Raw genomic sequence first — 72,089 nt, 5'->3', positions numbered from 1 at the left:
TATAATAGTGTAATGTGAATGAAATAAAATTTAAATATATTGTAGTGAAGTGACCATATTCATATATAATGTTATTATTTAGTGACATGTAAAATATAGTGACATGTGCAAAAGATCATGAATAAAAAAATAAAAAGTAAGAAATATGAAAGGTATATAAAGTGACTAAGGTGAAATAGTGTTGTTAGATTGAAGATAAAAAAAAAAAATAAAAAAAATAAAAAAATAAATATTTATATATATATACTATTTTACCAAGATATAAAATCTAAATAAAAATATATAATTAATTAATACAATATATAACAGTAATGCAATACAGTTCATAGTTCCTCCCATCATCACTGTACTATACATGTTTATACTTTTTTTACTTTTTTTTTAAAAAGTCCACAGTTTATCTTTATACTATTAGTTGATTTGGTTTCAGGTAGACGCTCCGACCTTTATCTTCTTATGCTATTCATCTCCTTTTTTGCAGAAGTCTGGCCAGATCACCACAAGGACACAACCAACCACGGCCAACACAAGGGACACCACCACGGAACATCGACCAGAACAACAGGTGAGGACTAAATAGAACAAAATGAAATTAAAACCATATAAAAACACAGAACAGCTTAAAAAGGTGCCAGACAAGGTTTAGGGAAATGAAAAATTATATATTTAGAGAATAAAGATGCAGCGACAATTGTATAGACTAAAATTTAGGTACTATATAATGGAATATGTATTAGGTGTTATACACTTCAAAATTATGGACATAATGTCATGGATATGGATATGAATATGTGTCATATATCCCAACTAATTCATAATGAAGCTGCTATAAAAAGGCAGCAAAGCCGAATTGTTCATTCAGGCCTTGGGGGGATATAGTACCCAGCCTGAATATCCATTTACTCTCCAGTCTTGCTAAGGTTTGGCCCAGATTACCACCTCTAATCCCCATATCAACCTGGTCAATGCCTTTTATTATAAGACCTCTAGGGTCGCTATTATGGTGGAGCTTGAAGTGTCTAGGGAGAGTTCTCAATCCAGTTGTTTCCTCCATGGACATTGATTTTTCTATATCCAGGATATGCTCCCTAGTCCTTATTCTTAATTCTCGTGTTGTAAGCCCAATATATATTTTCTTACACGGACACTCCGCATGATAAATAACACCCTTTGAACTGCATGATAGGGGCTTTCTAATCTCGTATATTCGACTATTGTCGTGATTCCTGAACTCCTTACTATTGGTCATATTTTTGCATGCTTTACATTTTCCGCATATGAAAAAGCCATTCTTATTATCGTCCACTTTACGCACATATGAATCTTTTTCATAATGGCTGTGTACCAAGGAATCTTTCAGGAGCCCTCAGGATCAGTCTGTATATTGTATATTAGATTGTAAGCTCCTAGGACAGGGTTTACATTATTCTGCATGCCCTCAGGAGCAGTCTGTATTTTGTATATTAGATTGTAAGCTCCTAGGACAGGGTGTGCATTATTCTGCATGCCCTCAGGAGCAGTCTGTATATTGTATATTAGATTGTAAGCTCCTAGGACAGGGTGTGCATTATTCTGCATGCCCTCAGGAGCAGTCTGTATATTGTATATTAGATTGTAAGCTCCTAGGACAGGGTGTACATTATTCTGCATGCCCTCAGGAGCAGTCTGTATACTGTATATTAGATTGTAAGCTCCTAGGACAGGGTGTACATTATTCTGCATGCCCTCAGGAGCAGCCTGTATATTGTATATTAGATTGTAAGCTCCTAGGACAGGGTGTACATTATTCTGCATGCCCTCAGGAGCAGTCTGTATATTGTATATTAGATTGTAAGCTCCTAGGACAGGGTGTACATTATTCTGCATGCCCTCAGGAGCAGTCTGTATATTGTATATTAGATTGTAAGCTCCTAGGACAGGGTGTACATTATTCTGCATGCCCTCAGGAGGGAGCAGTCTGTATACTGTATATTAGATTGTAAGCTCCTAGTGCAGGGTGTACATTATTCTGCATGCCCTCAGGAGCAGTCTGTGTACTGTATATTAGATTGTAAGCTCCTAGTACAGGGTGTACATTATTCTGCATGCCCTCAGGAGCAGTCTGTATACTGTATATTATATTGTAAGCTCCTAGGACAGAGCTTTGTGGGTGAGAACAAGCAATTTAAATTGGATCCTATAATTCATGGGCAGCCAGTGCAATAACTGGCACAGAGCGGAGGAGTCTGAGTAACGATTAGCCAAATAGATGACCCTGGCAGCAGCATTAAAGATGGACTGGAGGGGGGGAAAGTCGAGTGAGGGGGAGGCCAATTAAAAGAGAGTTACAGTAGACGAGGCGGGAGTGGATCAGGGCAACAGCGAGGGTTTTTGTTGTTTCCAAGGTGAGAAAGTGGCGGATTCTAGAGATGTTCTTCAGGTGCAAGTGACAAGAGTGGGCAAGAGATTGTATGTGGAAGGTGAAGGAGAGATTGGTGTCAAACACAACGCCCAGACAACGCACCTGCTGGCTCGGCATTATTGTGGTACCACACACGGAGAGAGAGAAGTAAGATTTCGAGAGGTGGGTAGACGGCGGGAGCACAAGAAATTCAGTATTTGGAAAGGTTGAGTTTCAGGTAGAGAGCGGACATTATGTTAGAAACTGCGGCCAGACAGTCACTGGTGTTCTGTAGTACAGCGGGGGTAAGGTCAGGGGATGAGGTGTATAGTTGTGTGTCATCAGCATAAAGATGGTACTGAAAACCAAATTTGCTGATGGTCTGTCCAATTGGGGCTGTGCAGAGAGAGAATAGAAGAGGGCCAAGGACTGAACCCTGGGGAACCCCAATAGTGAGAGGAAGGGGAGAAGAAGTGGAGCCAGTGAACGGTACACTGAAAGAGCGGTCAGATAGGTAGGAGGAGAACCAGGAGAGAGCAGTGTCCTTAATGCCGATTGAGTGGAGCGTAGAGAGTAGGAGGTGGTGGTCAACGGTGTCAAAGGCGGCAGAGAGGTCAAGAGGAATGAGCAGAGAGTGGTGACCATTACGTTTTGCTGTCAGAAGGTCATTGGTTACTTTGATGAGTGCAGTTTCTGTAGAATTTAGGGGACGGAAGCCGGACTGTGATGGGTCTAGAAGAGAGTGAGTGGAGAGGTAACTGGTAAGGCGGGAGTAGACCAGGCGCTCCAAGAGTTTAGAGATGAAGGGAAGATTGGAGACTGGTCTGTAGTTGTTTGTGCAGGAAAGGTCAAGAGAGGGCTTTTTTTAATAATGGAGTAATGATGGAGTGTTTGAAGGAGGAGGGGAAGATACCAGAAGAGAGGGAGAGGTTGAAGATTTTAGTTAGGCGAGTAGTGACGACTGAAGAAAGAGACTGGAGTAGATGTTAGGGGATGGGGTCAGTGGTGCATGTAGTGGGATGGGAAGAAGAGAGGAGCCTGGAGACTTTGTCTTCTGTGACTGGGTCATATGTCGAGAGTGATCCAGAGGGGATGTGGGGAGGGATGGGAGTCACGGCTCTTGGTGGCTGGGGGCTGATTTCCTGATGGATGGTGTCTATTTTGTTTGTGAAGTAGGAGGCCAAGTCCTCAGCACAAATGTCTGTGATGGGGGCCTGCGCTTTAGGACTGAGGAGGGAGTGAAAGGTATTGAAGACTTTTTTGGGATTGTTGGATAGTGAGGAGATCAGGGTGGTGAAGTAGGTCTGTTTGGCGAGGTCAAGGGCAGAGTTATATGTTTTTAACATAAATTTGTAGTGGATAAAGTCTTCTAGTGTGCGAGTTTTCCTCCATAGGCGTTCGGCACTTCTAGAGCAACGCTGGAGAAATCGGGTTTGCGGTGTGACCCAGGGCTGTTTTGCTCTGTGTTTAGAGGTTCTGAGGGTGATGGGTGCTACTTGGTCCAGCGTGCTTCTGAGAGTGTCATTGTAGTGGTTTACAGCCAGATCAGGACAGGAAAAAGAGGAGATTGAGGACAGTGATGAGTGAAGGGAGTCTGTAAGTGTATGAGGGTTAATGGCTTGTAGATTTCTGAATGTGTGATAGGTAGGAGTGTGCTGGGGTGGGTGAGGATTTGTGAGCGTGAAGGAGAGAATGTTATGATCAGAGAGGGGAAGAGGGGGGTTATTTAAGTGGGGGATTGAACTAAGCCGGACAAAGACCAGATCAAGGGTGTTTCCATCTTTGTGTGTCTCAGAGGTTGAAAGCTGTGAGAGGCCAAGAGAAGTGGTGAAAGATAGAAGCTGGGATGCGTATGAGGAGGTGGGGCTGTTTATGGGGATGTTGAAGTCTCCCAGGATAAGGGTTGGTAAATCTGAGGACATGAAATGCAGCAGCCAGGCAGAAAAATGATCAAGGAACTGGGTGGGTGAGCCTGGGGAACGGATATACGACCGCTACTCTGAGGGAGAGGGGATGGAAGAGCCTGATGGTGTGGACCTCAAAAGAAGGGAATGAGAGTGATGGTAATGGGGGGATGACCTGGAAGGTGCAATGTGGGGACAGGAGTATGCCGACCCCACCACCAAGTATGTTTGTAGGTCTCGGGGAATGGGAAAAATGCAGGCCGCCATGAGAAATAGCAGCAGTGGACACAATGTCAGAATCCTGGATCCAGGTTTCAGTGAGGGCCAGCAGATTGAGAGAGTTGGTCAGAAAGTAATTGTGCAGTCAAGGAAGCTTGTTGCATATAGACCATGGATTCCTCAGTGCGCAATTGAAGGAGGGAGATGAAGGAGTACAGCTGATGTTAATAAGGATAGCAGCGTTTCGATGTGAGGTAAGGGAGAGGTTGAGGTTGGTGGAGAGTGGTCCGGGGTTAGGAGAGATATCCCCTGAAATGAGTAGTAGCAGTTAAAAGAGAAAGAGCAGATAGTTTTTGGATTTGTGATATAGTTTCCTGTGCAATAACTTTGGATAAAATAGAGTGAGATTTTTCAGGAAGTTCAAAAGAGCATGGGAGCTGTACATAGGAGAGGGAAGGAGAGAGGGGCAGATATGGATGAGTGGTGATGGAGGGGGGATAGGGCGGTGATTGTGGATGAAAAAAGCACACAGGAATATGGATGCAGGAGTAAAGTACATAGTTTGAAGAGAGTATAAAGTGTGGGTTACCTGACTCCTGCCCTGAATGACTGCCATTGAAATGACTGTCAGACACTTGTCGAACAGGACACTTTGCTGAAGAGGACACGTGCGTGCACCCCTTATGATGCATCTAGATTTATAGGAAGGACTATAGCATCAGGTGAGAGGGATTGTGGGAGCTACTTGTGACTAAATTGGCAGCTGCTCAGCTCACCAGGGAGTGGATAGCTGATCAAAGACACAGACCTAACACACTATGCCTGACACAGTATAACACCTTTCACCATCAGATAAAGTCTACAATGATGAAAGGACAGACAGTGACTATTGAATACAATGCATCAAATAACAGAGCACAGATAGAGGAAACAGAAACATTATACCATCGAAATGGTTTCAAGATGAGAGTTCAGCAGATGACATTAATCCAGCAAGCAGAGATGTTATACCATAGGAATGGATTCAAGATGAGAGTTCACCAGATGACATAGATCCAGCAAGCAGAGATGTTATAACATAGAAATGGTTTCAAGATGAGAGTTCAGCAGATGGCATAGATTCAGCAAGCAGAGATATAATACCATAGAAATGGTTTCAAGATGAGAGTTCAGCAGATGACGTAGATCCTGCAAACACACATGTTATACCATAGAAATGGTTTCAAGTCGACAGTTCAGCAGATGACATAGATCCAGCAAGCAGAGATGTTATAACATAGAAATGGTTTCAAGATGAGAGTTCAGCAGATGACATAGTTCCAGAAAGCAGAGGTGTTAGACCATAGAAATGGTTTCAGGATGAGAGTTCAGCAGATGAGATAGATCCAGCAAGTAGACATGTTATACCATAGAAATGGTTTCAAGATGAGAGTACAGCAGATGACAAAGATCCTGCAAGCAAAGATGTTATACCATAGAAATGATTTCAAGATGAGAGTACAGCAGATGACAAAGATCCTGCAAGCAAAGATGTTATACCATAGAAAAGGTTTCAAGATGAGAGTTCAGCAGATGACACAGATCCAGCAAGCAGAGATGTTATACTATAGAAATAGTTTCAAGATGAGAGCTCAGCAGATGACATAGATCCAGCAAGCAGAGATGTTATACCATAGAAATGATTTCAAGGTGAGAGTTCTGCAGATGACATAGATCCAGCAAGCAGAGATGTTATACCATAGAAATGGTTTCAAGATGAGAGTTCAGCAGATGACACAGATCCAGCAAGCAGAAATGTTATACCATACAAATGGTTTCAAGATGAGAGTTCAGCAGATGATATAGATCCAGCAAGCAGAGATGTTATACCATAGAAATGGTTTCAAGATGAGAGTTCAGCAGATGACATACATCCAGCAAGCAGAGACGTTATACCATAGAAATGGTTTCAAGATGAGAGCTCAGCAGATGACACAGATCCAGCAAAAAGAGATGTTATACCATAGAAATGGTTTCAAGATGAGAGTTCAGCAGATGACATATGGTTTCAAGATGAGAGTTCAGAAGATGACATAGATCGAGCAAGCAGAGATGTTATACCATAGAAATGGTTTCAAGATGAGAGTTCAGCAGATGACATAGATCCAGCAAGCAGAGATGTTATACCTCTAGACATAGTTTCAAGATAAGAGTTCAGCAGATGACAGATCCAGCAAGCAGAGATGTTATACCATAGAAATGGTTTCAAGATGAGAGCTCAGCAGATGACACAGATTCAGCAAAAAGAGATGTTATACCATAGAAATGGTTTCAAGATGAGAGTTCAGCAGATGACATATGGTTTCAAGATGAGAGTTCAGCAGATGACATAGATCGAGCAAGCAGAGATGTTATACCATAGAAATGGTTTCAAGATGAGAGTTCAGCAGATGACATAGATGGAGCAAGCAGAGATATTATACCATAGAAATGGTTTCAAGATGAGAGTTCAGCAGATGACATATATCACAAAAAGCAGAGATGTTATATCATAGAAATAGTTTCAAGATGAGAGTTCAGCAGATGACATAGATCGAGCAAGCAGATATGTTATACCATAGAAATGGTTTCAAGATGAGAGTTCAGCAGATGACATAGATCCAGCAAGGAGAGATGTTATACCATAGAAATGGTTTCAAGATGAGAGTTCAGCTGATGACATAGATTCAGCAAGCAGAGATGGTATACCATAGAAATGGTTTCAAGATGAGAGTTCAGCAGATGACATAGATCCAGCAAGCAGAGATGTTATACCATAGAAATGGTTTCAAGATGAGAGTTCAGCAGATGACATAGATACAGCATGCAGAGATGTTATACCATAGAAATGGTTTCAAGATGAGAGTTCAGCTGATGACATACATCCAGCAAGTTGAGATTTTATACCCTAGAAATGGTTTCAAGATGAGCGTTCAGCAGATGACATAGATCCAGCAAGCAGAGATATTATACCATAGAAATGGTTTCCATATGAGACTTCAGCAGATGACATAGATCCAGAAAGCAGAGATTTTATACCATAGGAATGGATTCAAGATGAGAGTTCAGCAGATGGCATAGATTCAGCAAGCAGAGATATTATACCAAAGAAATGGTTTCAAGATGAGAGTTCAGCAGATGAGATAGATCCAGCAAGCAGAGATGTTATACCATAGAAATGGTTTCAAGATGAGAGTTCAGCAGATGAGATAGATCCAGCAAGTAGAGATGTTATACCATAGAAATGGTTTCAGGATGAGAGTTCAGCAGATGAGATAGATCCAGCAAGCAGAGATGTTATACCATAGAAATGGTTTCAATATGAGAGTACAGCAGATGACAAAGATCCTGCAAGCAAAGATGTTATACCATAGAAATGGTTTCAAGATGAGAGTTCAGCAGATGACATAGATCCAGCAAGCAGAGATGTTATACCATAGAAATGATTTCAAGATGAGAGTTCTGCAGATGACATAGATCCAGCAAGCAGAGATGTTATACCATAGAAATGGTTTCAAGATGAGAGTTCAGCAGATGACAGAGATCCTGCAAGCAGAGATGTTATACCATAGAAATGGTTTCAAGATGAGAGTTCAGCAGATGACATAGATACAGCAAGCAGAGATGTTATACCATAGAAATTGTTTCAAGATGAGAGTTCAGCAGATGGCATAGATCCAGCAAGCAGAGATATTATACCATAGAAATGGTTTCAAGATGAGAGTTCAGCAGATGACATAGATCCAGCTAGCAGAGATGTTATACCATAGAAATGGTTTCAAGAGGAGAGTTCAGCAGATGACATAGATCCAGCAAGCAGAGATGTTATACCATAGAAATGGTTTCAAGATGAGATTTCAGCAGATGACATAGATCCCTCAAGCAGAGATGTTATATCATAGAAATGGTTTCAAGATGAGAGTTCAGCAGATGACATAGATCGAGCAAGCAGATATGTTATACCATAGAAATGGTTTCAAGATGAGTGTTCAGCAGATGACATAGATCACAGCAAGCAGAGATGTTATACCATAGAAATTGTTTAAAAATGAGAGTTCAGCTGATGACAGAGATCCAGGAAGCAGAGATGTTATACCATAAAAATGGTTTCAAGATGAGAGTTCAGCAGATGACATAGATTCAGCAAGCAGAGATGTTAAACCATAGAAATGGTTTCAAGATGAGAGTTCAGCTGATGACATAGATCCAGCAAGCAGAGATGGTATACCATAGAAATGGTTTCAAGATGAGAGTTCAGCAGATGACATAGATTCAGCAAGCAGAGATGTTATACCATAGAAATGGTTTCAAGATGAGAGTTCAGCTGATGACATAAATCCAGCAAGCAGAGATGGTATACCATAGAAATGGTTTCAAGATGAGAGTTCAGCCGATGACATAGATCCAGCAAGCAGAGATGTTATACCATAGAAATGGTTTCAAGATGAGAGTTCAGCAGATGACATAGGTACAGCATGCAGAGATGTTATACCATAGAAATGGTTTCAAGATGAGAGCTCAGCAGATGACACAGATCCAGCAAAAAGAGATGTTATACCATAGAAATGGTTTCAAGATGAGAGTTCAGCAGATGACATATGGTTTCAAGATGAGAGTTCAGAAGATGACATAGATCGAGCAAGCAGAGATGTTATACCATAGAAATGGTTTCAAGATGAGAGTTCAGCAGATGACATAGATCCAGCAAGCAGAGATGTTATACCTCTAGACATAGTTTCAAGATAAGAGTTCAGCAGATGACAGATCCAGCAAGCAGAGATGTTATACCATAGAAATGGTTTCAAGATGAGAGCTCAGCAGATGACACAGATTCAGCAAAAAGAGATGTTATACCATAGAAATGGTTTCAAGATGAGAGTTCAGCAGATGACATATGGTTTCAAGATGAGAGTTCAGCAGATGACATAGATCGAGCAAGCAGAGATGTTATACCATAGAAATGGTTTCAAGATGAGAGTTCAGCAGATGACAAAGATGGAGCAAGCAGAGACATTATACCATAGAAATGGTTTCAAGATGAGAGTTCAGCAGATGACATATATCACAAAAAGCAGAGATGTTATATCATAGAAATAGTTTCAAGATGAGAGTTCAGCAGATGACATAGATCGAGCAAGCAGATATGTTATACCATAGAAATGGTTTCAAGATGAGAGTTCAGCAGATGACATAGATCCAGCAAGGAGAGATGTTATACCATAGAAATGGTTTCAAGATGAGAGTTCAGCTGATGACATAGATTCAGCAAGCAGAGATGGTATACCATAGAAATGGTTTCAAGATGAGAGTTCAGCAGATGACATAGATCCAGCAAGCAGAGATGTTATACCATAGAAATGGTTTCAAGATGAGAGTTCAGCAGATGACATAGATACAGCATGCAGAGATGTTATACCATAGAAATGGTTTCAAGATGAGAGTTCAGCTGATGACATACATCCAGCAAGTTGAGATTTTATACCCTAGAAATGGTTTCAAGATGAGCGTTCAGCAGATGACATAGATCCAGCAAGCAGAGATATTATACCATAGAAATGGTTTCCATATGAGACTTCAGCAGATGACATAGATCCAGAAAGCAGAGATTTTATACCATAGGAATGGATTCAAGATGAGAGTTCAGCAGATGGCATAGATTCAGCAAGCAGAGATATTATACCAAAGAAATGGTTTCAAGATGAGAGTTCAGCAGATGAGATAGATCCAGCAAGCAGAGATGTTATACCATAGAAATGGTTTCAAGATGAGAGTTCAGCAGATGAGATAGATCCAGCAAGTAGAGATGTTATACCATAGAAATGGTTTCAGGATGAGAGTTCAGCAGATGAGATAGATCCAGCAAGCAGAGATGTTATACCATAGAAATGGTTTCAATATGAGAGTACAGCAGATGACAAAGATCCTGCAAGCAAAGATGTTATACCATAGAAATGGTTTCAAGATGAGAGTTCAGCAGATGACATAGATCCAGCAAGCAGAGATGTTATACCATAGAAATGATTTCAAGCTGAGAGTTCTGCAGATGACATAGATCCAGCAAGCAGAGATGTTATACCATAGAAATGGTTTCAAGATGAGAGTTCAGCAGATGACAGAGATCCTGCAAGCAGAGATGTTATACCATAGAAATGGTTTCAAGATGAGAGTTCAGCAGATGACATAGATACAGCAAGCAGAGATGTTATACCATAGAAATTGTTTCAAGATGAGAGTTCAGCAGATGGCATAGATCCAGCAAGCAGAGATATTATACCATAGAAATGGTTTCAAGATGAGAGTTCAGCAGATGACATAGATCCAGCTAGCAGAGATGTTATACCATAGAAATGGTTTCAAGAGGAGAGTTCAGCAGATGACATAGATCCAGCAAGCAGAGATGTTATACCATAGAAATGGTTTCAAGATGAGATTTCAGCAGATGACATAGATCCCTCAAGCAGAGATGTTATATCATAGAAATGGTTTCAAGATGAGAGTTCAGCAGATGACATAGATCGAGCAAGCAGATATGTTATACCATAGAAATGGTTTCAAGATGAGTGTTCAGCAGATGACATAGATCACAGCAAGCAGAGATGTTATACCATAGAAATTGTTTAAAAATGAGAGTTCAGCTGATGACAGAGATCCAGGAAGCAGAGATGTTATACCATAAAAATGGTTTCAAGATGAGAGTTCAGCAGATGACATAGATTCAGCAAGCAGAGATGTTAAACCATAGAAATGGTTTCAAGATGAGAGTTCAGCTGATGACATAGATTCAGCAAGCAGAGATGGTACACCATAGAAATGGTTTCAAGATGAGAGTTCAGCAGATGACATAGATTCAGCAAGCAGAGATGTTATACCATAGAAATGGTTTCAAGATGAGAGTTCAGCTGATGACATAAATCCAGCAAGCAGAGATGGTATACCATAGAAATGGTTTCAAGATGAGAGTTCAGCCGATGACATAGATCCAGCAAGCAGAGATGTTATACCATAGAAATGGTTTCAAGATGAGAGTTCAGCAGATGACATAGATACAGCATGCAGAGATGTTATACCATAGAAATGGTTTCAAGATGAGAGTTCAACTGATGACATACATCCAGCAAGATGAGATGTTATACCCTAGAAATGGTTTCAAGATGAGCGTTCAGCAGATGACATAGATCCAGCAAGCAGAGATATTATACCATAGAAATGGTTTCCATATGAGAGTTCAGCAGATGACATAGATCCAGCAAGCAGAGATGTTATACCATAGAAATGGTTTCAAGATGAGAGCTCAACAGATGACATAGATCGAGCAAGCAGAGATGTTATACCATAGGAATGGATTCAAGATGAGAGTTCACCAGATGACATAGATCCAGCAAGCAGAGATGTTATACCATAGAAATGGTTTCAAGATGAGAGTTCAGCAGATGGCATAGATTCAGCAAGCAGAGATATTATACCATAGAAATGGTTTCAAGTTGAGAGTTCAGCAGATGACGTAGATCCTGCAAACAGACATGTTATACCATAGAAATGGTTTCAAGATGAGAGTTCAGCAGATGAGATAGATCCAGCAAGTAGAGATGTTATACCATAGAAATGGTTTCAGGATGAGAGTTCAGCAGATGAGATAGATCCAGCAAGCAGAGATGTTATACCATAGAAATGGTTTCAATATGAGAGTACAGCAGATGACAAAGATCCTGCAAGCAAAGATGTTATACCATAGAAATGGTTTCAAGATGAGAGTTCAGCAGATGACATAGATCCAGCAAGCAGAGATGTTATACCATAGAAATGATTTCAAGATGAGAGTTCTGCAGATGACATAGATCCAGCAAGCAGAGATGTTATACCATAGAAATGGTTTCAAGATGAGAGTTCAGCAGATGACAGAGATCCTGCAAGCAGAGATGTTATACCATAGAAATGGTTTCAAGATGAGAGTTCAGCAGATGACATAGATACAGCAAGCAGAGATGTTATACCATAGAAATTGTTTCAAGATGAGAGTTCAGCAGATGGCATAGATCCAGCAAGCAGAGATATTATACCATAGAAATGGTTTCAAGATGAGAGTTCAGCAGATGACATAGATCCAGCTAGCAGAGATGTTATACCATAGAAATGGTTTCAAGAGGAGAGTTCAGCAGATGACATAGATCCAGCAAGCAGAGATGTTATACCATAGAAATGGTTTCAAGATGAGATTTCAGCAGATGACATAGATCCCTCAAGCAGAGATGTTATATCATAGAAATGGTTTCAAGATGAGAGTTCAGCAGATGACATAGATCGAGCAAGCAGATATGTTATACCATAGAAATGGTTTCAAGATGAGTGTTCAGCAGATGACATAGATCACAGCAAGCAGAGATGTTATACCATAGAAATTGTTTAAAAATGAGAGTTCAGCTGATGACAGAGATCCAGGAAGCAGAGATGTTATACCATAAAAATGGTTTCAAGATGAGAGTTCAGCAGATGACATAGATTCAGCAAGCAGAGATGTTAAACCATAGAAATGGTTTCAAGATGAGAGTTCAGCTGATGACATAGATCCAGCAAGCAGAGATGGTATACCATAGAAATGGTTTCAAGATGAGAGTTCAGCAGATGACATAGATTCAGCAAGCAGAGATGTTATACCATAGAAATGGTTTCAAGATGAGAGTTCAGCTGATGACATAAATCCAGCAAGCAGAGATGGTATACCATAGAAATGGTTTCAAGATGAGAGTTCAGCCGATGACATAGATCCAGCAAGCAGAGATGTTATACCATAGAAATGGTTTCAAGATGAGAGTTCAGCAGATGACATAGATACAGCATGCAGAGATGTTATACCATAGAAATGGTTTCAAGATGAGAGTTCAACTGATGACATACATCCAGCAAGATGAGATGTTATACCCTAGAAATGGTTTCAAGATGAGCGTTCAGCAGATGACATAGATCCAGCAAGCAGAGATATTATACCATAGAAATGGTTTCCATATGAGAGTTCAGCAGATGACATAGATCCAGCAAGCAGAGATGTTATACCATAGAAATGGTTTCAAGATGAGAGCTCAACAGATGACATAGATCGAGCAAGCAGAGATGTTACACCATAGGAATGGATTCAAGATGAGAGTTCACCAGATGACATAGATCCAGCAAGCAGAGATGTTATACCATAGAAATGGTTTCAAGATGAGAGTTCAGCAGATGGCATAGATTCAGCAAGCAGAGATATTATACCATAGAAATGGTTTCAAGTTGAGAGTTCAGCAGATGACGTAGATCCTGCAAACAGACATGTTATACCATAGAAATGGTTTCAAGATGAGAGTTCAGCAGATGACATAGATCCAGCAAGCTGAGATGTTATACCATAGAAATGGTTTCAAGATGAGATTTCAGCAGATGACATAGATCCCTCAAGCAGAGATGTTATATCATAGAAATGGTTTCAAGATGAGAGTTCAGCAGATGACATAGATCACAGCAAGCAGAGATGTTATACCATAGAAATGGTTTCAAGATGAGAGCTCAACAGATGACATAGATCGAGCAAGCAGAGATGTTATACCATAGGAATGGATTCAAGATGAGAGTTCACCAGATGACATAGATCCAGCAAGCAGAGATGTTATACCATAGAAATGGTTTCAAGATGAGAGTTCAGCAGATGGCATAGATTCAGCAAGCAGAGATATTATAGCATAGAAATGGTTTCAAGATGAGAGTTCAGCTGATGACATAGATTCAGCAAGCAGAGATGGTATACCATAGAAATGGTTTCAAGATGAGAGTTCAGCAGATGACATAGATCCAGCAAGCAGAGATGTTATACCATAGAAATGGTTTCAAGATGAGAGTTCAGCAGATGACATAGATACAGCATGCAGAGATGTTATACCATAGAAATGGTTTCAAGATGAGAGTTCAGCTGATGACATACATCCAGCAAGTTGAGATTTTATACCCTAGAAATGGTTTCAAGATGAGCGTTCAGCAGATGACATAGATCCAGCAAGCAGAGATATTATACCATAGAAATGGTTTCCATATGAGACTTCAGCAGATGACATAGATCCAGAAAGCAGAGATTTTATACCATAGGAATGGATTCAAGATGAGAGTTCACCAGATGACATAGATCCAGCAAGCAGAGATGTTATACCATAGAAATGGTTTCAAGATGAGAGTTCAGCAGATGGCATAGATTCAGCAAGCAGAGATATTATACCAAAGAAATGGTTTCAAGATGAGAGTTCAGCAGATGACATAGATCCAGCAAGCAGAGATGTTATAACATAGAAATGGTTTCAAGATTAGAGTTCAGCAGATGAGATAGATCCAGCAAGCAGAGATGTTAGACCATAGAAATGGTTTCAGGATGAGAGTTCAGCAGATGAGATAGATCCAGCAAGTAGAGATGTTATACCATAGAAATGGTTTCAGGATGAGAGTTCAGCAGATGAGATAGATCCAGCAAGCAGAGATGTTATACCATAGAAATGGTTTCAATATGAGAGTACAGCAGATGACAAAGATCCTGCAAGCAAAGATGTTATACCATAGAAATGGTTTCAAGATGAGAGTTCAGCAGATAACATAGATCCAGCAAGCAGAGATGTTATACCATAGAAATGATTTCAAGATGAGAGTTCTGCAGATGACATAGATCCAGCAAGCAGAGATGTTATACCATAGAAATGGTTTCAAGATGAGAGTTCAGCAGATGACAGAGATCCTGCAAGCAGAGATGTTATACCATAGAAATGGTTTCAAGATGAGAGTTCAGCAGATGACATAGATCCAGCAAGCAGAGATGTTATACCATAGAAATGGTTTCAAGATGAGAGTTCAGCAGATGGCATAGATCCAGCAAGCAGAGATATTATACCATAGAAATGGTTTCAAGATGAGAGTTCAGCAGATGACATAGATCCAGCTAGCAGAGATGTTATATCATAGAAATGGTTTCAAGAGGAGAGTTCAGCAGATGACATAGATCCAGCAAGCAGAGATGTTATACCATAGAAATGGTTTCAAGATGAGATTTCAGCAGATGACATAGATCCCTCAAGCAGAGATGTTATATCATAGAAATGGTTTCAAGATGAGAGTTCAGCAGATGACATAGATCGAGCAAGCAGATATGTTATACCATAGAAATGGTTTCAAGATGAGAGTTCAGCAGATGACATAGATCACAGCAAGTAGAGATGTTATACCATAGAAATTGTTTCAAAATGAGAGTTCAGCTGATGACATAGATCCAGCAAGCAGAGATGTTATACCATAAAAATGGTTTCAAGATGAGAGTTCAGCAGATGACATAGATTCAGCAAGCAGAGATGTTATACCATAGAAATGGTTTCAAGATGAGAGTTCAGCTGATGACATAGATCCAGCAAGCAGAGATGGTATATCATAGAAATGGTTTCAAGATGAGAGTTCAGCCGATGACATAGATTCAGCAAGCAGAGATGTTATACCATAGAAATGGTTTCAAGATGAGAGTTCAGCTGATGACATAGATCCAGCAAGCAGAGATGGTACACCATAGAAATGGTTTCAAGATGAGAGTTCAGCAGATGACATAGATCCAGCAAGCAGAGATGTTATACCATAGAAATGGTTTCAAGATGAGAGTTCAGCAGATGACATAGATACAGCATGCAGAGATGTTATACCATAGAAATGGTTTCAAGATGAGAGTTCAACTGATGACATACATCCAGCAAGATGAGATTTTATACCCTAGAAATGGTTTCAAGATGAGCGTTCAGCAGATGACATAGATCCAGCAAGCAGAGATATTATACCATAGAAATGGTTTCCAAATGAGAGTTCAGCAGATGACATAGATCCAGCAAGCAGAGATGTTATACCATAGAAATGGTTTCAAGATGAGAGCTCAACAGATGACATAGATCGAGCAAGCAGAGATGTTATACCATAGGAATGGATTCAAGATGAGAGTTCACCAGATGACATAGATCCAGCAAGCAGAGATGTTATACCATAGAAATGGTTTCAAGATGAGAGTTCAGCAGATGGCATAGATTCAGCAAGCAGAGATATTATACCATAGAAATGGTTTCAAGTTGAGAGTTCAGCAGATGACGTAGATCCTGCAAACAGACATGTTATACCATAGAAATGGTTTCAAGATGAGAGTTCAGCAGATGACATAGATCCAGCAAGCAGAGATGTTATATCATAGAAATGGTTTCAAGATGAGAGTTCAGCAGATGACATAGATCGAGCAAGCAGATATGTTATACCATAGAAATGGTTTCAAGATGAGAGTTCAGCAGATGACATAGATCACAGCAAGCAGAGATGTTATACCATAGAAATGGTTTCAATATGTGAGTTCAGCAGATGGCATAGATCCAGAAAGCAGAGATGTTATACCATAGAAATGGTTTCAAGGTGAGAGCTCAGCAGATGACATAGATCCAGCAAGCAGAGATATTATACCATAGAAATGGTTTCAAGATGAGAATTCAGCAGATGACATAGATCCAGCAAGCAGAGATGTTATACCATAGAAACGGTTTCATGATGAGAGTTCAGCAGATGACACAGATACAGCAAGCAGAGATATTATACCATAGAAATGGTTTCAAGATGAGAGTTCAGCAGATTACATAAATCCAGCAAGCAGAGATGTTATAGCACAGAAATGGTTTCAAGATGAGAGTTCAGCAGATGACATAGATACAGCAAGCAGAGATGTTATACCATAGAAATGGTTTCAAGATGAGAGTTCTGCAGATGACATAGATCCAGCAAGCAGAGATGTTATACCATAGAAATGGTTTCATGATGAGAGTTCAGCAGATGACACAGATACAGCAAGCAGAGATATTATACCATAGAAATGGTTTCAAGATGAGAGTTCAGCAGATTACATAAATCCAGCAAGCAGAGATGTTATAGCACAGAAATGGTTTCAAGATGAGAGTTCAGCAGATGACATAGATACAGCAAGCAGAGATGTTATACCATAGAAATGGTTTCAAGATGAGAGCTCAGCAGATGACATAGATCCAGCAAGGAGAGGTGTTATACCATAGAAATGGTTTCAAGATGAGAGTTCTGCAGATGACATAGATCCTGCAAGCAGAGATGTTATACCATAGAAATGGTTTCAAGATGAGAGTTCAGCAGATGACATAGATCCAGCAAGCAGAGATGTTATACCATAGAAATGGTTTCAAGAGGAGAGTTCAGCAGATGACATAGATCCAGCAAGCAGAGATGTTATGCCATAGAAATGGTTTCAAGATGAGAGTTCTGCAGATGACATAGATCCAAAAAGCAGAGATGTTATACCATAGAAATGGTTTCAAGATGAGAGCTCAGCGGATGACATAGATCCACCAAGCAGAGATGTTATACCATAGAAATGGTTTCAAGATGAGAGCTCAACAGATGACATAGATCCAGCAAGCAGAGATGTTATACCATAGAAATGGTTTCAAGATGAGAGTTCAGCAGATGACATAGATCCAGCAAGCAGAGATGTTATACCATAGAAATGGTTTCAAGATGAGAGTTCAGCAGATGACATAGATCCAGCAAGCAGAGATGTTATACCATAGAAATGGTTTCAAGATGAGAGTTCAGCAGATGGCATAGATCCACCAAGCAGAGATGTTATACCATAGAAATGATTTCAAGATGAGAGCTCAGCAGATGACATAGATCCAGCAAGCAGAGATGTTATACCATAGAAATGGTTTCAATATGAGAGTTCAGCAGATGGCATAGATCCAGCAAGCAGAGATGTTATACCATAGAAATGGTTTCAAGATGAGAGCTCAGCAGATGACATAGATCCAGCAAGCAGAGATGTTATACCATAGAAATGGTTTCAAGATGAGAATTCAGCAGATGACATAGATCCAGCAAGCAGAGATGTTATACCATAGAAACGGTTTCATGATGAGAGTTCAGCAGATGACATAGATCCAGCAAGTAGAGATGTTATACCATAGAAACGGTTTCATGATGAGAGTTCAGCAGATGACACAGATACAGCAAGCAGAGATGTTATACCATAGAAATGGTTTCAAGATGAGAGTTCAGCAGATGACATAGATCCAACAAGCAGAGATGTTATACCATAGAAATGGTTTCAAGATGAGAGCTCAGCAGATGATAGATCCAGCAAGCAGAGATGTTATACCATAGAAATGGTTTCAAGATGAGAGTTCAGCAGATGACATAGATCGAGCAAGCAGAGATGTTATACCATAGAAATGGTTTCAAGATGAGAGTTCAGCAGATGGCATAGGTTCAGCAAGCAGAGATATTATACCAAAGAAATGGTTTCAAGATGAGAGTTCAGCAGATGACATAGATCACAGCAAGCAGAGATGTTATACCATAGAAATGGTTTCAAGATGAGAGCTCAACAGATGACATAGATCGAGCAAGCAGAGATGTTATACCATAGGAATGGATTCAAGATGAGAGTTCACCAGATGACATAGATCCAGCAAGCAGAGATGTTATACCATAGAAATGGTTTCAAGATGAGAGTTCAGCAGATGGCATAGATTCAGCAAGCAGAGATATTATAGCATAGAAATGGTTTCAAGATGAGAGTTCAGCTGATGACATAGATTCAGCAAGCAGAGATGGTATACCATAGAAATGGTTTCAAGATGAGAGTTCAGCAGATGACATAGATCCAGCAAGCAGAGATGTTATACCATAGAAATGGTTTCAAGATGAGAGTTCAGCAGATGACATAGATACAGCATGCAGAGATGTTATACCATAGAAATGGTTTCAAGATGAGAGTTCAGCTGATGACATACATCCAGCAAGTTGAGATTTTATACCCTAGAAATGGTTTCAAGATGAGCGTTCAGCAGATGACATAGATCCAGCAAGCAGAGATATTATACCATAGAAATGGTTTCCATATGAGACTTCAGCAGATGACATAGATCCAGAAAGCAGAGATTTTATACCATAGGAATGGATTCAAGATGAGAGTTCACCAGATGACATAGATCCAGCAAGCAGAGATGTTATACCATAGAAATGGTTTCAAGATGAGAGTTCAGCAGATGGCATAGATTCAGCAAGCAGAGATATTATACCAAAGAAATGGTTTCAAGATGAGAGTTCAGCAGATGACATAGATCCAGCAAGCAGAGATGTTATAACATAGAAATGGTTTCAAGATTAGAGTTCAGCAGATGAGATAGATCCAGCAAGCAGAGATGTTAGACCATAGAAATGGTTTCAGGATGAGAGTTCAGCAGATGAGATAGATCCAGCAAGTAGAGATGTTATACCATAGAAATGGTTTCAGGATGAGAGTTCAGCAGATGAGATAGATCCAGCAAGCAGAGATGTTATACCATAGAAATGGTTTCAATATGAGAGTACAGCAGATGACAAAGATCCTGCAAGCAAAGATGTTATACCATAGAAATGGTTTCAAGATGAGAGTTCAGCAGATAACATAGATCCAGCAAGCAGAGATGTTATACCATAGAAATGATTTCAAGATGAGAGTTCTGCAGATGACATAGATCCAGCAAGCAGAGATGTTATACCATAGAAATGGTTTCAAGATGAGAGTTCAGCAGATGACAGAGATCCTGCAAGCAGAGATGTTATACCATAGAAATGGTTTCAAGATGAGAGTTCAGCAGATGACATAGATCCAGCAAGCAGAGATGTTATACCATAGAAATGGTTTCAAGATGAGAGTTCAGCAGATGGCATAGATCCAGCAAGCAGAGATATTATACCATAGAAATGGTTTCAAGATGAGAGTTCAGCAGATGACATAGATCCAGCTAGCAGAGATGTTATATCATAGAAATGGTTTCAAGAGGAGAGTTCAGCAGATGACATAGATCCAGCAAGCAGAGATGTTATACCATAGAAATGGTTTCAAGATGAGATTTCAGCAGATGACATAGATCCCTCAAGCAGAGATGTTATATCATAGAAATGGTTTCAAGATGAGAGTTCAGCAGATGACATAGATCGAGCAAGCAGATATGTTATACCATAGAAATGGTTTCAAGATGAGAGTTCAGCAGATGACATAGATCACAGCAAGTAGAGATGTTATACCATAGAAATTGTTTCAAAATGAGAGTTCAGCTGATGACATAGATCCAGCAAGCAGAGATGTTATACCATAAAAATGGTTTCAAGATGAGAGTTCAGCAGATGACATAGATTCAGCAAGCAGAGATGTTATACCATAGAAATGGTTTCAAGATGAGAGTTCAGCTGATGACATAGATCCAGCAAGCAGAGATGGTATACCATAGAAATGGTTTCAAGATGAGAGTTCAGCCGATGACATAGATTCAGCAAGCAGAGATGTTATACCATAGAAATGGTTTCAAGATGAGAGTTCAGCTGATGACATAGATCCAGCAAGCAGAGATGGTACACCATAGAAATGGTTTCAAGATGAGAGTTCAGCAGATGACATAGATCCAGCAAGCAGAGATGTTATACCATAGAAATGGTTTCAAGATGAGAGTTCAGCAGATGACATAGATACAGCATGCAGAGATGTTATACCATAGAAATGGTTTCAAGATGAGAGTTCAACTGATGACATACATCCAGCAAGATGAGATTTTATACCCTAGAAATGGTTTCAAGATGAGCGTTCAGCAGATGACATAGATCCAGCAAGCAGAGATATTATACCATAGAAATGGTTTCCAAATGAGAGTTCAGCAGATGACATAGATCCAGCAAGCAGAGATGTTATACCATAGAAATGGTTTCAAGATGAGAGCTCAACAGATGACATAGATCGAGCAAGCAGAGATGTTATACCATAGGAATGGATTCAAGATGAGAGTTCACCAGATGACATAGATCCAGCAAGCAGAGATGTTATACCATAGAAATGGTTTCAAGATGAGAGTTCAGCAGATGGCATAGATTCAGCAAGCAGAGATATTATACCATAGAAATGGTTTCAAGTTGAGAGTTCAGCAGATGACGTAGATCCTGCAAACAGACATGTTATACCATAGAAATGGTTTCAAGATGAGAGTTCAGCAGATGACATAGATCCAGCAAGCAGAGATGTTATATCATAGAAATGGTTTCAAGATGAGAGTTCAGCAGATGACATAGATCGAGCAAGCAGATATGTTATACCATAGAAATGGTTTCAAGATGAGAGTTCAGCAGATGACATAGATCACAGCAAGCAGAGATGTTATACCATAGAAATGGTTTCAATATGTGAGTTCAGCAGATGGCATAGATCCAGAAAGCAGAGATGTTATACCATAGAAATGGTTTCAAGGTGAGAGCTCAGCAGATGACATAGATCCAGCAAGCAGAGATATTATACCATAGAAATGGTTTCAAGATGAGAATTCAGCAGATGACATAGATCCAGCAAGCAGAGATGTTATACCATAGAAACGGTTTCATGATGAGAGTTCAGCAGATGACACAGATACAGCAAGCAGAGATATTATACCATAGAAATGGTTTCAAGATGAGAGTTCAGCAGATTACATAAATCCAGCAAGCAGAGATGTTATAGCACAGAAATGGTTTCAAGATGAGAGTTCAGCAGATGACATAGATACAGCAAGCAGAGATGTTATACCATAGAAATGGTTTCAAGATGAGAGTTCTGCAGATGACATAGATCCAGCAAGCAGAGATGTTATACCATAGAAATGGTTTCATGATGAGAGTTCAGCAGATGACACAGATACAGCAAGCAGAGATATTATACCATAGAAATGGTTTCAAGATGAGAGTTCAGCAGATTACATAAATCCAGCAAGCAGAGATGTTATAGCACAGAAATGGTTTCAAGATGAGAGTTCAGCAGATGACATAGATACAGCAAGCAGAGATGTTATACCATAGAAATGGTTTCAAGATGAGAGCTCAGCAGATGACATAGATCCAGCAAGGAGAGGTGTTATACCATAGAAATGGTTTCAAGATGAGAGTTCTGCAGATGACATAGATCCTGCAAGCAGAGATGTTATACCATAGAAATGGTTTCAAGATGAGAGTTCAGCAGATGACATAGATCCAGCAAGCAGAGATGTTATACCATAGAAATGGTTTCAAGAGGAGAGTTCAGCAGATGACATAGATCCAGCAAGCAGAGATGTTATGCCATAGAAATGGTTTCAAGATGAGAGTTCTGCAGATGACATAGATCCAAAAAGCAGAGATGTTATACCATAGAAATGGTTTCAAGATGAGAGCTCAGCGGATGACATAGATCCACCAAGCAGAGATGTTATACCATAGAAATGGTTTCAAGATGAGAGCTCAACAGATGACATAGATCCAGCAAGCAGAGATGTTATACCATAGAAATGGTTTCAAGATGAGAGTTCAGCAGATGACATAGATCCAGCAAGCAGAGATGTTATACCATAGAAATGGTTTCAAGATGAGAGTTCAGCAGATGACATAGATCCAGCAAGCAGAGATGTTATACCATAGAAATGGTTTCAAGATGAGAGTTCAGCAGATGGCATAGATCCACCAAGCAGAGATGTTATACCATAGAAATGATTTCAAGATGAGAGCTCAGCAGATGACATAGATCCAGCAAGCAGAGATGTTATACCATAGAAATGGTTTCAATATGAGAGTTCAGCAGATGGCATAGATCCAGCAAGCAGAGATGTTATACCATAGAAATGGTTTCAAGATGAGAGCTCAGCAGATGACATAGATCCAGCAAGCAGAGATGTTATACCATAGAAATGGTTTCAAGATGAGAATTCAGCAGATGACATAGATCCAGCAAGCAGAGATGTTATACCATAGAAACGGTTTCATGATGAGAGTTCAGCAGATGACATAGATCCAGCAAGTAGAGATGTTATACCATAGAAACGGTTTCATGATGAGAGTTCAGCAGATGACACAGATACAGCAAGCAGAGATGTTATACCATAGAAATGGTTTCAAGATGAGAGTTCAGCAGATGACATAGATCCAACAAGCAGAGATGTTATACCATAGAAATGGTTTCAAGATGAGAGCTCAGCAGATGATAGATCCAGCAAGCAGAGATGTTATACCATAGAAATGGTTTCAAGATGAGAGTTCAGCAGATGACATAGATCGAGCAAGCAGAGATGTTATACCATAGAAATGGTTTCAAGATGAGAGTTCAGCAGATGGCATAGGTTCAGCAAGCAGAGATATTATACCAAAGAAATGGTTTCAAGATGAGAGTTCAGCAGATGACATAGATCCAGCAAACAGACATGTTATACCATAGAAATGGTTTCAAGTCGACAGTTCAGCAGATGACATAGATCCAGCAAGCAGAGATGTTATAACATAGAAATGGTTTCAAGATTAGAGTTCAGCAGATGAGATAGATCCAGCAAGCAGAGATGTTAGACCATAGAAATGGTTTCAGGATGAGAGTTCAGCAGATGAGATAGATCCAGCAAGTAGAGATGTTATACCATAGAAATGGTTTCAGGATGAGAGTTCAGCAGATGAGATAGATCCAGCAAGCAGAGATGTTATACCATAGAAATGGTTTCAATATGAGAGTACAGCAGATGACAAAGATCCTGCAAGCAAAGATGTTATACCATAGAAATGGTTTCAAGATGAGAGTTCAGCAGATGACATAGATCCAGCAAGCAGAGATGTTATACCATAAAAATGGTTTCAAGATGAGAGTTCAGCAGATGACATAGATTCAGCAAGCAGAGATGTTATACCATAGAAATGGTTTCAATATGAGAGCTCAGCAGATGACATAGATCCAGCAAGGAGAGGTGTTATACCATAGAAATGGTTTCAAGATGAGAGTTCTGCAGATGACATAGATCCTGCAAGCAGAGATGTTATACCATAGAAATGGTTTCAAGATGAGAGTTCAGCAGATGACATAGATCCAGCAAGCAGAGATGTTATACCATAGAAATGGTTTCAAGAGGAGAGTTCAGCAGATGACATAGATCCAGCAAGCAGAGATGTTATACCATAGAAATGGTTTCAAGATGAGAGTTCTGCAGATGACATAGATCCAGCAAGCAGAGATGTTATACCATAGAAATGGTTTCATGATGAGAGTTCAGCAGATGACACAGATACAGCAAGCAGAGATATTATACCATAGAAATGGTTTCAAGATGAGAGTTCAGCAGATTACATAAATCCAGCAAGCAGAGATGTTATAGCACAGAAATGGTTTCAAGATGAGAGTTCAGCAGATGACATAGATACAGCAAGCAGAGATGTTATACCATAGAAATGGTTTCAAGATGAGAGCTCAGCAGATGACATAGATCCAGCAAGGAGAGGTGTTATACCATAGAAATGGTTTCAAGATGAGAGTTCTGCAGATGACATAGATCCTGCAAGCAGAGATGTTATACCATAGAAATGGTTTCAAGATGAGAGTTCAGCAGATGACATAGATCCAGCAAGCAGAGATGTTATACCATAGAAATGGTTTCAAGAGGAGAGTTCAGCAGATGACATAGATCCAGCAAGCAGAGATGTTATGCCATAGAAATGGTTTCAAGATGAGAGTTCTGCAGATGACATAGATCCAAAAAGCAGAGATGTTATACCATAGAAATGGTTTCAAGATGAGAGCTCAGCGGATGACATAGATCCACCAAGCAGAGATGTTATACCATAGAAATGGTTTCAAGATGAGAGCCCAACAGATGACATAGATCCAGCAAGCAGAGATGTTATACCATAGAAATGGTTTCAAGATGAGAGTTCAGCAGATGACATAGATCCAGCAAGCAGAGATGTTATACCATAGAAATGGTTTCAAGATGAGAGTTCAGCAGATGACATAGATCCAGCAAGCAGAGATGTTATACCATAGAAATGGTTTCAAGATGAGAGTTCAGCAGATGGCATAGATCCACCAAGCAGAGATGTTATACCATAGAAATGATTTCAAGATGAGAGCTCAGCAGATGACATAGATCCAGCAAGCAGAGATGTTATACCATAGAAATGGTTTCAATATGAGAGTTCAGCAGATGGCATAGATCCAGCAAGCAGAGATGTTATACCATAGAAATGGTTTCAAGAAGAGAGCTCAGCAGATGACATAGATCCAGCAAGCAGAGATGTTATACCATAGAAATGGTTTCAAGATGAGAATTCAGCAGATGACATAGATCCAGCAAGCAGAGATGTTATACCATAGAAACGGTTTCATGATGAGAGTTCAGCAGATGACATAGATCCAGCAAGCAGAGATGTTATACCATAGAAACGGTTTCATGATGAGAGTTCAGCAGATGACACAGATACAGCAAGCAGAGATGTTATACCATAGAAATGGTTTCAAGATGAGAGTTCAGCAGATGACATAGATCCAACAAGCAGAGATGTTATACCATAGAAATGGTTTCAAGATGAGAGCTCAGCAGATGATAGATCCAGCAAGCAGAGATGTTATACCATAGAAATGGTTTCAAGATGAGAGTTCAGCAGATGACATAGATCGAGCAAGCAGAGATGTTATACCATAGAAATGGTTTCAAGATGAGAGTTCAGCAGATGGCATAGGTTCAGCAAGCAGAGATATTATACCAAAGAAATGGTTTCAAGATGAGAGTTCAGCAGATGACATAGATCCAGCAAACAGACATGTTATACCATAGAAATGGTTTCAAGTCGACAGTTCAGCAGATGACATAGATCCAGCAAGCAGAGATGTTATAACATAGAAATGGTTTCAAGATTAGAGTTCAGCAGATGAGATAGATCCAGCAAGCAGAGATGTTAGACCATAGAAATGGTTTCAGGATGAGAGTTCAGCAGATGAGATAGATCCAGCAAGTAGAGATGTTATACCATAGAAATGGTTTCAGGATGAGAGTTCAGCAGATGAGATAGATCCAGCAAGCAGAGATGTTATACCATAGAAATGGTTTCAATATGAGAGTACAGCAGATGACAAAGATCCTGCAAGCAAAGATGTTATACCATAGAAATGGTTTCAAGATGAGAGTTCAGCAGATGACATAGATCCAGCAAGCAGAGATGTTATACCATAAAAATGGTTTCAAGATGAGAGTTCAGCAGATGACATAGATTCAGCAAGCAGAGATGTTATACCATAGAAATGGTTTCAATATGAGAGCTCAGCAGATGACATAGATCCAGCAAGGAGAGGTGCTATACCATAGAAATGGTTTCAAGATGAGAGTTCTGCAGATGACATAGATCCTGCAAGCAGAGATGTTATACCATAGAAATGGTTTCAAGATGAGAGTTCAGCAGATGACATAGATCCAGCAAGCAGAGATGTTATACCATAGAAATGGTTTCAAGAGGAGAGTTCAGCAGATGACATAGATCCAGCAAGCAGAGATGTTATACCATAGAAATGGTTTCAAGATGAGAGTTCAGCAGATGACAGAGATCCTGCAAGCAGAGATGTTATACCATAGAAATGGTTTCAAGATGAGAGTTCAGCAGATGACATAGATCCAGGAAGCAGAGATGTTATACCATAGAAATGGTTTCAAGATGAGAGTTCAGCAGATGGCATAGATCCAGCAAGCAGAGATATTATACCATAGAAATGGTTTCAAGAGGAGAGTTCAGCAGATGACATAGATCCAGCAAGCAGAGATGTTATACCATAGAAATGGTTTCAAGATGAGATTTCAGCAGATGACATAGATCCCTCAAGCAGAGATGTTATATCATAGAAATGGTTTCAAGATGAGAGCTCAGCAGATGACATAGATCGAGCAAGCAGATATGTTATACCATAGAAATGGTTTCAAGATGAGAGTTCAGCAGATGACAGATCACAGCAAGCAGAGATGTTATACCATAGAAATTGTTTCAAAATGAGAGTTCAGCTGATGACATAGATCCAGCAAGCAGAGATGTTATACCATAAAAATGGTTTCAAGATGAGAGTTCTGCAGATGACATAGATCCAGCAAGCAGAGATGTTATACCATAGAAATGGCTTCAAGATGAGAGCTCAGCAGATGACATAGATCCAGCAAGGAGAGGTGTTATACCATAGAAATGGTTTCAAGATGAGAGTTCTGCAGATGACATAGATCCTGCAAGCAGAGATGTTATACCATAGAAATGGTTTCAAGATGAGAGTTCAGCAGATGACATAGATCCAGCAAGCAGAGATGTTATACCATAGAAATGGTTTCAAGAGGAGAGTTCAGCAGATGACATAGATCCAGCAAGCAGAGATGTTATGCCATAGAAATGGTTTCAAGATGAGAGTTCTGCAGATGACATAGATCCAACAAGCAGAGATGTTATACCATAGAAATGGTTTCAAGATGAGAGTTCAGCTGATGACATAGATCCAGCAAGCAGAGATGGTATACCATAGAAATGGTTTCAAGATGAGAGTTCAGCAGATGACATAGATTCAGCAAGCAGAGATGTTATACCATAGAAATGGTTTCAAGATGAGAGTTCAGCTGATGACATAGATCCAGCAAGCAGAGATGGTATACCATAGAAATGGTTTCAAGATGAGAGTTCAGCAGATGACATAGATCCAGCAATCAGAGATGTTATACCATAGAAATGGTTTCAAGATGAGATTTCAGCAGATGACATAGATCCCTCAAGCAGAGATGTTATATCATAGAAATGGTTTCAAGATGAGAGTTCAGCAGATGACATAGATCGAGCAAGCAGATATGTTATACCATAGAAATGGTTTCAAGATGAGAGTTCAGCAGATGACATAGATCACAGCAAGCAGAGATGTTATACCATAGAAATTGTTTCAAAATGAGAGTTCAGCTGATGACATAGATCCAGCAAGCAGAGATGTTATACTATAAAAATGGTTTCAAGATGAGAGTTCTGCAGATGACATAGATCCAGCACGCAGAGATGTTATACCATAGAAATGGTTTCAAGATGAGAGTTCAACTGATGACATACATCCAGCAAGATGAGATTTTATACCCTAGAAATGGTTTCAAGATGAGCGTTCAGCAGATGACATAGATTCAGCAAGCAGAGATATTATACCATAGAAATGGTTTCCATATGAGAGTTCAGCAGATGACATAGATCCAACAAGCAGAGATATTATACCATAGGAATGGATTCAAGATGAGAGTTCACCAGATGACATAGATCCAGCAAGCAGAGATGTTATACCATAGAAATGGTTTCAAGATGAGAGTTCAGCAGATGGCATAGATTCAGCAAGCAGAGATATTATACCATAGAAATGGTTTCAAGTTGAGAGTTCAGCAGATGACGTAGATCCTGCAAACAGACATGTTATACCATAGAAATGGTTTCAAGATGAGAATTCAGCAGATGACATAGATCCAGCAAGCAGAGATGTTATATCATAGAAATGGTTTCAAGATGAGAGTTCAGCAGATGACATAGATCGAGCAAGCAGATATGTTATACCATAGAAATGGTTTCAAGATGAGAGTTCAGCAGATGACATAGATCACAGCAAGCAGAGATGTTATACCATAGAAATGGTTTCAATATGAGAGTTCAGCAGATGGCATAGATCCAGCAAGCAGAGATGTTATACCATAGAAATGGTTTCAAGATGAGAGCTCAGCAGATGACATAGATCCAGCAAGCAGAGATGTTATACCATAGAAATGGTTTCAAGATGAGAATTCAGCAGATGACATAGATCCAGCAAGCAGAGATGTTATACCATAGAAGCGGTTTTATGATGAGAGTTCAGCAGATGACATAGATCCAGCAAGCAGAGATGTTATACCATAGAAATGGTTTCAAGATGAGAGTTCAGCAGATGACATAGATCCAGCAAGCAGAGATGTTATTCCATAGAAATGGTTTCAAGATGAGAGTTCAGCAGATTACATAAATCCAGCAAGCAGAGATGTTATAGCACAGAAATGGTTTCAAGATGAGAGTTCAGCAGATGACATAGATACAGCAAGCAGAGATGTTATACCATAGAAATGGTTTCAAGATGAGAGTTCTGCAGATGACATAGATCCAGCAAGCAGAGATGTTATACCATAGAAATGGTTTCAAGATGAGAGCTCAGCAGATGACATAGATCCAGCAAGGAGAGGTGTTATACCATAGAAATGGTTTCAAGATGAGAGTTCTGCAGATGACATAGATCCTGCAAGCAGAGATGTTATACCATAGAAATGGTTTCAAGATGAGAGTTCAGCAGATGACATAGATCCAGCAAGCAGAGATGTTATACCATAGAAATGGTTTCAAGAGGAGAGTTCAGCAGATGACATAGATCCAGCAAGCAGAGATGTTATGCCATAGAAATGGTTTCAAGATGAGAGTTCTGCAGATGACATAGATCCAACAAGCAGAGATGTTATACCATAGAAATGGTTTCAAGATGAGAGCTCAGCGGATGACATAGATCCACCAAGCAGAGATGTTATACCATAGAAATGGTTTCAAGATGAGAGCTCAGCAGATGACATAGATCCAGCAAGCAGAGATGTTATACCATAGAAATGGTTTCAAGATGAGAGTTCAGCAGATGACATAGATCCAGCAAGCAGAGATGTTATACCATAGAAATGGTTTCAAGATGAGAGTTCAGCAGATGACATAGATCCAGCAAGCAGAGATGTTGTACCATAGAAATGGTTTCAAGATGAGAGTTCAGCAGATGGCATAGATCCACCAAGCAGAGATGTTATACCATAGAAATGATTTCAAGATGAGAGCTCAGCAGATGACATAGATCCAGCAAGCAGAGATGTTATACCATAGAAATGGTTTCAATATGAGAGTTCAGCAGATGGCACAGATCCAGCAAGCAGAGATGTTTTACCATAGAAATGGTTTCAAGAGGAGAGTTCAGCAGATGACATAGATCCAGCAAGCAGAGATGTTATACCATGGAAATGGTTTCAAGATGAGAGTTCAGCAGATGACATAGATCCAGCAAGCAGAGATATTATATCATAGAAATGGTTTCAAGATGAGAGTTCAGCAGATGACATAGATCCAGCAAGCAGAGATGTTATACCATAGAAATGGTTTCAAGATGAGCGTACAGCAGATGACATAGATACAGCAAACAGAGATGTTATGCCTGTGTGAAGGTAGAAGAGATGGATGGACGTTAGTCGGTTGCCATTGAAATGACTGTCAGACAGTTGTTGAACAGAACACTTTGCTGAAGAGGACACGTGTGTGCACCCCACACTATGGTAGATTGTAAGCTCCTAGCACAGGATGTGCATTATTCTGCATGCCCTCAGGAGCAGTCTATATATTGTATATTAGACTGTAAGCTCCTAGGACAGGGCGTGCATTACTCTGCATGCCCTCAGGAGCAGTCTGTATACTGTATATTAGATTGTAAGCTCCTAGGACAGGGTGTGCATTATTCTGCATGCCCTCAGGAGCAGTCTGTATACTGTATATTAGATTGTAAGCTCCTAGGACAGGGTGTGCATTATTCTGCATGCCCTCAGGAGCAGTCTGTATATTGTATATTAGGCTGTAAGCTCCTATGACAGGGTGTGCATTATTCTGCATGCCCTCAGGCGCAGTCTGTATACCGTATATTAGATTGTAAGCTCCTAGGACAGGGTGTGCATTATTCTGCATGCCCTCAGGAGCAGTCTGTATATTGTATATTAGGCGGTAAGCTCCTAGGACAGGGTGTGCATTATTCTGCATGCCCTCAGGAGCAGTCTGTATACTGTATATTAGATTGTAAGCTCCTAGGACAGGGTGTGCATTATTCTGCATGCCCTCAGGGGCAGTCTGTATACCGTATATTAGATTGTAAGCTCCTAGGACAGGGTGTGCATTATTCTGCATGCCCTCAGGAGCAGTCTGTATATTGTATATTAGGCTGTAAGCTCCTAGTACAGGGTGTGCATTATTCTGCATGCCCTCAGGAGCAGTCTGTATACCGTATATTAGATTGTAAGCTCCTAGAGCAGGGTGTGCATTATTCTGCATGCCCTCAGGAGCAGTCTGTATATTGTATATTAGGCGGTAAACTCCTAGGACAGGGTGTGCATTATTCTGCATGCCCTCAGGAGCAGTCTGTATACTGTATATTAGATTGTAAGCTCCTAGGACAGGGTGTGCATTATTCTGCATGCCCTCAGGAGCAGTCTGTATATTGTATATTAGGCTGTAAGCTCCTCGGACAGGGTGTGCATTATTCTGCATGCCCTCAGGAGCAGTCTGTATACTGTATATTAGGCTTTAAGCTCCTAGGACAGGGTGTGCATTATTCTGCATGCCCTCAGGAGCAGTCTGTATACCGTATATTAGATTGTAAGCTCCTAGGACAGGGTGTACATTATTCTGCATGCCCTCAGGAGCAGCCTGTATATTAGATTGCAAGTTCCTCTTGAGCAGGGTGTATTTGTCTTTTCCTTTGCCTGAGTTTATAATACATGTAGATATACAGCAATATGCAGCAGGACAGACGTGATCCAGGGAAATATCCGATCGCCACCACTGGGGTCAGGAAGGAATTTTTTTCCCCCCTGAGGCAGAACTCTCCGGGGGGTTTCTTCGCCTTCCTCTGGATCTCTGGCTGCAGTGGCTCTCAGTGGGTCCTCAATGACCACATCCAGTTATGTGGTCTCTATGGAGCCTGACCTGAGAGTCATTGTGATCAGGGTTTAATTTCTTAAAGGGCCAGTAATATTTTTATTACAATGTTGCTTATTGCTATTCCAATAAAAGATAAAAAGAAAGAAAATAAAAGTGTCATGTGAGTTTTTTTGTCTTGACTTTTTTTTTGTACACAGTTACAATGATGGAAGTGACAATTACTACCCTCAATATTCCTGAAGTAGAACCAGGAATTATGGGGGCGCCATTTACAGACGGCAGACCACATCTATCTCCACCCATTGTGGTATCATAATGTCAGCTCCTGTCCCAAGTTACATTACAAGTGTTATGGGGGTCGATCTCTGTGATGGGGGCAGGGCACTAAAATAGTATATGTCCTACGCAACAAACTACCTGATCGAAGACTGAAGACCGGACACAGAGCCGCCGAATACAAGAGACACAAGCAGAGTCTGACTGTGGTGCCAAGTGGCCCCCCACTATCCAACTCCAGGGCCCCACGTTTCAGCTTCATGCAAATATGACGTTATTCTCAATTACAAATATATATAACAATGAACGGGGTAGATTGGTAAATGAATAAGATTCTGCCTTTGTCTGTACATAGTGAGTCAATTATATTGTGCCAAGTGCTGCTCCTATAAGAGGGTGGTGGACACTCTTGCAGGGCCGGCTCCAGGTTTTTCTGGGCCCCGGGCGAAAGAGTCTCAGTGGGCCCCTTTAACACATACCACGATTCATGATGCACAGATACCGCAGAGAAATATATATATATATATATATATATATATAGTACAATGCCAAAGATTTCACTTCTTACATTACATGAGTGATATCTATTGTAAATTCCACAATAGCTCAGAAACCGTCGAATCGCTCAATACAGAATACTGACCCCCATAGAATGCTCCATACAGGACACTGGCCCCATATAACGCTCCATACAGAATACTGACCCCCATATAACTCTCTATGCAGGCTGTTCCCACCACATAATGCTCATGCAGGCTGTTCCCCCCACATAATGTCCCACTCAGGCTGTTCCCCCCTTATAATGCCCCATGCAGGCTATTCCCCCTTTATAATGCCCCATGCAGGATGTCACCCACCCTTATAATGCCCCATGCAGGATGTCACCCACCCTTATAATGCCCCATGGAGGATGTCGCCCCCCTTATAATGCCCCATGCATTATGTCACCCCCCTTATAATGCCCCATGCAGGATGTCACACCCCCGCCCCTTATAATGCCCCATGCAGGATGTCACTCCCCCCCTTATAATGCCCCATGCAGGATGTCACTCCCCCCTTTAATGCCCCATGCAGAATGTCACCCCCCCTCCCTTATAATGCCCCATGCAGTATGTCACTCCCCCCCTTTTAATACCCCATGCAGGATGTCACCCCCCCTCCCTTATAATGCCCCATGCAGTATGTCACTCCCCCCCTTTTAATGTCCATGCAGGATGTCACCCCCCCTCCCTTAAAATGCCCCATGCAGTATGTCACTCCCCCCATTTTAATGCCCCATGCAGGATGTCACCCCCCTCCCTTATAATGCCCCATGCAGGATGTCACCCCCCCTTTAATGCCCCATGCAGGATGTCACCCCCCTCCCTTATAATGCCCCATGCTGTATGTCTCTCCCCCCTATTAATGCCCCATGCAGGATGTCACCCCCACTCCCTTATAATGCCCCATGCAGTATGTCACTCCCCCCCTTTTAATGCCCCATACATTCTCCTGCCTCCAATAATATATACCTGACAGGAGCCCATAGATTCTCCTGTCCCCAATAATATATACCTGACAGGAGCCCATACATTCTCCTGCCTCCAATAATATATACCTGACAGGAGCCCATAGATTCTCCTGCCTCCAATAATATATACCTGACAGGAGCCCATAGATTCTCCTGCCTCCAATAATATATACCTGACAGGAGCCCATACATTCTCCTGCCTCCAATAATATATACCTGACAGGAGCCCATAGATTCTCCTGCCTCCAATAATATATACCTGACAGGAGCCCATACATTCTCCTGCGTCCAATAATATATACCTGACAGGAGCCCATACATTCTCCTGCGTCCAATAATATATACCTGACAGGAGCCCATACATTCTACTGCTTCCAATAATATATAACTGACAGGAGCCCATAGATTCTCCTGCCTCCAATAATATATAACTGACAGGAGCCCATAGATTCTCCTGCCTCCAATAATATATACCTGACAGGAGCCCATACATTCTGCTGCCTCCAATAATATATACCTGACAGGAGCCCATACATTCTACTGCCTCCAATAATATATACCTGACAGGAGCCCATACATTCTCCTGCCTCCAATAATATATACCTGACAGGAGCCCATAGATTCTCCTGCCTCCAATAATATATACCTGACAGGAGCCTATAGATTCTCCTGCCTCCAATAATATATACCTGACAAGAGCCCATAGATTCTCCTGCCTCCAATAATATATAACTGACAGGAGCCCATACATTCTGCTGTCTCCAATAATATATACCTGACAGGAGCCCATACATTCTGCTGCCTCCAATAATATATATCTGACAGGAGCCCATACATTCTGCTGCCTCCAATAATATATATACCTGACAGGAGCCCATACATTCTGCTGCCTCCAATAATATATACCTGACAGGAGCCCATAGATTCTCCTGCCTCCAATAATATATACCTGACAGGAGCCCATACATTCTGCTGCCTCCAATAATATATACCTGACAGGAGCCCATAGATTCTCCTGCCTCCAATAATATATACCTGACCGGAGCCCATACATTCTGCTGACTCCAATAATATATACCTGACATGAGCCCATACATTCTGCTGCCTCCAATAATATATACCTGACAGGAGCCAATAGATTCTGCTGCCTCCAATAGTATATACCTGACAGGAGCTCCTTAGATTCTCCTGCCTCCAATAATATATACCTGACAGGAGCCCATACATTCTGCTGCCTAAAATAATACATACCTGACAGGAGCCCATACATTCTGCTGCCTCCAATAATATATACCTGACAGGAGCCCATACATTCTGCTGCCTCCAATAATATATACCTGACAGGAGCCCATACATTCTCCTGCCTCCAATAATATATAACTAGCAGGAGCCCATACATTCTGCTGCCTCCAATAATATATACCTGACAGGAGCCCATAGATTCTGCTGCCTCCAATAATATATACCTGACAGGAGCCCATACATTCTGCTGCCTCCAATAATATATACCTGACAGGAGCCCATAGATTCTGCTGCCTCCAATAATATATACCTGACAGGAGCCCATACATTCTCCTGTCCCCAATAATAAATACCTGACAGGAGCCCATAGATTCTGGTACCTCCAATAATATATACCTGACAGGAGCCCATACATTCTCCTGTCCCCAATAATAAATACCTGACAGGAGCCCATAGATTCTGGTACCTCCAATAATATATACCTGACAGGAGCCCATACATTCTCCTGCCTCCAATAATACATACCTTACAGGAGCCCATACATTCTCCTGCCTCCAATAATACATACCTTACAGGAGCCCATACATTCTGCTGCCTCCAATAATATATACTTGACAGGAGCCCATACATTCTCCTGCCTCCAATAATATATACCTGACAGGAGCCCATACATTCTGCTGTCTCCAATAATATACAGTGCCTACAAGTAGTATTCAACCCCCTGCAGATTTTGCTGGTTGACACATGCAGAATTAACTTGGCATTGTGACATTTGTACTGTAGATCAGCCTGGAAGTGGGAAATGCACTGCAGCAAATATTGTTTTTGGGTTTTTTTTTGTTTTTTTTTTAAACGTTAAAAGTTAATTCAGAGTGTCATTTATTATTCAACCCCTCAAACCACAAGAATTCTGTTTGGTCCCCCTAAAGTATTAAGAAGTAGTTCAGGCACCAAGAATAATGAGCTTCACATGTGTGGATTAAAGATCTCTTTTGCCAGCCTTTTCTGACTATTTAAGACCATCCCCAAACTTGTGAACAGCACTCAGACATGGTCAACATGGGAAAGACAAAGGAGCATTCCAAGGCCATCAGAGACAAGATCGTGGAGGGTCACAAGGCTGGCAAGGGGTACAAAACCCTTTCCAAGGAGTTGGGCCTACCTGTCTCCACTGTTGGGAGCATCATCTGTAAGTTGAAGGCTTATGGAACTACTGTTAGCCTTCCACGGCCTGGACAGCCTTTGAAAGTGTCCTCCCGTGCCGAGGCCAGGCTTGTCCGAAGAGTCAAGGCTAACCCAAGGACAACAAGGAAGGAGCTCCGGGAAGATCTCATGGCAGTGGGGACATTGGTTTCAGTCAATACCATAAGTAACGTACTCCACCGCAATGGTCTCCGTTCCAGACGAGCCCGTAAGGTACCTTTACTTTCAAAGTGTCATGTCAAGGCTCGTCTACAGTTTGTTCATGATCACTTGGAGGACTCTGAGACAGACTGGTTCAAGGTTCTATGGTCTGATGAGACCAAGATCGAGATCTTTGGTGCCAACCACACACGTGACGTTTGGAGACTGGATGGCACTGCATACGACCCCAAGAATACCATCCCTACAGTCAAGCATGGTGGTGGCAGCATCATGCTGTGGGGCTGTTTCTCAGCAAAGGGGCCTGGCCATCTGGTCCGCATCCATGGGAAGATGGATAGCACGGCCTACCTGGAGATTTTGGCCAAGAACCTCCGCTCCTCCATCAAGGATCTTAAGATGGGTTGTAATTTCATCTTCCAACAAGACAACGACCCAAAGCACACAGCCAAGAAAACCAAGGCCTGGTTCAAGAGAGAAAAAGTCAAGGTGTTGGAGTGGCCTAGTCAGTCTCCTGACCTTAACCCAATTGAAAACTTGTGGAAGGAGCTCAAGAATAAAGTCCACATGAGACACCCAAAGAACCTAGATAACTTGGAGAAGATCTGCATGGAGGAGTGGGCCAAGATAACTCCTCAGACCTGTGCCGGCCTGATCAGGTCTTATAAAAGACGATTATTAGCTGTAATTGCAAACAAGGGTTATTCCACAAAATATTAAACACAGGGGTTGTATAATAATTGACTCACACTTTTATGTTTAAAATTTATTAAAATTCAACTGAGCAACATAACTTTTTGGTTTGTAAGATTTATGCTTCTGTTCATAAATCCTACTCTCGTTTGCAGTTTGAAGGCTCTAACTTATTTGCATCTTATCAAACCAGCTAAATCTGCAGGGGGTTGAATACTGCTTGTAGGCACTGTATACCTGACAGGAGCCCATACATTCTGCTGCCTCCAATAATATATACCTGACAGGAGCCCATAGATTCTGGTACCTAAAATAATATATACCTGACAGGAGCCCATACATTCTCCTGTCCCCAATAATATATACCTGACAGGAGCCCATAGATTCTGGTACCTCCAATAATATATAGCTGACAGGAGCCCATAGATTCTGGTACGTCCAATAATATATACCTGACAGGAGCCCATACATTCTCCTGCCTCCAATAATACATACTTTACAGGACCCATAGATTCTCCTGATTCCAATAATATATACCAGACAGGAGCACATACATTCTGCTGCCTCCAATAACATATACCTGACAGGAGCCCATACATTCTCCTGCCTCCAATAATACATACTTTACAGGACCCATAGATTCTCCTGATTCCAATAATATATACCAGACAGGAGCTCATACATTCTGCTGCCTCCAATAATATATACCTGACAGGAGCCCATACATTCTCCTGCCTCCAATAACATATACCTGACAGGAGCCCATACATTCTGCTGCCTCCAATAATATATCCCTGACAGGAGCCCATACATTCTCCTGACTCCAATAATATATATGACTCGCCCCCTGGGCCGTGGGGCACGCGGATCCGGGCGATAGGGGAACGATGGGGGTAGTAGTGGCGGCCCGGTCCCGCGGCTCAGGGTGGTCAGACCAGTGGTAGTCTTTCAGATGTTTTAGATAATCTCCGACTACGCCACCCGTGGATTGCGGTTATTAGGAACCGCCGCTACATGCAGACCGCTGGGGCTGATGAGGTGTGCAGCTAGGGTAGTGTGACTCCCCACGGGAAGAGTGCGGCCCCAGGGCAGTATAGTGGATGGTGGGAGTGATGGTAGTGAGAGTCCCAGAGCTGGTAGTGCTGGAGGAGCAAGGAGCACACAGACAACAGGTTGCAGTCCAGGGTCTTTACTAAACAGGTAAACTGACCCACAAGCAGTCCCGGCTAGGAGGGGACCTGGATGTCTGAGAGCAACGGGGAAATTGGCCCTGGTCAGGGTGAGGGTGTAGGCCTACCGTGCTCTCTGCGCTCCTTCTGGCTATCTCCTCCTGATAGGGTAACAGCCCACGTTTCCGAGCTTTCCGTGTATTCTCGCCTGTATGGCCTGCGACGTGGGTTCCTTTCTGCTCCCAGCCTTGTACGGCTTTACTGGTCCCTTTGGTTGTGGCAGGGCCTCCAGGCTTCTTAGGCCAAGGAATGTACAGTCCCTTGCGGACTGGTTCTCTGCTGGGGGATGTGGAATCCTTCCAGCCTCAGACACCAAAGTCTGGTAAAATTAAGTCTTTTCTCTGCCAAGACAGGCTCTCTTCGCCTCTTGTCTCTGGTTTGTGGCTCTCCTACTGCCACACTTCCTCTTAGGTGCAATCAACTTTCTGTCCCTGCTCCACACTGGGACACGTCTCAGTGCTGAGACAGGCAATCCAGTTCTCCCTAACCCTGCCCCCAGTACCAGCTTTTATAGGGGCAGCCAGCTCCCCCTACTAGCCTGAGACAGGAGGCATTGCATGCTAATGTTCCCCTGACTAGAGAACCTCCCCCTTGCTCTCAGACACAGCTTTAATTACACTTGTGGCATCCAGGTCAGGGTGACACATTCCCCCCTAGTGAAATTTAGTACTCCGGGACTAAACAGTAAACAAACACAATATGCATAACAATAAAACATTAACAGACAGACGACGCACAAATTGAGTTCTTTAGGTCACAGTGTGGTCTGTGACCGGGTGTCCATATCACCAAAACAACGGGGAGCCTTAACCAGGTGGGGGTCTGTCCTACCCCAAGTCCTTTACAGTCTTAGTTCATTCCTGGGTTAGGCTCCAAACGCAGTCCATACAAGGTCCCGGTTATAAAAAGTCCATAACCTTTGAGTCCTTACGGTAGCTGCAAGAAACTGAAACACAGAATTACCAAACATGCATGTAACTTGGCAAACAATTCAACACTTGGCAACAGGGTTATTTACAAGTTTAGTACACTCTATATTCTCCAGCGAGCGGGTATCTGTCCCTTTGTGCTCCTTGTTGACCTACGTAGCTCACTGTCTGGTGGTGGACCAACCTGGCTTTCCCCACTAGTGTTAGGGGTACAGCCCCTAACTACAACGTACTTGCTCGGGGCACCTTTTGAGGTGGTCTCTGGAGACGACACTAGTGGTTTCTCTTCCGTCCTTGGTGATTACGCACACCTTTGGGTTGTCGTGGTCAGACTGCAGTATGGTGTAGGGTTCCCTTTCCCACTGGTCGTCCAACTTATGTAGCCTTCTTTTTCGCTTTAGGACTTGCTCACCAGGTTCTAGGGGACCAGCAGGGGCGTGTTGATTGAAGAGTCTTTCTTGCTTCTCTCTCACCTGGGCCAGGCTCTTCTCCACACTCTCCTGTACCTTCTTGTACTGCAGTTGCCTTTCTGTATCCCAGTCCGCATCCGGGGAGATGTCCTCAGGTATTAAGACTCCCATCTCCAGGTCTACGGGCAGCTTACCTGGTCTAGCTCGCATCAGGTAAGCCGGGGTGCAGTTTGTAGCATTCACCGGGATATTGTTGTATAGGTCTATCAGGTCCGGCAGTTTTTCTGGCCACAGGCTGCGTTCCTCCAGGGGCAACGTCTTCAGGAGATCAATGACTATATTGTTCATCTTCTCACACATCCCGTTGGTTTGTGGGTGGTAAGGCGTTGTCCGGATCTTCTTACAGCCATAGAGGTTGCAGAACTCCTGGAAGATTTCAGCCTCGAACGCTGGACCCTGGTCTGTCAGGACCTGTTCCGGATACCCGTGTGGACGGCAGAAGTATTGCTGGAAGGCTCTGGCCGCTGTTTGGGCTGTCAAGTCTTTTACCGGGACCACCACGAGAAAACGGGAATAGTGGTCCACGATTGTCAGGGCGTAGATGTACCCTGACCGGCTTGGAGCCAACTTGACGTGGTCTAGAGCTACCAGCTCAAGAGGCTGCGTGGTGACGATGGGCCTCAAGGGTGTCTTCTGGCTGGCGCGATCCTTCCTCCTCAGGTGACAAGGGCCACAGTCTCTGCACCACTTTTCTACAGCTCCTCTCATGCCGACCCAAAAGAACCTTCCTCTTAGTAGGAACTCCAGTTTCTTCCAACCGAAGTGTCCCGCTCTGTCATGGTAAGCCCCCAGGACCATAGCTGCATCCCGCCTTGAGAACACGACTTGCCAGGTCAGCTCGTGCGTCCGGTGGTTGACAATCCTTCTGCACAACTTGCCTTCGTAGAGGAACAGCTTGCTCTTCTCCTTCCATAGCTGCTTGGCTTCCTCTGGGGCATCTGGATCTAGGCGGGCGTCTTCCCGGGTCAGCAGATCTTTCACCAGGCGGACTGCAGGGTCACTATCTTGGGTCTTGGCCCAGCTGTGGTGAGGTAGGGGATTCATCATCACAGTTGTTAGATCCTCCTCCTTCACGCGGTGAGAGTGTTGAGCGGCTCCATACCGGTGAAACGCGGGGAGTTCTACCTCCTCCAGCTCTTCTGGGTCTTCGTCACCTTCAGGTAAGTGAGGCATCCTTGATAGGGCGTCCGCGTTGGCGTTGGTTTTGCCTGCCCGATACTTGATCACGAAGTCATAGTTGGAGAGACGGGCCATCCACCGCTGTTCCAAGGCACCCAGTCTTGCATTGTCCAGGTGTGTCAACGGGTTGTTGTCCGTGTACACGGTGAATTTTGCGGAGGCCAGGTAATGCTTGAAGCGTTCCGTCACGGCCCACACCACCGCCAAGAATTCTAGCTTGAAGGAGCTGTAATTCTCCGGGTTCCTCTCGGTGGGCCTCAGCTTCCGGCTGGCGTATGCGATCACCCGTTCTCTGCCCTGTTGGTTTTGGGACAGTACGGCTCCCAGTCCCACATTACTGGCATCTGTGTGGAGAATGAAAGGCTGGCCGTAATCAGGGTAGGCCAGGATCTCATCCCCCGTGAGGGCCATCTTTAGCTGGCGGAAGGACTCCTCTTCCGGTTTATCCCACTTGAAGGGTGGCTTTTGACTCCTGGACTTAGACTGTCCGATCAGGAGGTCCTGCATAGGAGCTGCCATCTTAGTGAACCCGGGGATGAACCTTCGGTAGTAGCCTACCAACCCGAGAAACTGTCTCACCTCTTTGATGTTCGAGGGGCTTGGCCAGCTCTTGATTGCCGTGACCTTGTCAGGGTCGGGGGCCACTCCTTCCGTGCTTACCATGTGCCCTAGGTACTGGACCTTTGGTTTCAGTAGGTGGCACTTCGATGGTTTCACCTTCAGGCCATAGCCTGCCAGGGCTTCGAACACCTCAGCCAGGTGCTTGAGATGGTCCTCGTAGGTCTTCGAATAGACGATCAAGTCGTCCAGGTAAAGGAGGATCGTCTCGAAGTTTCGGTGCCCTAGACAGCATTCCATCAGCCGCTGGAAGGTCCCTGGTGCGTTGCAGAGCCCGAAAGGCATACAGTTGAATTCGCTCAGTCCCATCGGGGTGGTGAAGGCGGTCTTCTCCTTGTCAGCCTCTGCCACAGGAACCTGCCAGTACCCACTAGTAAGGTCCAAAGTAGAAAAGAAGTTAGCAGATTTTAGTGCGGCTAAAGACTCCTCTATTCTATGCAGCGGATATGCGTCTTTGTGGGTGATACGGTTGATTTGTCTATAGTCCACGCACATTCTCATGGTGCCGTCTTTCTTTTTCACCAGAACCAAGGGGGCTGCCCAGGGGCTACAGCTATCTCTAATAACCCCAGCTTCTTTCATCTCTCTTAGCATGCCCTTGGCGTTCTGATAATGTGCAGGGGGTACAGGTCTGTGCCTCTCTTTTATTGGTGGGTGGCTCCCTGTGGGGATGTGGTGTTCTATCCCTTTTACTCTGCCGAAGTCTAGCGGGTGCTTACTAAAGACTCTCTCGTACTCCTGTACCACCCGGTAGACTCCTTGTTTTTGGTGCAGGGGAGTGGAGTCAGCACCCACATGGAGTTTCTGGCACCAGTCCTCCTTTTGTTTCTGGGAGCCATTACCCTCCGCCTGTGGAGATGAAGGCAAGGGTTCCACGGCCCTGATAGCTTGGTGTTCGACAACAAACAGTTTGGCGAGTGTAGCGTACCTGGGTAAGTGTACTTCCCTCTCCCCAATGTTGAGGATGCGGACGGGCACCCTCCCATGACGGACATCAACCACCCCCCGGGCTGTCAAAATGGTGGGCCTGCTGTCTGAGTACACGGGTTCTACCATGGCTTGGTAGTCTCTACCTCTCAACCCGATTGCAGTCCGACACCAGATCATCATTTCACTTTTGGGAGGCATGGAAATGGGGAATGGATCACTGAGTCTCACGCTACCGATCTCACCACCAGACAGTTCTACCTGCAGCCATCTCATTAGGGCTTTTATCTCCTTGTTGAGGACTCTCTGTTGGCTGGAACTAGCATTCACCGCCATCTGTTGTAGAATTACAATTACCTCTGAAAGACAATTTTCAATTATGTTAGTACCCACAGTTATTTTAGGGTGACTTTCATAACGGTCAATGTCCACAATAATCACTCCCTGTGCCGGCAGTTCAACTTTACCAATTTTAATGGTCATCTCCTTGAACCCCATCTGCGGCACGGGTAAGCCATTACAGGCGATGATGCTCAAGTTACTGTCTGGATATCGTGTGATATCAGCATTAGTCCAATACTGCTTAAAAAGTACATAAGGGATTGTGGTTACTTGTGACCCAGTATCCAGCAAGGCGCTCATGGGGATACCGTCCAGCACCACGGGTAAAACCGGGTGCCCCCCAACGTACTTATCACGCCAATTATAAGGGCCTGGTGATCTTATGCCTGGGGGTCGGCCCTCTGCCCCAGGTTGGACCCGTTTAAATTACAGTACCTGGAAATGTGTCCGGGCTGGTTGCATCGACGGCAAATGGGCTGTCCATCCTCTGCGTAGCGGTCTGTGGGCCTCCCTCGGAACGACGGGATCCTCCTCTGTCGACGCCACGGGACATCCTCCGGACTTGAAGCCAGCTCGATGGGTCTTGACGGGTCCACTTGCAACGCCTGGACGGTCCTGGTCAATGCCGCGACGCTCCTGGTTAGCTCCTGGACTTGGTGGTGCAGGCCTTTCGACGGGGCTTGGTTCAGGGCCTGTGCATCAGCCTCCACGGAGTCCATAGAGGAGGGCGCCGCCTCCTGGTGGTAGGTGATAGCAGGGCGCCGGGGGTTTATAGCGCCACTGGTTGCAGATTCACGGAGCACCCTTATGGCCCTGTCCTTAAATTGGGCAAAGGTGAGGTCGGGGTTCTGAAAGAACATGAGGCGCAGTTGGGCCCTGTGGGCGCTAGACAGCAGACCTTCTATGAATTGTTCTGTTAGCAGCTTATCGGTTTCCTGCACACTGCCAGGGTCAGTTTGTTGAATAGCCCTCAAGGCTTCCTGCAGATTTAGGGCATAGTCTCTGATGCTGTCCTGTGCCCACTGCTTACATCCATAGAACCTCATTTTAATCTCAGCGGAGGTACGTGTATCAAAGGTACCCCGCAGCCGGGCCAGAATACCCTTCACAGTCCTTTTCTCCTCAGTGGGCCATGATTTTACATCCCTTTGGGCTGCGCCAGTTAAGTGCCCTGTCAATATGCTGACCTTCTGTTCCTCTGTCAGGGGGTAAACCTGGAACAAACTGTATAGCCTTTCCTTAAAGTCAGTTAGGGCATGGGGCTCCCCTGAGTATTTGGGCAGCCAGGCCGCTCCAGGGATGTAGGGCAAGGAAAAGGGCATCACCGCTGCTGCAGCTGCGTTGGTGGTAGTGGGCGCCTCTGTGTCCGACATCTTCCTCCCCCCTAGTTACGCGTGGCCTACCTTCCGACGATCCTCTTCTGTAGGCCGTGGCTCCGCTGCTGCTGCTATGGACGAGGACCTGGCATCGCGTCCTGATGACGTCAGCGTCGCTCTCTCTCCCTTCCAGGACCTTGCGCAGCGTCGGTGCGTGGGGCAGAGCTTCGGATCTCGGCGGGTTTTGACGTCCACGCCCCTCTTCTTCCCGCGCGGCGTCCTGAAGATGGCGTCCGATGGCGGGAAGCAGCCGCGGATGGCGGGAAGACGGCGGGAAACGGTCCAAGATGGCGTCCGATGGCGGGAATCGGCTCAAGATGGCGGGAAACGACTCCGGACGGCGGGAAACGGTCCAAGATGGCGTCTGATGGCGGGAATCGGCTCCGGATGGCAGGAAACTACTCCGGACGGTGGGAAACTTCGCCACAGGTAAGCTACAAAAGTCTTTTTCAGGCACGCAGTACCCGGTGGTTGCGGGCACGAAATCCTGCCGACTACGCCAAAGCTGACTCGCCCCCTGGGCCGTGGGGCACGCGGATCCAGGTGACAGGGGAACGATGGGGGTAGTAGTGGCGGCCCGGTCCCGCGGCTCAGGGTGGTCAGACCAGTGGTAGTCTTTCAGATGTTTTAGATAATGTCCGACTACGCCACCCGTGGATTGCGGTTATTAGGAACCGCCGCTACATGCAGACCGCTGGGGCTGATGAGGTGTGCAGCTAGGGTAGTGTGACTCCCCACGGGAAGAGTGCGGCCCCAGGGCAGTATAGTGGATGGTGGGAGTGATGGTAGTGAGAGTCCCAGTGCTGGTAGTGCTGGAGGAGCAAGGAGCACACAGACAACAGGTTGCAGTCCAGGGTCTTTACTAAACAGGTAAACTGACCCACAAGCAGTCCCGGCTAGGAGGGGACCTGGATGTCTGAGAGCAACGGGGAAATTGGCCCTGGTCAGGGTGAGGGTGTAGGCCTACCATGCTCTCTGCGCTCCTTCTGGCTATCTCCTCCTGATAGGGTAACAGCCCACGTTTCCAAGCTTTCCGTGTATTCTCGCCTGTATGGCCTGCGACGTGGGTTCCTTTCTGCTCCCAGCCTTGTACGGCTTTACTGGTCCCTTCGGTTGTGGCAGGGCCTCCAGGCTTCTTAGGCCAAGGAATGTACAGTCCCTTGCGGACTGGTTCTCTGCTGGGGGATGTGGAATCCTTCCAGCCTCAGACACCAAAGTCTGGTAAAATTAAGTCTTTTCTCTGCCAAACAGGCTCTCTTCGCTTCTTGTCTCTGGCTTGTGGCCCTCCTACTGCCACACTTCCTCTTAGGTGCAATCAACTTTCTGTCCCTGCTCCACACTGGGACACGTCTCAGTGCTGAGACAGGCAATCCAGTTCTCCCTAACCCTGCCCCCAGTACCAGCGTTTATAGGGGCCGCCAGCTCCCCCTACTGGCCTGAGACAGGAGGCATTGCATGCTAATGTTCCCCTGACTAGAGAACCTCCCCCTTGCTCTCAGACACAGCTTTAATTACACTTGTGGCATCCAGGTCAGGGTGACACATTCCCCCCTAGTGAAATTTAGTACTCCGGGACTAAACAGTAAACAAAGACAATATGCATAACAATAAAACATTAACAGACAGACGACGCACAAATTGAGTTCCTTAGGTCACAGTGTGGTCTGTGACCGGGTGTCCATATCACCAAAACAACGGGGAGCCTTAACCAGGTGGGGGTCTGTCCTACCCCAAGTCCTTTACAGTCTTAGTTCATTCCTGGGTTAGGCTCCAAACGCAGTCCATACAAGGTCCCGGTTATAAAAAGTCCATAACCTTTGAGTCCTTACGGTAGCTGCAAGAAACTGAAACACAGAATTACCAAACATGCATGTAACTTGGCAAACAATTCAACACTTGGCAACAGGGTTATTTACAAGTTTAGTACACTCTATATTCTCCAGCGAGCGGGTATCTGTCCCTTTGTGCTCCTGGTTGACCTACGTAGCTCACTGTCTGGTGGTGGACCAACCTGGCTTTCCCCACTAGCGTTAGGGGTACAGCTACCAGCTGGGTGTACAGGTAGGGCAGGCAGCTGTCTGCGGATCCTTTGGCTTACCGCAGGCATGGCAGGCTCACTGTCAGCAGAGGGTTGACTCTCCTGGGCTGCTGGTACAGGCTCTTCTGCCTCTGGAACCGCTTGCTCCTCTTCACCTTCCGGCTCTGGTGTTGGTTGTTGCTGTGCCGGTTGCAGGAAATGCAGGACGGGTACCACTATAGCATCATTTATGCGAGTCCAGGACTGAGGGAACGCTCCGAGAATGGTGCTGATCCTTTCTTCCTTGTCCTCTGCGGGTTCAAGGTCACTCTGATCCTCTTCTGCACTACGGAGTTGCTCGGGGCACCTTTTAAGGTGGTCTCTGGAGAAGACACTAGTGGTTTCTCCTCCGTCCTTGGTGATTACGCACACCTTTGGGTTGTCGTGGTCAGACTGCAGTACGGTGTAGGGTTCCCTTTCCCACTGGTCGTCCAACTTATTTAGCCTTCTTTTTCGCTTTAGGACTTGCTCACCAGGTTCTAGGGGACCAGCAGGGGCGTGTTGATTGAAGAGTCTTTCTTGCTTCTCTCTCACCTGGGCCAGGCTCTTCTCCACACTCTCCTGTACCTTCTTGTACTGCAGTTGCCTTTCCGTATCCCAGTCCGCATCCGCGGAGGTGTCCTCGGGTATTAGGACTCCCATCTCCAGGTCTACGGGCAGCTTACCTGGTCTAGCTCGCATCAGGTAAGCCAGGGTGCAGTTTGTAGCATTCACCGGGATATTGTTGTATAGGTCTATCAGGTCCGGCAGTTTTTCTGGCCACAGGCTGCGTTCCTCCAGGGGCAACGTCTTCAGGAGATCAATGACTATATTGTTCATCTTCTCACACATCCCGTTGGTTTGTGGGTGGTAAGGCGTTGTCCGGATCTTCTTACAGCCATAGAGGTTGCAGAACTCCTGGAAGATTTCAGCCTCGAACGCTGGACCCTGGTCTGTCAGGACCTGTTCCGGATACCCGTGTGGACGGCAGAAGTATTGCTGGAAGGCTCTGGCCGCTGTTTGGGCTGTCAAGTCTTTTACCGGGACCACCACGAGAAAATGGGAATAGTGGTCCACGATTGTCAGGGCGTAGATGTACCCTGACCGGCTTGGAGCCAACTTGACGTGGTCTAGAGCTACCAGCTCAAGAGGCTGCGTGGTGACGATGGGCCTCAAGGGTGTCTTCTGGCTGGCGCGGTCCTTCCTCCTCAGGTGACAAGGGCCACAGTCTCTGCACCACTTTTCTACAGCTCCTCTCATGCCGACCCAAAAGAACCTTCCTCTTAGTAGGAACTCCAGTTTCTTCCAACCGAAGTGTCCCGCTCTGTCATGGTAAGCCCCCAGGACCATAGCTGCATCCCGCCTTGGGACAACGACTTGCCAGGTCAGCTCGTGCGTCCGGTGGTTGACAATCCTTCTGCACAACTTGCCTTCGTAGAGGAACAGCTTGCTCTTCTCCTTCCATAGCTGCTTGGCTTCCTCTGGGACATCTGGATCTAGGCGGGCGTCTTCCCGGGTCAGCAGATCTTTCACCAGGCGGACTGCAGGGTCACTATCTTGGGTCTCGGCCCAGCTGTGGTGAGGTAGGGTATTCATCATCACAGTTGTTAGATCCTCCTCCTTCACGCGGTGAGAGTGTTGAGCGGCTCCATACCGGTGAAACGTGGGGAGTTCTACCTCCTCCAGCTCTTCTGGGTCTTCGTCACCTTCAGGTAAGTGAAGCATCCTTGATAGGGCATCCGCGTTGGCGTTGGTTTTGCCTGCCCGATACTTGATCACGAAGTCATAGTTGGAGAGACGGGCCATCCACCGCTGTTCCAGGGCACCCAGTCTTGCATTGTCCAGGTGTGTCAACGGGTTGTTGTCCGTGTACACGGTGAATTTTGCGGAGGCCAGGTAATGCTTGAAGCGTTCCGTCACGGCCCACACCACCGCCAAGAATTCTAGCTTGAAGGAGCTGTAATTCTCCGGGTTCCTCTCGGTGGGCCTCAGCTTCCGGCTGGCGTATGCGATCACCCGTTCTCTGCCCTGTTGGTTTTGGGACAGTACGGCTCCCAGTCCCACATTACTGGCATCTGTGTGGAGAATGAAAGGCTGGCCGTAATCAGGGTAGGCCAGGATCTCATCCCCCATGAGGGCCATCTTTAGCTGGCGGAAGGACTCCTCTTCCGGTTTATCCCACTTGAAGGGTGGCTTTTGACTCCTGGACTTAGACTGTCCGATCAGGAGGTCCTGCATAGGAGCTGCCATCTTAGTGAACCCGGGGATGAACCTTCGGTAGTAGCCTACCAACCCGAGAAACTGTCTCACCTCTTTGATGTTCGAGGGGCTTGGCCAGCTCTTGATTGCCGTGACCTTGTCAGGGTCGGGGGCCACTCCTTCCGCGCTTACCACGTGCCCTAGGTACTGGACCTTTGGTTTCAGCAGGTGGCACTTCGATGGTTTCACCTTCAGGCCATAGCCTGCCAGGGCTTCGAACACCTCAGCCAGGTGCTTGAGATGGTCCTCGTAGGTCTTCGAATAGACGATCACGTCGTCCAGGTAAAGGAGGACCGTCTCGAAGTTTCGGTGCCCTAGACAGCATTCCATCAGCCGCTGGAAGGTCCCTGGTGCGTTGCAGAGCCCGAAAGGCATACAGTTGAATTCGCTCAGTCCCATCGGGGTGGTGAAGGCGGTCTTCTCCTTGTCAGCCTCTGCCACAGGAACCTGCCAGTACCCGCTAGTAAGGTCCAAAGTAGAAAAGAAGTTAGCAGATTTTAGTTCGGCTAAAGACTCCTCTATTCTAGGCAGCGGATATGCGTCTTTGTGGGTGATACGGTTGATTTGTCCATAGTCCACGCACATTCTCATGGTGCCGTCTTTCTTTTTCACCAGAACCAAGGGGGCTGCTCAGGGGCTACAGCTATCTCTAATAACCCCAGCTTCTTCCATCTCTCTTAGCATGCCCTTGGCGTTCTGATAATGTGCATGGGGTACAGGTCTGTGCCTCTCTTTTATTGGTGGGTGGCTCCCTGTGGGGATGTGGTGTTCTATCCCTTTTACTCTGCCGAAGTCTAGCGGGTGCTTACTAAAGACTCTCTCGTACTCCTGTACCACCCGGTAGACTCCTTGTTTTTGGTGCAGGGGAGTGGAGTCAGCACCCACATGGAGTTTCTGGCACCAGTCCTCCTTTTGTTTCTGGGAGCCATTACCCTCCGCCTGTGGAGATGGAGGCAAGGGTTCCACGGCCCTGATAGCTTGGTGTTCGACAACAAACAGTTTGGCGAGTGTAGCGTACCTGGGTAAGTGTACTTCCCTCTCCCCAATGTTGAGGATGCGGACGGGCACCCTCCCATGACGGACATCAACCACCCCCCGGGCTGTCAAAATGGTGGGCCTGCTGTCTGAGTACACGGGTTCTACCATGGCTTGGTAGTCTCTACCTCTCAACCCGATTGCAGTCCGACACCAGATCATCATTTCACTTTTGGGAGGCATGGAAATGGGGAATGGATCACTGAGTCTCACGCTACCGATCTCACCACCAGACAGTTCTAGCTGCAGCCATCTCATCAGGGCTTTTATCTCCTTGTTGAGGACTCTCTGTTGGCTGGAACTAGCATTCACCGCCACCTGTTGTAGAATTACAATTACCTCTGAAAGACAATTTTCAATTATGTTAGTACCCACAGTTATTTTAGGGTGACTTTCATGACGGTCAATGTCCACAATAATCACTCCCTGTGCCGGCAGTTCAACTTTACCAATTTTAATGGTCATCTCCTTGAACCCCATCTGCGGCACGGGTAAGCCATTACAGGCGATGATGCTCAAGTTACTGTCTGGATATCGTGTGATATCAGCATCAGTCCAATACTGCTTAAAAAGTACATAAGGGATTGTGGTTACTTGCGACCCAGTATCCAGCAAGGCGCTCATGGGGATACCGTCCAGCACCACGGGTAAAACCGGGCGCCCCCCAACGTACTTATCACGCCAATTATAAGGGCCTGGTGATCTTATGCCTGGGGGTCGGCCCTCTGCCCCAGGTTGGACCCGTTTAAATTACAGTACCTGGAAATGTGTCCGGGCTGGTTGCATCAACGGCAAATGGGCTGTCCATCCTCTGCGTAGCGGTCTGTTGGCCTCCCTCGGAACGACAGGATCCTCCTCTGTCGACGCCACGGGACATCCTCCGGACTTGAAGCCAGCTCGATGGGTCTTGACGGGTCCACTTGCAACGCCTGGATGGTCCTGGTCAATGCCGCGATGCTCCTGGTTAGCTCCTGGACTTGGTGGTGCAGGCATTTCGACGGGTTTGGTTCAGGGCCTGTGCATCAGCCTCCACGGAGTCCATAGAGGAGGGCGCCGCCTCCTGGTGGTAGGTGATTGCAGGGCGCCGGGGGTTTATAGCGCCACTGGTTGCAGATTCATGGAGCACCCTTATGGCCCTGTCCTTAAATTGGGCAAAGGTCAGGTCGGGGTTCTGAAAGAACATGAGGCGCAGTTGGGCCCTGTGGGCGCTAGACAGCAGAACTTCTATGAATTGTTCTGTTAGCAGCTTATCGGTTTCCTGCACACTGCCAGGGTCAGTTTGTTGAATAGCCCTCAAGGCTTCCTGCAGATTTAGGGCATAGTCTCTGATGCTGTCCTGTGCCCGCTGCTTACATCCATAGAACCTCATTTTAATCTCAGCGGAGGTACGTGTATCAAAGGTACCCCGCAGCCGGGCCAGAATACCCTTCACAGTCCTTTTTTTCCTCAGTGGGCCATGATTTTACCTCCCTTTGGGCTGCGCCAGTTAACTGCCCTGTCAATATGCTGACCTTCTGTTCCTCTGTCAGGGGGTAAACCTGGAACAAACTGTATAGCCTTTCCTTAAAGTCAGTTAGGGCATGGGGCTCCCCTGAGTATTTGGGCAGCCAGGCCGCTCCAGGGATGTAGGGCAAGGAAAAGGGCATCACCGCTGCTGCAGCTGCGTTGGTGGTAGTGGGCGCCTCTGTGTCCGACATCTTCCTCCCCCCTAGTTATGCGTGGCCTACCTTCCGACGATCCTCTTCTGTAGGCCGTGGCTCTGCTGCTGCTGCTATGGACGAGGACCTGGCGTCGCGTCCTGATGACGTCAGCGTCGCTCTCTCTCCCTTCCAGGACCTTGCGCAGCGTCGATGCGTGGGGCGGAGCTTCGGATCTCGCGCGGTTTTGACGTCCACGCCCCTCTTCTTCCCGTGCGGCGTCCTGAAGATGGCGTCCGATGGCGGGAAGCAGCCGCGGATGGCGGGAAGACGGCAGAAGACGGTGGGAAACCGTCCAAGATGGCGTCCGATGGCGGGAATCGGCTCCAGATGGCGGGAAACGACTCCGGACGGCGGGAAATGGTCCAAGATGGCGTCTGATGGCGGGAATCGGCTCCGGATGGCAGGAAACGACTCCGGACGGCAGGAAACTTCGCCACAGGTAAGTTACAAAAGTCTTTTTCAGGCACGCAGTACCCGGTGGTTGCGGGCACGAAATCCTGCCGACTACGCCAAAGCTGACTCGCCCCCTGGGCCGTGGGGCACGCGGATCCGGGCGATAGGGGAACGATGAGGGTAGTAGTGGCGGCCCGGTCCCGCGGCTCAGGGTGGTCAGACCAGTGGTAGTCTTTCAGATGTTTTAGATAATGTCCGACTACGCCACCCGTGGATTGCGGTTATTAGGAACCGCCGCTGCATGCAGACCGCTGGGGCTGATGAGGTGTGCAGCTAGGGTAGTGTGACTCCCCACGGGAAGAGTGCAGCCCCAGGGCAGTATAGTGGATGGTGGGAGTGATGGTAGTGAGAGTCCCAGCGCTGGTAGTGCTGGAGGAGCAAGGAGCACACAGACAACAGGTTGCAGTCCAGGGTCTTTACTAAACAGGTAAACTGACCCACAAGCAGTCCCGGCTAGGAGGGGACCTGGATGTCTGAGAGCAACGGGGAAATTGGCCCTGGTCAGGGTGAGGGTGTAGGCCTACCGTGCTCTCTGCGCTCCTTCTGGCTATCTCCTCCTGATAGGGTAACAGCCCACGTTTCCGAGCTTTCCGTGTATTCTCGCCTGTATGGCCTGCGACGTGCGTTCCTTTCTGCTCCCAGCCTTGTACGGCTTTACTGGTCCCTTCGGTTGTGGCAGGGCCTCCAGGCTTCTTAGGCCAAGGAATGTACAGTCCCTTGCGGACTGGTTCTCTGCTGGGGGATGTGGAATCCTTCCAGCCTCAGACACCAAAGTCTGGTAAAATTAAGTCTTTTCTCTGCCAAGACAGGCTCTCTTCGCCTCTTGTCTCTGGCTTGTGGCTCTCCTACTGCCACACTTCCTCTTAGGTGCAATCAACTTTCTGTCCCTGCTCCACACTGGGACACGTCTCAGTGCTGAGACAGGCAATCCAGTTCTCCCTAACCCTGCCCCCAGTACCAGCTTTTATAAGGGCAGCCAGCTCCCCCTACTGGCCTGAGACAGGAGGCATTGCATGCTAATGTTCCCCTGACTAGAGAACCTCCCCCTTGCTCTCAGACACAGCTTTAATTACACTTGTGGCATCCAGGTCAGGGTGACACATATACCTGACAGGAGCCCATAGATTCTGCTGCCTCCAATAATATATGAGAAACCACAATAATTGAGTAATAATGGCATAAAACGACAAAGTTTATTAAGTTAGTTAAAAAAGTATACAGTAGTAATACAAAAATTGTATAATTACATATTAATGTTCAGACAATGAGTGACTATTGGATCAATGAGATAGAAAGAAACTCCCATTACATCTTATAAATCCCTTAGATATGTGTGTGCCAGGGTACAGTATATCCCAATGGAATCCACAAGGGGAAGAGTCAAGGGAAGGAGCAGAGAAAGACGAAAAGAGTAAATGAAAATAAGTAATAAAGGTGGAAACAAAAGAGAGGATCAGGTCATAACCAAAAGGGCGAGATAGTATCATCCTTAAATATAATTCCCAGATGGGAAGCCATAATAATGGATAAATAGGAGCACTCACCAAATAGGTTGCTAACCCTCCCAAGTGTATAGGGCAGAAGGAGGCAGGTAAGGGACATCCACCAGGGGCCTCGACGCGCGTTTCGCGTGTAGCTTTATCAAGAGGCTAATAATATATACCTGACAGGAGCCCATAGATTATGGTACCTCCAATAATATATACCTGACAGGAGCCCATACACTCTGCTGCCTCCAATAATATATACCTTACAGGAGCCCATACATTGTGCTGCCTCCAATAATATATACCTGACAGGAGCCCATACATTCTGCTGCCTCCAATAATATATACCTGACAGGAGCCCATAGATTCTGGTACCTCCAATAATATATACCTGACAGGAGCCCATAGATTTTCCTGCCTCCAATAATATATACCTGACAGGAGCCCATACATTCTGCTGCCTCCAATAATATATACCTGACAGGAGCCCATACATTCTCCTGCCTCCAATAATATATACTTGACAGGAGCCCATACATTCTGCTGCTTCCAATAATATATGCCTGACAGGAGCCCATACATTCTGCTGCCTCCAATAATATATACCTGACAGGAGCCCATAGATTCTGGTACTTCCAATAATATATACCTGACAGGAGCCCATAGATTCTCCTGCCTCCAATAATATATACCTGACAGGAGCCCATACATTCTGCTGTCCCCAATAATATATACCTGACAGTAGCCCATAGATTCTGCTGCCTCCAATAATATATACCTGACATGAGCCCATAGATTCTGGTACCTCCAATAATATATACCTGACAGGAGCCCATACATTCTCCTGCCTCCAATAATACATACTTTACAGGAGCCCATACATTCTGCTGCCTCCAATAATATATACCTGACAGGAGCCCATACATTCTCCTGCCTCCAATAATATATACCTGACAGGAGCCCATACATTCTGCTGCCTCCAATAATATATACCTGACAGGAGCCCATACATTCTCCTAACTCCAATAATATATACCAGACAGGAGCCCATAGATTCTCCTGCCTCCAATAATATATACCTGACAGGAGCCCATAGATTCTGCTGCCTCCAATAATATATACCTGACAGGAGCCCATAGATTCTCCTGCCTCCAATAATACATACCTTACAGGAGCCCATACATTCTCCTGCCTCCAATAATATATACCTGACAGGAGCCCATACATTCTGCTGCCTCCAATAATATATACCTGACAGGAGCCCATACATTCTCCTGCCTCCAATAATATATACCTGACAGGAGCCCATACATTCTGCTGTCTCCACTAATATATACCGGACAGGAGTCCATACATTCTGCTGCCTCCAATAATATATACCTGACAGGAGCCCATACATTCTCCTGCCTCCAATAATATATACCTGACAGGAGCCCATACATTCTGCTGCCTCCAATAATATATACCTGACAGGAGCCCATAGATTCTGCTGCCTCCAATAATATATACCTGACAGGAGCCCATACATTCTGCTGCCTCCAATAATATATGCCTGACAGGAGTCCATAGATTCTGCTGCCTCCAATAATATATACCTGACAGGAGCCCATAGATTCTGGTACCTCCAATAGTATATACCTGACAGGAGCCCATAGATTCTCCTGCCTCCAATAATATATACCTGACAGGAGCCCATACATTCTCCTGCCTCCAATAATATATACCTGACAGGAGCCCATACATTCTGCTGCCTCCAATAATATATACCTGACAGGAGCCCATACATTCTCCTGCCTCCAATAATATATACCTGACAGGAGCCCATAGATTCTGCTGCCTCCAATAATATATACCTGACAGGAGCCCATAGATTCTGGTACCTTCAATAATATATACCTGACAGGAGCCCATAGATTCTCCTGCCTCCAATGATATATACCTGACAGGAGTCCATACATTCTGCTGCCTCCAATAATATATACCTGACAGGAGCCCATACATTCTGCTGCCTCCAATAATATATACCTGACAGGAGCCCATACATTCTGCTGCCTCCAATAATATATACCTGACAGGAGCCCATACATTCTCCTGCCTCCAATAATATATACCTGACAGGAGCCCATACATTCTGCTGCCTCCAATAATATATACCTGACAGGAGCCCATACATTCTCCTGCCTCCAATAATATATACTTGACAGGAGCCCATAGATTCTGGTACCTCCAATAATATATACCTGACAGGAGCCCATACACTCTGCTGCCTCCAATAATATATACCTGACAGGAGCCCATAGATTCTGCTGCCTCCAATAATATATACCTGACAGGAGCCCATAGATTCTCCTGCCTCCAATAATACATACCTTACAGGAGCCCATACATTCTGCTGCCTCCAATAATATATACCTGACAGGAGCCCATAGATTCTGGAACCTCCAATAATATATACCTGACAGGAGCCCATACACTCTGCTGCCTCCAATAATATATACCTGACAGGAGCCCATACATTCTGCTGCCTCCAATAATATATACCTGACAGGAGCCCATACATTCTGGTACCTCCAATAATATATACCTGACAGGAGCCCATACATTCTGGTACCTCCAATAATATATACCTGACAGGAGCCCATACATTCTCCTGCCTCCAATAATATATACCTGACAGGAGCCCATACATTCTGCTGCCTCCAATAATATATACCTGACAGGAGCCCATAGATTCTGCTGCCTCCAATAATATATACCTGACAGGAGCCCATACATTCTGCTGCCTCCAATAATATATGCCTGACAGGAGTCCATAGATTCTGCTGCCTCCAATAATATATACCTGACAGGAGCCCATAGATTCTGGTACCTCCAATAGTATATACCTGACAGGAGCCCATAGATTCTCCTGCCTCCAATAATATATACCTGACAGGAGCCCATACATTCTCCTGCCTCCAATAATATATACCTGACAGGAGCCCATACATTCTGCTGCCTCCAATAATATATACCTGACAGGAGCCCATACATTCTCCTGCCTCCAATAATATATACCTGACAGGAGCCCATAGATTCTGCTGCCTCCAATAATATATACCTGACAGGAGCCCATAGATTCTGGTACCTCCAATAATATATACCTGACAGGAGCCCATAGATTCTCCTGCCTCCAATGATATATACCTGACAGGAGTCCATACATTCTGCTGCCTCCAATAATATATACCTGACAGGAGCCCATACATTCTGCTGCCTCCAATAATATATACCTGACAGGAGCCCATACATTCTGCTGCCTCCAATAATATATACCTGACAGGAGCCCATACATTCTCCTGCCTCCAATAATATATACCTGACAGGAGCCCATACATTCTGCTGCCTCCAATAATATATACCTGACAGGAGCCCATACATTCTCCTGCCTCCAATAATATATACTTGACAGGAGCCCATAGATTCTGGTACCTCCAATAATATATACCTGACAGGAGCCCATACACTCTGCTGCCTCCAATAATATATACCTGACAGGAGCCCATAGATTCTGCTGCCTCCAATAATATATACCTGACAGGAGCCCATAGATTCTCCTGCCTCCAATAATACATACCTTACAGGAGCCCATACATTCTGCTGCCTCCAATAATATATACCTGACAGGAGCCCATAGATTCTGGAACCTCCAATAATATATACCTGACAGGAGCCCATACACTCTGCTGCCTCCAATAATATATACCTGACAGGAGCCCATACATTCTGCTGCCTCCAATAATATATACCTGACAGGAGCCCATACATTCTGGTACCTCCAATAATATATACCTGACAGGAGCCCATACATTCTGGTACCTCCAATAATATATACCTGACAGGAGCCCATACATTCTGGTACTTCCAATAATATATACCTGACAGGAGCCCATACATTCTGCTGCCTCCAATAATATATACCTGACAGGAGCCCATACATTCTGCTGCCTCCAATAATATATACCTGACAGGAGCCCATAGATTCTCCTGCCTCCAATAATATATACCTGACAGGAGCCCATACATTCTGCTGCCTCCAATAATATATACCTGACAGGAGCCCATACATTCTGCTGCCTCCAATAATATATACCTGACAGGAGCCCATAGATTCTCCTGCCTCCAATAATATATACCTGACAGGAGCCAATACATTCTGCTGCCTCCAATAATATATACCTGACAGGAGCCCATACATTCTCCTGACTCCAAAAATATATACCTGACAGGAGCCCATAGATTCTGCTGCCTCCTATAATATATACCTGACAGGAGCCCATACATTCTGCTGCCTACAATAATATATACCTGACAGGAGCCCATAGATTCTGGTACTTCCAATAATATATACCTGACAGGAGCCCATACACTCTGCTGCCTCCAATAATATATACCTGACAGGAGCCCATACATTCTGCTGCCTACAATAATATATACCTGACACGAGCCCATACATTCTCCTGCCTCCAATAATATATACCTGACAGGAGCCCATACATTCTGCTGCCTCCAATAATATATACCTGACAGGAGCCCATGCATTCTGCTGCCTCAAATAATATATACCTGGCAGGAGCCCATACATTCTCCTGCCTCCAATAATATATACCTGACAGGAGCCCATGCATTCTGCTGCCTCCAATAATATATACCTTACAGGAGCCCATAGATTCTGCTGCCTCCAATAATATATACCTGACAGGAGCCCATAGATTCTGCTGCCTCCAATAATATATACCTGACAGGAGCCAATAGATTCTGGTACCTCCAATAATATATACCTGACAGGAGCCCATAGAGTCTCCTGCCTCCAATAATATATACCTGACAGGAGGCCATACATTCTCCTGCCTCCAATAATATATACCTGACAGGAGCCCATACATTCTCCTGCCTCCAATAATAAATACCTGAGAGGAGCCCATAGATTCTGCTGCCTCCAATAATATATACCTGACAGGAGCCCATACATTCTCCTGCCTCCAATAATATATACCTGACAGGAGCCCATACATTCTGCTGCCTCCAATAATATATACCTGACAGGAGCCCATACATTCTCCTGCCTCCAATAATATATACCTGACAGGAGCCCATACATTCTGCTGCCTCCAATAATAAATACCTGACAGGAGCCCATACATTCTCCTGCCTCCAATAATATATACCTGACAGGAGCCCATAGATTCTCCTGTCCCCAATAATATATACCTGACAGAAGCCCATACATTCTCCTACCTCCAATAATATATACCTGACAGGAGCCCATACATTCTCCTGCCTCCAATAATATATATACCTGACAGGAGCCCATACATTCTCCTGCCTCCAATAATATATATACCTGACAGGAGCCCATACATTCTGCTGCCTCCAATAATATATACCTGACAGGAGCCCATAGATTCTCCTGTCCCCAATAATATATACCTGACAGTAGCCCATACATTCTCCTGCCTCCAATAATATATATACCTGACAGGAGCCCATACATTCTCCTGCCTCCAATAATATATACCTGACAGGAGCCCATAGATTCTCCTGCCTCCAATAATATATACCTGACAGGAGCCCATAGATTCTCCTGCCTCCAATAATATATACCTGACAGGAGCCCATAGATTCTCCTGCCTCCAATAATATATACCTGACAGGAGCCCATACATTCTCCTGCCTCCAATAATATATACCTGACAGGAGCCCATAGATTCTCCTGCCTCCAATAATATATACCTGACAGGAGCCCATAGATTCTCCTGCCTCCAATAATATATACCTGACAGGAGCCCATAGATTCTGCTGCCTCCAATAATATATACCTGACAGGAGCCCATAGATTCTGGTACCTCCAATAATATATACCTGACAGGAGCCCATAGAGTCTCCTGCCTCCAATAATATATACCTGACAGGAGGCCATACATTCTCCTGCCTCCAATAATATATACCTGACAGGAGCCCATACATTCTCCTGCCTCCAATAATAAATACCTGAGAGGAGCCCATAGATTCTGCTGCCTCCAATAATATATACCTGACAGGAGCCCATACATTCTCCTGCCTCCAATAATATATACCTGACAGGAGCCCATACATTCTGCTGCCTCCAATAATATATACCTGACAGGAGCCCATACATTCTCCTGCCTCCAATAATATATACCTGACAGGAGCCCATACATTCTCCTGCCTCCAATAATAAATACCTGACAGGAGCCCATACATTCTCCTGCCTCCAATAATATATACCTGACAGGAGCCCATAGATTCTCCTGTCCCCAATAATATATACCTGACAGGAGCCCATACATTCTCCTGCCTCCAATAATATATATACCTGACAGGAGCCCATAGATTCTCCTGTCCCCAATAATATATACCTGACAGGAGCCCATACATTCTCCTGCCTCCAATAATATATATACCTGACAGGAGCCCATACATTCTCCTGCCTCCAATAATATATATACCTGACAGGAGCCCATACATTCTGCTGCCTCCAATAATATATACCTGACAGGAGCCCATAGATTCTCCTGTCCCCAATAATATATACCTGACAGTAGCCCATACATTCTCCTGCCTCCAATAATATATATACCTGACAGGAGCCCATACATTTTGCTGCCTCCAATAATATATACCTGACAGGAGCCCATACATTCTCCTGCCTCCAATAATATATACCTGACAGGAGCCCATAGATTCTCCTGCCTCCAATAATATATACCTGACAGGAGCCCATAGATTCTCCTGCCTCCAATAATATATACCTGACAGGAGCCCATACATTCTGCTGCCTCCAATAATATATTCTTGACAGCAGCCCATACATTCTGCTGCCTCCAATAATATATACCTGACAGGAGCCCATACATTCTCCTGCGTCCAATAATATATACCTGACAGGAGCCCATACATTCTCCTGCCTCCAATAATATATACCTGACAGGAGCCCATACATTCTGGTACCTCCAATAATATATACCTGACAGGAGCCCATACATTATCCTGCCTCCAATAATATATACCTTTGAAATCACAAAAAGACATATATACAAGCAAAAACAAATAAAATAAAAGGGATACAATACAGATACAGTGAAGGAAATAATTATTTGATCCCTTGCTGTTACTTATGGTTTTGTAGCCCATTCCAGCTTTGTGCAGATCTATGATTTTGTCCCTGACATCCTTAGAAAGCTCTTTGGTCTGGCCCATGTTGTAGGGGTTAGAGTCTGACTGATTAATGGAGTCTGTGGACAGGAGTCTTTTATACAGGTGACTATGTAAGACAGCTGTCTGTAATGCAGGTAACGAGTTGATTAGTAGAGTCTAACTGGTCTGTAGGAGCCAGAAACTCATAATGGTTTGTAGGGGATCAAATACTTATTTCTCACTGCAAAAGGCAAATAAATGTATCTAATTTATACAATGTGATTGTCTTGATTTTTTGGGGGATATTTTATCTCTCAATGTTAAAATTAACCTACCCTTAAAATTATAGACTGTTCATGTCTTTGTCAGTGGGCAAACTTACAAAACCAGCAAGGGATCAAATACTTATTTCCTTCACTCTACATCTTACGAACTGGATCCGTGGGAGGAGAACGTGATGGTAGATATGGACAGACCTGCAATACTCATTGCTTCTCCTGGGGTCTGACTCCGATATTCCTTAGATAACAGGTTATAAAAGGTCTCACCAGACTCCTCACTCTTCCCTCCATGGAGGAAAGTGGAGGATGGCTGATTAGATTCGATTCTAATCCAGCTTTAGCAGAATCCTCCCACAGAAACAATATGGCTGTCATCTTACTGAACATCCTTTCCAGCCTTCTATACATACCACGCATGAATATGATCTATCCATAATTCAGGGAGATCTTGCACTCTTGTGGATTGCCAGCTACCAAAACTTTTGCAATTTTACCAACAGATGTGAATAGGCTTCACGATCCTGGATATATACAAAGATTTTGTCTATAAAAGAATTTGTCTTTACCAATGGAAAACTGGAGACATCTGAGTTCATATTAAGGTTTATGTCTTGTATACAAGGACATACACGCAATTCACCTCTATAAAGATGGCAGTAGGAGTGTCTGCCCGCTATACATTTACAGTAGCATATATAGCAATGCTGACACAGCAAATACCAGTGCAAACCAGTTATTTTCCATAGTGTCTGTGAAGACCCGGGGTCTTCCGTGGGCGTAATACTACTCAGACAACACAAGATGAGGGTAAAACAGTGTGGCAATACTTTATTGAACCACAAAGCGGACAATAAACAGTCCCAGAAAATACCCAAGATAGTGCAAAATTAAACAGTTCTCAATCTTCCGCTAGCCCGCCTGGGATAGAACAACTGTGACTTTGGGACTTCCAGGGCCAACTACCTCAACCAGTGGCCGCCCACTTCTGGCGGACCCCACAGAGAGAAAATAGCGGCCAGCTTAGGAAGCTAACAGTCCATCGAGGTACAAGGCCAGGAGACCTGACGGTCCCAACATGGCCTCTTTGGGAGTTTCCATGGGGCCAGATGACCAGCTGGTCCCAATATGGCTTCTCCCAATGTCTCCATGGGTTCCAGTCGACCGGAGGGTCCCACCTGGCAACCCCAAACAACATATCCATGGGGCCAGGTGACTTAATCGTCACAACCTGGTATCCTCAAATGTATCCATGGGCTTTCTGATGGTCAATGGAGCAGATCCATATCTTTCCAGTCAGGGCCTCGTACTCTTAGGCCGGAATCATGTAGAATCCAAATCTGTGTATCATGCCATCAGCCATGCTCCCAAGCTGATGGCATGAACGAGTCTCTGATCTTTGATTTTCCTTGCAAAGTCTCTCTGAATCTGTTTCAAGTCTGACTGCTATAGAACCACATGTCCCTTAAAATAGTTACAGTTTTCTGTTCAAGTACACATTAACAGGTAAGGGGTTAGGGATGGCATTACTCACAGGGCTCAGGTATAATTGTTTGAGCTAATCTATTTACATAGTTGGTATAGAAGGGGGCTCTTGCAAATAAACATCTAGCTAGCTTAGTATAATATGTCATTAGCATATTAACAACATCATTGTTTCCATACGAAGAGAAGTCAACTTTCAGTTTTATATACATAATAGCGTGTCCTTCTAGACCAGCCACAGAAATACACATTACAAGTCAACATTAACACAATAGTGTATTTCTCTTGACTTAACAAATCTAATCGTCTGGCTGATTAAGATTATAAACTGTATCGTCAGTGTCCATTATCAAAACATGTGTAGGCATATAGAGGAACTTGTCCTTTTGCAATCTTCTTTTTGCACATCTCATTTTTATTTCTTAAACAATAATTTTCATGCATGAATCACTTAGGCGTTGGCTATAGTTAAGACATTTTAGTATAAGCATATAAAGAAAATATTCTAAAACCTTATCTTTCAACGACTATATAATTAATCACATAAAAATTATTATAACAAAAACCTTAAAATAATGTTTTACCTTGTCTGGTTTTCAGGGTACAGACAGAGTGGATGAACAAGGTTAAAGCATTGATGCCCCTGCGTTTAACATCTATGTGCCAGTGGAGGCATACAGGACACATCTGCTGGCCCAAATGGTTATCCAACATTAACAGCTACCCGGTAATTACTCTGTATATAGACTCCATGTCTGCTCTCCATCAGATAACCTGCTTCAATTACCTGTTCACAGCAGGGGGTGCAGGCAATGATCTAATGGCCCCAGCTTTTGATCTATATAACTCATAACCTCACTTATGACACTGGGTATTTTCAGAGTATTTTATTATTGTCACAGACTTTTGTAGTTTACCAGTATTTTTGCCTGCAGTATGTTTACACCTTTAAAAATCAATTGGAAAACTGCATTGCTTTCAGGAAAAAAAACACATCAGAAAAGTCTTTGGTTGCATTGCAGAACCATTATGTGTGAAATGACTCAGAAAAAAGTGGAATGCAATCTGTGCAAAACTAAAACTCTGCAGTGTCTATTAATCCAGCAGGTTAATGCGCAAGGACAGCAACAAAACTGGGGAAAACAACTTTGGCCATGTGTGGCCATTAACATGGGGGGGGGTCTCGGATACGTGGGTCATAGACCTGCTGGAACCTTGGCCTAGAAACTGAGGGCGCAACTGGCACAACACGGCCTTTACCAATTCCAACTCTGTCTCCTTTTATTATTCTTCGACTTATCCTGGGTAATTTTCTTCTTCCTCCTCCTACAGAGGATTCGGGAGCAGCCTTCATCTTGTTCCTGGAGCTCTGTTTCCCAGTTCCTGACCCACAGGTGGCCCCGACCTCTGACACTGTAGTGGTCCCAGCCATGTGGAAATGGGCTACCGATCCCTGCATCATCTGGACTACAGACGGTTCTCATGTCGGTGGAGAAAATCTCCAGCTGTCTTCTTGTGCCACCTTCAGCTTGGTCCACTTCCACAGCCCTCTCCCAAGCTTTCTCAGCCTTCTACCACCTCCCATCTGACACCGTCCAATCCAGAGTCTCACCAATTATGTAACTCAAGTGAGAACCTTGCAACTTCAGGAACATTACCCACTCGTCCAGCGAAAGATCATGTGGCCTCTGGGGTAGGTATTCCTTCGTCATCATCCGCCTCTACATAGACGTTGTGGCCAGTCCCATGCTCAGTTATATATGCATGCCCTCCTTTTGAGTCAAAGCTAACAACTTCTTCATAGGAGGCCTGTTCCTTTAAGTGGACAGCTAGGGAACCTACCAGCATCTCTTCAGCTTTAGTTTTGGGTTCTTTTTCTGGGCCGCCGATAGATCCATGCTGCGCTGATCCCTCACAAACTTCCAAAACCTTATCTCGATCCCCACAGGTCGCAGGGGGCGCAAAGTCATGGTTTGGGTCCTTATCGCTGGCTTGGTTGCTTGAGCTGGAACAGCCTGTCCCAGGTCTGCCGTGCTGATTCCTACCCTCTCCTCAAACAGTCTGGCCAACCCAAGGTCCTCTTTTCCTTGTCCAGCCTCTCCGTCTACGCTCACGATAAGCGGGACCTTCTTGTTGTTCTGAGCCACTAACCACCAATACAAAGTTCATGCGCTGCGCCATCTTGGATTGCGTAATGGTCGCCATCCAATACGTAACTCGAGTTTTCCCTGCATCACTCTGCTCTTCTAGCTGCAAGACTCGATCCTGCTGACTACGCCAAATGTAAAGTGTTGCGGAGCGGTAGCCGTCGGCGAGGTACTAGTCTCTTGCGCCACGGCACATTACATGAAGGTGGGGGTCAAGGCTTGGTGCGTGGACTTGTGCTGTGAGGGTGCTACGTCTGTGTAGGCCGCATGTAACCTATGTTGCTTGTTGGCCAGGACCAGATATTTGACAGCTCAAAATAAACTTTTTACTGAACATTAACTTTGGGAGGGTTATACACAGTAGATAGCGGGTACATATCCTCTCAAACATTTTCTTGATAAAGCGTAACATTTTCCTCACATAAATTCAATCCCTCTCTTTTCTCTCTCTTTACTTGTTCTCTGTATTCACTATTCCTCATTAATTCACCACAAACCGGCTTGACACTACAGTTCGGTTAGCAAGAGACCTTGACTTCCACCTGCGGTTCCGCATGGCCGGACCACATGTTACCACCACATAGTCACCAAATAATACCACCTACAGGAGACAAATACTGCCACATCATGACCAGACCACATATTACCACCACATAGTGACCGAAAAACACCACATACTAGGAACAAATACCACCACACCATGACCAGACCACACCATGACCAGACCACATATTACCACCACATGATGACTGAATACTAATCATTAATAAAAAAACACAATACTAATATTACCTTAGCAGCTGAGATGTATATTATGAGGTTCTGCAGCAGCTGAGGTGTGTATTATGAGGTTCTGCAGCAGCTGAGGTGTATTATGAGGCTCTGCAGCAGCTGAGGTGTATTATGAGGTTCTGCTGCAGCTGATCTGTGTATTATGATGTTCTGCAGCAGCTGAGGTGTGTATTATGAGGTTCTGCAGCAGCTGAGGTGTGTATTATGAGGTTCTGCAGCAGTTGAGACGTGTATTATGAGGTTCTGCAGCAGCTGAGATGTGTATTATGAAGTTCTGCTGCAGTTGGTCTGTGTATTATGAGGTTCTGCTGCAGCTGAGATGTGTATTATGAGGTTCTGCAGCAACTGAGGTGTATTATGAGGCTCTGCAGCAGCTGAGGTGTATTATGAGGTTCTGCAGCAGCTGAGGTGTATTATGAGGCTCTGCAGCAGCTGAGGTGTATTATGAGGTTCTGCTGCAGCTGATCTGTGTATTATGAGGCTCTGCAGCAGCTGAGGTGTGTATTATGAGGTTCTGCAGCAGCTGAGATGTGTATTATGAGATTCTGCTGCAGCTGAGGTGTGTATTATGAGGTTCTGCAGCAGCTGAGGTATGTACTATGAGGTTCTGCAGCAGCTGAGGTGAATTATGAGGTTCTGCAGCAGCTGAGGTGTGTATTATGAGTTTCTGCAGCAGCTGAGGTGTGTATTATGAGGTTCTGCTGCAGCGGAGGTGTGTACTATGAGGTTCTGCAGCAGCTGAGGTGTTATTATGAGGTTCTGCTGCAGCTGAGGTGTGTATTATGAGGTTCTGCTGCAGCTGAGGTGTATTATGAGGTTCTGCAGCAGCGGACGTATGTACTATGAGGTTCTGCAGCAGCTGAGGTGTGTATTATGAGGTTCTGCAGCAGCTGAGGTGTGTATTATGAGGTTCTGCAGCAGCTGAGGTGTGCATTATGAGGTTCTGCAGCAGCTGAGATATGTATTATGAGGTTCTGCAGCAGCGGAGGTATTTACTATGAGGTTCTGCAGCAGCGGAGGTATGTACTATGAGGTTCTGCAGCAGCGGAGGTGTGTACTATGGGGTTCTGCAGCAGCTGAGGTGTGTATTATGAGGTTCTGCTGCAGCTGAGGTGTGTATTATGAGGTTCTGCAGCAGCGGAGGTATGTACTATGAGGTTCTGCAGCAGCGGAGGTGTGCACTGTGATGTCTACCTTACTACATACAGTGAAAATGTATACACACTGCATCTGCTGAAGAACCTCTTTTTGTACCCTTGTTTTGCATAAGTTTCACTACAAATAACTATTTTTGGAGGAACCTTTCTATTGGTTTTGTATAATGAAGTCTTTCTTGAATCCTGCTTCGGTGACATTATTTCCTGTTGTGATTATGAAGCTTTTCTAGATCTTCATTTATTATTTTTGCTTCCTATTTTATTTGGATTGAGATCTGCTCTGCAGCCATGGAAAGGAAATGTGCCAGCATGCGTCCATGCCATTTTGGGGCAGCCTGCGCCATTTTTTGGCAGCACATTAATCTGTAAACCTCACAACACTATCGAGAAATCTTCACCATTGGATTTGCAAGGAAACTGCTCAGTCTTATGGAGCCCAAGCTTTGTCCCCCTTGTTGGAGGACCGTGGGGTGGATTTCGTGCACGGACCCCTTCTCTATAGACCGGCACCTTATATGATCTATAAATACATACCGCCATACACCGGATATTCTTCACCCTCTTCATTGCCCGGATGTTGATATTCCGGCTCAAGGTTTTTTATAAGTCACCTGAGTTCACGTTAAAGTTCCTGCAGTAAAGAAAAGTGACCGACTCGCAGGACATGGGGTAAGAACGTGGATTATCAGACGGTGTTACACAACGCAGCTTTACTGGACTCCACATCCAACTTACTCATACATTCACCTATTGCAATAGGATAACAATTAACTAACCGCATCCCACAGACGGCCCCACGTCACACTTACCGCTGCTACCACTCGCCATTATACCAGACCAGCGAGATGCCTTCTCCGATCAGCACACTGGTACACATGCACACCCAGCTTTCCCAAGCTCCTGAACGATTCACTACTTGCACTCTGGCTACAAGGTAACAGAACCCAGCTATTTTCTCTCCTCGAGATCGTGGGTATGTTACAGCAACGAGTGACAAACTGATTAAAGTTTTTATTTAAAATACAAAAAGAAGAACAGTGCTTAAAAAAGTAACAAAAGATGAAATCACAAAAAGACATACAGTACAGACCAAAAGTTTGGACACACCTTCTCATTTTAAGATTTTTCTGTATTTTCATGACTATGAAAATTGTACATTCACACTGAAGGCATCAAAACTATGAATTACCACATGTGGAATTATATACTTATCATTGGGGTACATATATGTGGCATTATTAATTGTTGCTGCATTTGTTTACGTGGCCAGGGTTTTGAATCCAGAGATCCTGGGTTGACACTACCCCTGGATGGAGGTGTCTAAGGGTGTCCGTATCTAGAAATGAGGCCCCCCTCTTTTTTCGGGTTATCATGTGGCTATTATTTACCCCATGTGACGCCCCTTCCTCGATTTGCACGCGCCGCACCGCACCAATGGGAGGTTGTATGTCCGCCCCGGATGTGACGTGTGCGTGTCATGGCCGGAGTATGCGTTCCACGGACCGGAAGTGACGTACCCGCATGTGGTATACGCGGGTGGCTTTAAATGGAATAGGGAACGTAGAGGAGCGGCGCCGCCTATATGGAGTTTGGGCTGGCGACGGTCACCCATGACAGTAGGGTAGTCTTTACACCCTTATCTCCCCTGGGGAATTATGAATATAAGGAAACGCGTTGGGAGCGGTGTACTATGCAAGGCTGAGGATTGAAGTTGTTCTGACGCCCTGCTTGAATTGAACTATCCCCTGTTTAAGCATGAACTATCGATGTGGCTGGTGAGATCATTCCAATATTATTGCATGAATTGTGTGCTCATTATTAACCACCGGTGGTCTGCTAAGAATGACATTTGATGTTTCAGGCAGGGATGGTTCTAGGAAGGTTAGGCCACTGATTTTTTTGGTCGATTTGCCAATAATTTGCGTAACTTTTGGTTTATGTGACCGGTCTATTTATTTTTGAGTCCTTTGTATCACTATTCCTATATAGGATTTTATTCACATAATTTATTAAAGGTTATGCTTTAACTCTTATACCACTATTCTGCTTTGATCTTTTTGTAGAACTTCACAGATGTCAGACAAGCATTCCCACTCATCGGATGTTATGTGCTGAGGCTGACTAGAATACAGATGACGGCCAAGTTGTAGCTGGTATTCAACTACTACCCTCTGCTGCTCACAAAGCCTTGTCAACATGTGTAATGTGGAGTTCCAGCACATGGTCATGTTGCACACCAGTCGGTGAGCTAGCACTTAGAAAGTGCTGCTGCAGCACTGACAGATCGGCGGTAGCTGTAGCTCACTTGAGAAAATGGGCGCACAAGCAGCGTACCTTCACAAGTAGCTCAGGCAAATTATGGGTAAGTTTTGAGAAACAGCTGAACCACTAAGTTGAGCACGTGGGCCAGGCATGGTTCATACGAGCTTGCCAAGCTTCAGAGCCGCCATAGGGTTATGGCCATTATCACACACGACCATGCTTGGTTGTAGATTCAGAGGTGTGAGCCACAGATCTGTCTGGTCTGTTATACCTTTCCACAACTCTGTGGCAGTGTGCTGTTTGTCACCTAAGCAAATTAAATTCAGCAGAGCCTGTTGCCGCTTCATCGAGGCACTGCTGCAGTACTTCCAGCTTGCGATTGATATGGATGTTGTGCTTCGATATGACATTTGGAGATGGAGGATGAGGAAGGGGTGCAGAAACTGGAGTAGGAGGTGGAGGAAACCCTGATGGAACTAGGGCCCACAATCATTGGCATTGGTAACACATGTGCCATTCCAGAGTCCGACTCTGTCCCGGCCTCCAGAAGGTTCACCCAGTGTGATATCATTGAAATGTAGTGTCCCTAGCCAAAAGTACTTTTCCATGTCTCGGTCTTTAAGTGGACCTTCCCAGTAGCTGCATTGGTCAGGGCATGAGTGATGTTATGAGACATGACGCGCTGGTGTAAAGTGGGGACGGCTGTCATGGGTGTGTCAGGTCTAACAGACAGTCATCCTGGATCCAGCTGTAGAAGGTCACTGCGCTTGGCTCTGCAGGCACCTTCTTGATCTTTTCATCTCTGTATTATGGTGATATCCTTCTCCCTCTAGGACCGAGCTGTGACCTCCACTTTCTGCTGCTAATTGACACACCCTTGCTGGATGTTTAAATACCTTCAGTCTCTCCAGAGAGTCGCCAGTGCTAGCTCTATTTTCCTCTGTCCAAGCCTGAAGTACTGGTAGTCGGCTACTGTCTTCTTGGTGTTCCCTTGGAGGATAGTTGGCGTGATCTCTCTGGTGTGTTCTCAAGCTAAGTGTATTCCCTTGTCTGTTTACCTGTTTGTCTTTAGTTGCAGTGGGGGCTGACTAGTGCTCACCCCATCCCCTCCCTATTTAGGGCCTGTCGCTAGGGGCAGTCAGGTATTAGGTTTCCTGCTTGGCTATAAGTGTGAAACCTATTTAGGGACGTTAGGGGAGACAGGGTGTTGTCAGATCTGCCTAGGGGTCTCCACTCCCTCTTTTCCTAGTGTTTGGGCTTCCTTTCCCTTTTCTCGCTGTGTTGCACTTAGTCTTTCCCTCACCTTGCGTGACATTATCACCGGCCATACATATAATATAATATATATTAAAAAAAACCTGACACATGTTTTTTTTGTGTGTTTTTTTTTTCTCTCCCCTGGTTCAAGGATCCCGTTTCTGTGCTGGCAGAGCAGCTGCGGAGGTTGTCACTAGAGGTGACTGACCTTCTATCTGAGGTTCAGCAGCAACGGCAGCAGCTGCAGACTCCTATTGAACCCAAATTTGCCTTCCCGGACAGGTTTTCAGGAGGTAGAGACAAGTTTTTTGTATTCAAGGAAGCTTGTAAATTGTATTTCAAACTTTGACCTTACTCCTGTCACGGGTGTGTCAGAAGTGACAGACAGTCGCCCTGCAGTTGGTTGCAGGAGATCTCTTCATTTGGCATTACAGACACCTTCTTAGAGGCTGTCTCTCTAGGACCCAGCAGCTACATTCCTCTTGCTAATTAACATCCTAGGCTGGGTGTATAAATACCTGCTGTCTGCAAGGGGGAGGTGCCGGCGATACTCACATTACCCCTTGAGAAGGCTCGGAGCAAGTGCATTACTTCTTCCTCTCTGTAGCTATGAGGATGGGTGTTCATCTCTCTGAAGTCGACTAAAAGCTAAGATATCTTCCCTTGTTTGTTCCCCCTTGTTGTCTTTAGTTGTCAGTGTGGATCGACTAGTGCTCATTCCCCTCCCTTCCCTAGCCAGGGCCAAATGCCAGGGAAAGACAGGGCGAGGTTTGCGTGCGGCGATTGGTAAAGAACCAATATAGGGACGTTAATGGAGACAGGGTGATATTAGATCAGCCTAGGAGGTCTCCACTTCCCCATTTCCCTAGAGCCTTTCCCACACCTTGCATGACAACTCCTTTGGAAACATAGTGTTGTCAGATCTGCCTATGGGTCTCCACTCCCCCTTTCCATAGTGTTTGGGCTTCCTCACCCTCTTCCGTGCCTGAGCATGCTGTTGCTGGTCAGGCTGGTAGTGGTCAAGCTCCTGCTGATCTTGGTACAGTACAGGTTGGAAATGACTGATCTTTTATTGTCTGCGCTTTCTTTAAAAAAGCACCAGACTGGGGAACTACTGGCCTCGGAACTTGCGTGTGGTTTCCCGCCTTCTTCCTCTGGCCACACCACTGCCTCTTCCTGCTTGTTGCAGTGCTGCAGATTACTCCCCCTCTGTGCTCCTGTCTTCCCTCCGCATGGCACCTTCCAAGGTTGGTGGGTCAGTGACTTCATCGTCCACCACCTTGTTTTCGACTTCCACTCTCTAGTCCTAACTGGTTGTCTTAACAACATCGCTTGTTGGCAGCTGTGTCTCATCATGATCTACCTCTGGAGGCACTAATTGCCGTTCCCCACCGTCATATTCTTCTTACGATGGCTGCTTAAATATTTGGGCATCACTACACAAAATCTCCTCATGTCACTCTTGAATTTGCAGTGCGAGAGGCCAAAATCAATTAATGGAAATGTAAAGACTGTCCGGGTGTGGGATCACTCGTCTCCTTGGGCTCGCCATGGTGGGAGGAAGGAGGATTATGGTGAGGATTATGTGTTCCAGACTCTTGCCTAGTGAGACTGGACAGTGTGGAATACACGGTGGTGCTGGGAAACATGCTGGAAGCATTATATGCCATCCAACCGACCACCTGTTTGCACTGTTCTGACTTCAAGAGTGATGTTCCGCTCCACCCAGCAAACTGGGGCAGGAAGCTAGGTCTCGTGGATGAGCGTGTTTGTCATGTTTCCGCAGCAGTCACAGTTTCTTCTGGCCCACGACCTCAGCCTCTGCATGCACCATCAGCAGCACGTCCACTTTTACGTCCCCTGCCGCATGATTTGCGCATTTTAAATTAGGTATATAATATATGCCGGCAAACTTTCCGGTATTAATAGGGAAAAGAAAATATGTAGCTCTGAAAAGGTCTTTTGTTTTTAGGTTGCAGCAGCAGCAGCATACCTGAATAAGGACAGTAAGGCAATAAACCCTGTCTATATGCATCTAATCCAAAACTATCCCTCCTCCACCAGCTATCACTACACTGAATGCTGGTGACGCACCCCCTGGGCCATATTCTTTAGGGGGAATACCCGGAGCCGGATCAGATGGGGGTTGTAGTCTTCCGAGTGGCTGTGACCTGGTCCGTGCCCAGGGTGTCAAGCTCAGAGTATGTGGCAGTCCTACAGATGTTACAAAGTTCTTTATTGTCGACTACGCCACCCGTTGTATTGCGGTCACTATGGCCGCCG

The sequence above is a fragment of the Phyllobates terribilis genome, unplaced genomic scaffold, assembly GCF_046119375.1.
Source record: "Phyllobates terribilis strain yellow unplaced genomic scaffold, ASM4611937v1 Scaffold_4__5_contigs__length_816908805, whole genome shotgun sequence".
NCBI lineage: Eukaryota > Metazoa > Chordata > Amphibia > Anura > Dendrobatidae > Phyllobates > Phyllobates terribilis.
The sequence above is the reverse complement of the archived record's forward strand: the minus strand, read 5'-3'. Positions refer to the sequence as shown.